At 42.8% G+C, this 65,620-nt stretch overlaps 2 protein-coding genes and 1 long non-coding RNA gene across 4 annotated transcripts; 1 reads left to right on the forward strand and 2 right to left on the reverse strand.

The window, feature by feature from the left end:
• LOC109722903 (seipin-1) lies at positions 27,358–28,751 on the forward strand. The gene is made up of 2 exons (XM_020251081.1): positions 27,358–27,939; positions 28,026–28,751. The coding sequence occupies exons 1-2, from the start codon at positions 27,358–27,360 to the stop codon at positions 28,749–28,751; spliced, it is 1,308 nt and encodes a 435-aa protein (XP_020106670.1).
• Positions 30,458–47,718, reverse strand: LOC109722831. 2 transcript variants are annotated; one of them, XM_020250985.1, is made up of 3 exons: positions 46,306–47,718; positions 42,940–43,145; positions 30,458–30,480 (listed from the first exon to the last, which is right to left on the reverse strand). In XM_020250985.1, the coding sequence occupies exon 1, from the start codon at positions 47,617–47,619 to the stop codon at positions 46,471–46,473; it is 1,149 nt and encodes a 382-aa protein (XP_020106574.1). In that variant the 5' UTR covers positions 47,620–47,718; the 3' UTR covers positions 30,458–30,480; positions 42,940–43,145; positions 46,306–46,470. The 2 variants fall into 2 exon arrangements, with proteins under 2 accessions (XP_020106574.1, XP_020106573.1); XM_020250984.1 differs by lacking the exon at positions 30,458–30,480 and adding an exon at positions 41,846–41,889.
• Positions 48,153–50,529, reverse strand: LOC109722889. Its single transcript, XR_002219570.1, has 2 exons — positions 50,153–50,529; positions 48,153–48,416 (listed from the first exon to the last, which is right to left on the reverse strand). It is a non-coding gene; the product is annotated as an uncharacterized LOC109722889 (long non-coding RNA).

A 65,620-nucleotide genomic window follows, 5' to 3' on the forward strand; every position in this document is an offset into this window, starting at 1 on the left:
TGAAGGAATCAGACGGTTGGAGAGCCTGTTGATCCAACAGACGGCTGACCTCAAGAAATTTCATTAGGTTTCGGATCGCGCCTTGACTGTGGGAAAAGACGTGGAGATTACCAAGATGGCAAGGGAGACCACCAAGAGTGACCAGTTGTATGTTGGGGAATCATTAAGGAAAGTAAAAAAGAATCGACCTCAGGGACGTGGTTCTTTTGCCGGGCGAAGAATGTCGAGTCATCGACCGCCACGGCGATGTGTGATTTGCGAAGGCCTGCACGTTCCCCCAAAGTGCCCTCAGCGGAGAGGAAAGTGTTTTGTGTGTGGTCAAGAAGGCCATTTTCGATCCAAGTGCCCAAGGAATAGTATGCCTAAGAAAGTATCTGCATTTTCTTTGTTGCGAGAGGCACCCAGTGGATATATGCCTACAGATTGGCTGGAACATGATGTCGCGACGGAGATGACTACCGCAGGCAGCCTGTTATTGTAATTCGATTATGCTTGTGATGATTGTTCTAATCGCATCTTTGATCGGCTGTTCGTCGAGTTGTGTAGCATGGATTCTTTTACTCGATGCATATAGAATGATTGGAGTAGCAGGATGGTCTTGATGAGAGAGTTTTGGGTGTGCCAACAAATTGATTGGCATTACTTGTGATAGAATAGTTTTGGTTTAAAGTCTAGCTTGGAGGTACCTTGTACCGTGGATTATGCGAACTGAATTGATTCGCTTTGAGAGTTTGAGCAAGAATTAATGCATCTTGAAGGTTTAATCTCGCTGATTGCGAAGATTGTTATCTTACCTAAATCATGTATTTATTGGAGAGGAATTGGAGCCTAATTGGCTGATAACCTTGAATGATTGAAGATCCTCAGAATGAAGGATATCTTTTAAGAAGTTATTGTTATATTCCTGATCGAGCCACAAATTATGGGCTCGATTGGTAGGAAGGCTTTTGTGCCTATTGTTTTGCTTCATGATGGAGCAATCTCACTGGTTGTGAGGCTAAATAGATTGTTCGACTATGTGTCGACTATCGTGAACTCAATTGAAACACTATTTTCTTTGGTTTAAACTCTAAACTCTATTTCCTTTAAATAATATCTTAGATATGGTTTAGTTTTTTCCTGTTAATTGGATATTCGGGCTTTCGTGAATATAATAAAGAACTTGTGGATTCTTATGAAATGAAAATGATTTTCTACCTCTCGCGGTAGCAGATTTTAAAAGAAAAAGGGTTTCCGTGTGGGAAACGATTTTAAAAGGTTTCTCGTGGTTTTCATAACTTAGTATTTCAAAATGAGTTTCCGGGTAGGAAATATTCTAAACTAATAGTTATGGATTTCTAAATAAACTCTGAATATGAATTTGTTGGTGAATGGTGTATGAATGTATGAATGTTTGTATATTCAGTTGTGGTGGTTGTATCCGTTTATGTATCTTGTACTTGTGTGACGCCGTGCAAATACAGGGGAGACTCTATCCGTGTGAACAGTGAACTCTCTGTATTTGTGGCGGATCTGGCATACCGTGGGGGTCAGGTTTTCAAAAAAAAAAATTTGGGCACTTCCGCTTTGTTTTTAAACCAAAATGAGACCCTGAGGCGTGGCAGATATTTACGATAAATTTTTTTTTAACTTTGAGAATTCTATTTTTGAATTTAGAAAATGAAAAATACTAACAAAATAAAAAAATAAATTGTAGCAATTGATATTTGAATTTGCTTAGTTATTTGTCATATGATTTATTATTAAATTTTTATGGATAGATCTCACAATTTTTTAAAACAAAATTAATAAAAAATAGATTTTTCTTCAAAATTTAAATACATATATTTAATAGATTTAAATTTTAAAAAAAATTATTAGAGCAATTGTAGTACTATTCTAGTTAATCTAGTCATCATGTGGTCTCTCATTGAATCAATATTATTGATTTTTGCAAATTCCATAAAAACTTTAAGAAAAAATAATTTTCTCTAATTTTGTATTTTATAATTTTTAAAGTTCTGCAAAAAAGATAAAATCAAAAAATTTTCAATGCTAATCAAGTTTCTATTTTTATTTTCTATGAGCTATAGTTATATTTTACCTTACATATATAAAAAAAATCTGTTATTATATTAATTGTAGAGTGTAGTAAGTTATACGTAGTGAATATTTATAACTATTTTTAAAAATTTTTCAAAATAGCATTACAGGAGCTTATTGAAAAAAAAAATTTTAAAAAATCGTGCCAAATCACCCTACTAGAGAGTTATGCGTATCCATCGGTACGCACGTGTCAGCATGGAGGCCTTCCTGTCCCAGACCGTGCCAGGCCACAACCGGCACGTCGTCGTGCCACGGCACTTTAATTCTTGATGTAAATAGTCCAAATTCAGCATATCAACCCTGTACATACAGATTTGAGGAGTTCTAACTCAGGAAATCAGCATCTCACACGAAATTTTCAAGATACAAGGTTAGAATATTTAACTAGACTAAGAAATCAACATGCATGCAGAAATTTTCGGACATAGTGGGAATTCCAATATTTTTGGTAAATTAAACACACCTCGATTCGCTAATCTAACCACGGATCGAGTCGAACCTTCACAAGCACCTTCCCTAAATCCTGAATTGCCGAGAAGTGAAGAAAAATCTAGAGAATTCCTGTTGGATTTAACCGAATCAAAAATCAAACCAAAAATCTAAAGAAAACTGATTTGGTCCGAGAAACACGAAAATTCACCCACACTAACCTTAAAACAGCTGAAAACGAGTAATTCCCTGGTTCTCCACTTCTACAAGATCACAGAGAAAGATCCATTTCGCAACATAAATGCCCCACGAAGTCAGAATTGGATTGGATCTTATTAAGTTCCTACTGCTGCTGCTTATTGTTGCTGTTGTTACTGTGTAGTTACCAACTAACAAAAGAGAGCAACGAAAAGAAGGAATAAGAAAGAAGATACTTAGGCTGATCCTCAACTTCTAACTTTGTAAACCACCCATAATTACCAACCAAACTCAGGACAAAAAGTTGAAGAATCTCAAGAACTTAAATCCATCAAAATTCATTTCGGTTCGAAGACTCAATGAAAACTAAAATTCTTACCATACCAACCTTCAATTCCGCTTAAACGAAGTTCCTACTAGTTTTAGATGAAGGCAAGATCACTCTCAACTTTTCAAAAGTTCAGCTAAGGGCATGTTTGGTTGTCCGTAAGTGAAACAATAAAAGTGGTATTTTGACGAAGTGAGATTATTTCAGTTGTTTGGATTATAAAAGTAAATATGTAAGTGACTTTTGAAAAGTGAACCTATGAAGTGGATTATAACTAAAATCCACTTTTTTGACTTCGGCAAAAGAAATTTCGAAGTCGTTGAAAGTGGGCCGCCTACTCCACGCAACGTAGGAATCGCATCCAAAAATCTTCTTCCGTACCATCTACAAAAAAAAAAAAAAAAAAAAAAAAAAAAAAAAAACCACGTATATCTTAAAAAAAAAAAAAAAAAAAAAAAAAAAAAAAAAAAAGAACAACCGACGGTATCTTAAAACAAATAAAAAAAAAAAAAAAACAAAAAAAAAAAAAAAAAAACCAACAAAACATAAAAAAAAAAAAAAAAAAAAAAAAAAAAATAAAAAAACAAAGAAAGACGTGCCTTATCACAGATACATCTACAAAAAAAAAAAAGAAAAAACTAGCATCAACTAAAAAAAATCATTTTCTTTTTTTATTTTCTTACATAGAACCAAACAATAGAAGTTATAAAAACTGTGTTTTTTTTCTTTCACTTTTTTGAAACCAAACACTTAAACTCAAAAGTGACTTTTATAAAACTCACTTTTTGAAAAGTGACTTTTTCACTTCAATCACTTACGGACAACCAAATATGCCCTAAAGAGATAGATTAAAAGAAAATCTGTCAAATCTCTAGAACTAGCAAAATCTAGCTGTTGCCATGTGGTGTGTCCACATTGGCCCGTTCAAATTTAACCCTGCTTGGTGAAAAACTCAAAATTTTAAAATTTGAATTTTATTCTATTTGAATTTTGAATTATTTATTAATTATTTATTGTTATTTATTATTTTATTATTTATTTATTTAATTTAATTTATTTACTTATTTTATTTTCTTTCTTACTGAGAAAGAAACCAACGGGATATTTTTTCCGTTCCGTTTCTTTCGCCAAACGGCTCATTCCGTTGCGCAGGTTCCGCTTCTCTCTCGTAACGAGAAAGAACGTGAAATCATCTTTCTTTTTATGCCATTTCTTTATCTCCTCTGTCAAGATAGAGGAAATAAAAAAGATATCAGATAATTGGTTAATCCTTATCTACTCATCTTTTTATCATTTACTATTCTAATATTTCTCTTATCTACTAGGTGTTGAGAGAATCTCCTTCACGACCGTCCTCGCAGGAAGAGAAATTCCGGTCGTATCTTGGGGTGTTGTTCCTGATTAATCCCGCACGTAAGGACGAGAATACGCCTTAGGGCAGTGCCTATAAGATCAAATCTTTATCGAGATATTTACGTTTATTCGTATGTTCAATTTTATTTTTATCACTAAATTAGTTAGATTCTAATCACAATTGAATTTTTCGTTGCGATTTTTCCCAACAATCTAAGGCGTAATTCTAATCTGATTGTGATTAAATCTAACAGGTGCTAATCCTTAAAAAAAAAAAAAAAACTGATATTCCATATAGTTCTATTTGACAACTTGTCTGTATGTTCGTTATTCAAAGTTAAACAAATTGGTATTAGCATTTTTTAAAATATCTAATTGTATATAGTTTTGTTGTAAATTTTTCTTGTTCAGATTTGCTTTCTGCTGTAAAAGAAAAAAGGTGTTATATACTGTTTTTTTTATACGGCACAACCTTCTTTATATATATATATATATATATATATATATATTGGGAGTAGCATTTAAAAAAAATGTAAATTGCATTTAATTTTTATTTTCTATCTTCATGAGTTTCTAGTGTACAAATTTAATTTTTTAAAATAAATTACTTAGAGATGTTTAAATGCATTGCCTTTTTGGGGATGCATATAAGAGTCCCAAGATATTCACTTTGTCGACAGGTGAAAACGTCGCAATCTATTTTAAGAGGTATATGAAAAATCAAATTCTCTACGTTCATGGGGATGCTTTAAAGCGTCGCTTTGAAAATGTCAACGCTTTGTGCTAGTGTCCCCATTTGTTTGTCGTCACCATGTTTATCAACCCATTTGCCAATGCTTGGCTGAGCGATTGTAACTCAACTAGATACACTTGCAAGCGCCAACAAGTTGATTAAAAAGCATCGCTAAATGCTGCCTTTTTTTGTAGTGCATACACACACACACACATAAGAGCTCAATTCACACCTGCACGTGCAAACACATATGTGTGTATCACTACACCATAACACGCTTTTAGAGGCAATTTAAACTGCCAGGAAAAATAAAAAAAGTGCTAGGAAAGATCTTTCCCGGCAGTTTCTTGTGGCACTCACAAGTGCCGGCTAAAATTCAGTCGGCAATTATTTTGCTGGCACTTTTTGTAACCGCCAGTAAACATTAAATAGCCGGCACTTTCAACTGCCGGTTATGATATCTATTTCGGCACTCAAAAGTGCCCCGCAAAAGAATCTATAGTGGCACTCGGAAGTGCCGGCTAATATATCTATTTCGGCATTCAAAACTGCCACTATACATATCTATAGTGGCAGTCATAAATGCCAAATAAGATATATATTTCGGCAACCAAAATCGCAACTATAAATATCTATAGTGGCAGGGAGAAGTGCCGGCTAAGATATCAATTTCAGCATTCACAACTGCCATTATACATATCTATAGTGGCAGTCATAAATGCCAGGTTAGATATATATTTCGGCAACCAAAACCGCCACTATAAATATCTATAGTGGCAGGCAGAAGTGCCAATTAAGATATCTATTTTGGCATTCATAACTGCCACCGTATATATCTATAGTGGCAGTCAAAAAATGCCAGCTAAGATATATGTTTCGACAATCAAAACTGCCATTTATTCATACTTTCAGGGGCATTTTTTTGCTGAAAGGTTTAATGGCACTTATTAATACCACTTATAAAGATATAATTACCATGCATTCACACGAATAGAAATACAAAAAATATGTATACACATGCAAGCAGCTTCAAACACAATAAGTTTTGCATAAGAAAATTAGAGAACAAAAAGTTAACTTCATAAGCTTTCAACTTGTATCATATATTCGACATCCACATTAAACCAAAAAGACTTCGAGTTTAATTCCAACAACAAAATAGTAACAGTACTACTCCAAATACATATTTAAGTTATAGACAAAATGAAGCCTTGCAATTGGTCAACATGCAAAGTTGGCGCCATCTCTGTAGGGATCATACAAAATGTTGAAGAAGTGAGGTTGTGACCTGGGGCTGGTAATGATGGTTTCTTTATGTGCTGCTACTAGACATTGAAACCTTTGGGCCAGATGGTCCTCTTAGCAACGCTATTTGGTAGCATATAAGAAGAATTAAGCAACACAAAAACAAGGAAAAAAAAAGAAGCAATCTGGTTCACATCCTTTATTAATCTTATTTAGAGATATTAAATATGCAAAGAATTTCCTATTACTCATATAAATTTTATGATATTACAAATTTTGATTAAAAAAGTCAAGATTCAGTTTGGCCAGAAGAAACACCTAACATAAATCCAATATTTCTTTGCAGGCAATTTTAGATTTCGACCTTATCATATATTGCAAACAGATAACAATTCTACGCTCGCTAAAGAGAATACACCCTACATCATCTCATATTTCATGTGAGATTGGCATGTTTAAGTTTTGACATCTTCCTTCATCTTCATATACAGAGCGAAAGCCATAAATTCTAATTCAGAAGCAGGCCAATGTTTTAGCGTATTTACTTATTCTGATCGGCTCCTGGGCAACACTAAAAATGAAACTTATATAAGAATTTAAACCATGATGGAAAAGTATGCTGAATTTTTAATTAACAACTTCTGTATGAGGTCATAAAATACTCAAGCACTAAGAAACGGACAAATCTGGCAAGAGCCAAATGTATTAGTAGAACAAACATATAATTATGTCCGATGCAAATATTATGATAACCCTATAAGCTTCAGTGCATCAAGCTATGGCATTCTGCATCTTGCTATTGTGCTACAGGAAATCACTCTTATTTCACGTACAAATTTAGGGTATAGAATTGCTCAAGATGATTGGATTTCAGATTATCAAGATAAGGAGAATACAGAGCAAACATTAATAGTTTATCAAAAGTCAGAATTTTGTTTTAGATAAATTACATGTTAATAGTAGCAAGTCACTTATAGAAATAGCTTTATTTTATTTATTGGGACTGCCAGGTTGTTAAGAGGAAAAACCAACTCGAGAGATCTCCAAGGACTACTTTAAGAATTCAGAAAGGAGGATATCCTCTCTCTTACCATCCCTCACTCCTACAAATAGCATAGTGATTAATGTAAGAGATCTGTAACTTTGATGCCCTGTATACAACTAAAGACCATAATTCATGTGCTGCATAAATTCATCAGAAAAAACACTATTGATTTATTCTTCTAATGGCCGCAACAGGGGCAAGGCAGATTAATAACATCTAGATCAACAAGGTTTGTAACATCAGCAAAAAAACCATTGACTTATTTATGAAAATTCTTTTGCAATATATTTCCCTTTGTCAATAGTTTCCTAAAGTTTGGGCCGAGACAATAAAATATAGAATACGTTGGATTATGATACAGTGAGAAGAAATCTGCATATACAATATACAGAAATTTATTTATTTGATCCAGTCTATAAAATAGATAATGCTAGGATTATGATTAAATACATAGATTAAAGACGTGCAAACTGTTCAAGTTTTCACGTATTTCAATTGAACACAGAAATATCGCAAAATTATGAAATATACTGAAAGGTGTTTAAAGTCAATATTCCATCAGCGCACTAGCGGAGTTAGTAATTTATATTTGTTAGGTCGTAATAAAAAAAGAAAATTTAGCATGCACATGCTTTAGGTTTTCAACAATTTGTTAACAGAAAGAAAGAAAGCACAAAGGATAAGTATCAAGAAAAAAAGGATCACCAAAGTGCACGAATTATAATGAAAAAGAAAAATCCCAACCGTCTTACCGACAGGTTTTCGCTGATAATTGTCTTTCACCTTTTCACTGGACTTAACCTGTAAAAGAAAAAAAAGAAGTACTGCGATATAAGTGTCAAGGCATTATGTTTACAATGTTATCAGTTTTGAATGTATAGTGTGATTATACTTTACAAGATTAGGATGGCTCAGCAATATCCGATTTCTTCGCAGATCCGTATCTTAGTACATACGGCATGAAACTCCTAATACAACTTTCATGTAGTGTATCATTACTACTCAAATATAAAACTCCCCAATATTGTTTGACCTAATCTGTCGCCTCCTACGATCCGTAGACAGATCTTTGCTAAATCCAGAAGTCTACGTGCACGCGGACGATGAGGTTGTCCAATGACATTAATGAGCACTTCAACTGTGGCACCCTGTCAAGCATTTTTATAAAATAATAGAACATATATTTACACTGTCGAAATAATCAATATAGATGTTACCTCAGTTTCAGTTATGTGCATCTTTTTATTCCTTTGCTTGAGACCTATATATATAGTATCTATATATATATAATAATATATATATATATATTATATATATATATATGTCAGAGTCACTAATAATAGCTTTCTAAATAAATAATATTATTTTGAAGTCTACTCATTGCGCGGTTTTCTCTAATAACATTTGCATTGTTCCAACTTATTTGAAGGGACGAACTCCACATTTCTGCATAAAGATTTAAATCTAGAATTCGATTACCGTAAACTTCAACTGTCACCCTTAATTAAACATATCTATTCTCTTAGAAATATAATCTCAGTTATGCTTACTTTGTTAGCCATCTACCTCTTGTCTTAGCTTTGGAAAGCAGATGATCATAAAATCACATCTAAATTAGGATATAAACGTGAAATCAACAGCATAGTCATTTGGTGAAGAATATGTGATAAATAAAAATATGGAAATTTTTTTTGCTAAGTTCCATTAATTATTTGCCGAGTAGATGTCAATATTATATATTTGACAATCAGCTGCTAAGGAGTTAATTTGAACTTGTGGATGATCCTTGCTGATTGAAACGTACTTTTCCATTACAAAGCAATGATTATGTACGGTTTGTTTGCACACTAAATCCTAATAATGTTAAGCAGTAGTCAGACACTTCCGAAGTAGAGCACGGCCTACTTCCTCTTTACGTCAAAAAACCACTTAGTTTTTGGTGCGTATATGCACGTTTGTGGTCTTAATTAACAGACTATATGTACGGTTGAACAAAATGTTTTATTCGCCAAGGATATATATAATATTGTGTGCGAATGCTCTCCATTGGAGCGGATATTGCTGTAATTTGTGTGAAGAGCAGGTGAAACTCTTATTAAGAGCCACAAATCAAATTGTTTTAGTTTTGATACTAAGGGTATATTACTCAAGCTTATTTTAATATTAATCCAATGTACTAAATTAAGCATTTGCTCCAAAATTTTGTCAGTCACTAATAAGAGGCTAAACAGCAGCCAGAGAGAAAGTTTATTCAATTAAGGTTCGATTATTCTTTTTCTTAAATCGCGAACTGTTTTCGCGGCGCTTAGGATTCATTTAATTCGTGGAGTTCGCTTACAGTCCAAAATATCAGACTTGGTGTATAAAATATAGTAATTAGTATCAAAATGCAAATTAAAATATAGCGTTATACACCATCCCACACATAGCGAAGCTTATACTACGAGAACACTAATAAGAAAACAGTATAAGATATAATGAGAATGAATGCAAGGGCGATTAATGAGAAGCGACGAATCTTACCCAATCCTATAGAGCCTTCTTGGAGTCGGGCGATTATGCGTCGGCGTAGCCCGCGAGGAGTTAAACATAGAGTTTATAGTAATAATAGTATAGTCAAAGATATAGTTTTGTAAATTAAAATTAAATAGGATTAATAAATAGCTCATAACTTTATTTATAACAGTTTTACTCATATGCCAAATGTTTATATACTAGCAAGGGAGTCTAAAAGTTGCCTTTTCTAAAAATCAAGGCAAGCCGAGAAAAGCTTAAGAAACTTGTGCTAATGTTCTCAATAAAGAGGATCCTCTAGTAACTAAGCTAGATGATTCTCATAATTAAACTGTGGCATTTCATACTTCTAACAATACAATGGCTTGTAGATGCACAAACTATTGAGAAATATAAAAAGCAAATGAATGCCAAAAAGAACAAGCATTGAAACGTACACAAAGAAAGATTACTCAAAGCTGTTTTTTTGCTCGTTGATGAAGCGCCCACACTCTTAAACCAGCGCATGAGGTTTCATGATCCTTCACGGTAAAGCCAAGCTTGAGGAAAGCGAAAAGCTCTCATTTATGCGCGCGCAGGCCTCGATGTATCGATGAAAGCGTCACTCACCTCTGATCTAATCCTTACAAAGCAATCCTCACGTGCTATGCATTCTTACAAAGAATTCAGGAAAACGAAAAGTCAAATTAATAAACTCTGTATTTCCGTTCTGTGGAAAAACAAATGCAGCATATTAAATTCCCTAATTTCAAATTGAGGCAGCTTTTGAATTTTGTAGCCCATAACTTTGCACTTAGATGTATATGATTACTTTTATAAATTCAACCTTAAGCCTTTCTTGTATCAAGCACCCAAATCTTTCATTAATCTACCGTTATATCACATTTGCCAGTATCTTTCACCACCACTATCTTTAAAAGGATAGCTGTTTAATTTCCGCCTTGATCTTGTGATATTCCTAGTTTAAAGAATTCAAAATCTCTCTACTGAACACCGTGGGAACTTAAAAGTTTATTCTTTGCTATTAATTTTTTATATTGTTTCATTGCCAATTAGTTTGACCTCATAACAATTTCAAAGTAGCTAATGCTTTTAAGCAACGATGTCTTGTAAATCGCTGTATCATACATACCCTTCATCAATTTAATCTGTCATCTGATGTTCTTCATTGTTAAAGTCCGAAACCACACCTCTACACTAATTCAACACAAAGGTTTGTTACTATGAATATACTATGCCCTAGACACAATTGTGCCTCTTAGCATCATCAATATGGTTGACAAACCTACAATGGTGTCGCAATGATCTTACTCTTCTACTAACAGTAATAAAAGTTAAATTAGCAACTCCACTCTAAAGCAATAAAGTTAAGTTATAATAACAATTTGCTACAGTATGGATAGCCCTCAAATTAAGGTACCACTTGTTTAGGATTTGCCCATTCGGCAGGCACAACTCAACACTAATTACTAACGTTTTTTTTCCTAATATTTTGTACCTAATATATTTCTTTTTTTAAAAGATTATTCATGCAATTTATTCTTTATGTTCTGTTTTTTTTTTCTTTCCTCAGAAGGTTTTAGAGTATTAAAAACAAAAAAAAAGGGTTGGTTGTTTGAGCACATATCAGAACCCCTCCTACTACGTGAAACAAATTAATTAATCGACGATATGTAAAAATTTATACTGCTCCAAAATAATAATAATAATAATAATAATAATTTTACCACTTTTGGTTGGAATTTGCGGAGGAGGTGAAGGCGGAGAGGATGGGCACGCGGGCGGGGGAACTGTGAGGCGCAGGCGAGAGGGTGGCACCTGCGTAGCGATGCGAGGATCAGTGAGGAACGGTGAGGCGCAGGCGAGAGGGTGGCGATGCGTAGCGATGCGAGGATCGGTGAGGAACTATGAGGCGCAGGCGAGAGGGTGGCGCCTGGGTAGCGATGCGAGGATCGGTGAGGAACAGTGAGGCGCAGGCGAGAGGGTGGCGCTTGCGTAGCGATGCGAGAATCGGTGAAGCGCAGGCGAGGGAAGGGAACGGTGAGCATGCGGGTTTGAAGCAGAGACCAAAAAGGACCAAAAAGGGTTTTTTTGAAGATGGGCGGCGTAAGGTTTTCTGAAGAGGGTTTCTCTTTTTGCCTTGCGCGCGAAGCGAAAAGTTCCCGCCTGTACATATTAGCTGGCGTTTATTTTTTATCAAATTTTGATGTGACCTGCCGCCAGCTTTTGCAAACAAATAAAAATAAATTTTATAATTATTTAAATAAAGGCAGTTATATAAAAGTGCCACTAATAACTTATTATTGTTGGCATTTTTTCTAAAAGCCACTAAACAAGTGCCACTAAATATGATATTTGGTGTAGTGTATACTTGCTTATTTTTAATTAATCACTTTATTTAAGAATAATATAAGAACCAAATACTATTGAATTTAAAAAGATTTTGCATATTAACATCGAAAAATTACACATATATAATATCATTTCTCGATTAAAATTAACTTCATCAGCCCACATAATACCACATTATTATTTGAAAAAAGTTCAATTTGCCCGCTTATGATTTAGTGCACTTTCAGTTTGGTATTCTATGGTTTGAAATATCTCACTTTGCTATTTTGTGGTTTTACTTTTTTTTCGCCATTAAAACTGTGATTAAATATAGGATGCTAAATTGATATATTTTACAAACCATAGGATGCCTAATGAAAATATAGGTTGTTATCATATGGTTTGTAAAATATATTAATTTACTACCCTACTATTTATAAATTTTGTCAATTTAGTACTCTATTTAACAACCGGTCTTAATAGCATGATAAAAAAATAAAAAAGTTAATAGAATAACAAGTGAAACATTTTAAGTCTGAGCATACTAAACTGAAAATGCACTTAAAGTTTTTTCTTATTATTTGTAAAAAGATGTAATTAAGTGCAAATTGATCCGACAATCTTAATCGACCTAAAAAGAATTTTTTTTTTTATATTATTTATAAATTTATAGTGACAAAAGTTATATTGATAATTTTAAAGGAATATATTTTATTTTATAATTTCTAGGGACCACGTTGCAAATTATTCCTAAAAATTAATAAAATAAAAAGATTTTAAAAAAAAATCTATAATGTAATTATTAGAGTATCGGGTAGTAGTGCAAATAACCCTATAAACGATTGGACCGCTTGATTTATTTGGCTGGGTGAATTAATGCATGTCTCCAGGTCTCACCAATACGCGTCCCCTCAGCCCATACACGTGCCACCCTCCTGTGCTGCCGAGCTTCCAACTTTAAAGCCCCTCTCGCTTTGCATGCTCGACGCCTCCCCCTCCCCCTCTCTCTCTCTCTCTCTCTCTCTCTCTCTCTCTCTCTCTCTCTCTCTTCTTGTCCCATATGCTCCGCTCATCTCTTCTTGCTTTCCCTAGCCTGCTGTTAGCTTAATTTCTTGGTACCACCGTGAGGTAAGGGCCTCCCTCTTCCCACAACCCCTATTGTTTTCGTTCCCTACTCCTATTTCCTTTGGCCATACTAATTTGTTTTTGCGTAATGGATTATTATTATTGCATTAAATATGTAATTTAGTTACTTTTTGCCCGGGGTCCTTTTATGATTTAAAACTCAATGGGAAAGTGTCCAAATTTTTTTAAAAAAAAACTTTGATGCCATAGTATGCCAGATCCGTCACAAATATAAGAAATTCACTATTTATACGGACAGAGTCTCTCCTGTATTTGTACGGCGTCGCACAAGTACAAGATACTGTTGAAACTTTATAAGAAACTAAGATCGTACCTTCTGTCATGATTTCGATTTCAAAACCTGAATGGTTGACGGCGATCCTTGCTTGTGGTTCGTCCTCGTTCGCGATTTGCAAAAAGACAGGACGTTTCGAGTCTAATTCTCTTATCCCCGGAGATAGAGCCGTCGTAAACAATTGAATTAGTGTTAGACCGAGACTCCTATATGTTATATATTTATATATAACTTAATGTAATAATGTTAAATCACGTCCGCCATCAAGGACATGTCCAGATACATCATAACCGTAAGATCTACCGTATCTTTATAGGTGAACTTAAATAGATTGACTGTATTTTTATGGATCGCCTTAAATATATCAGTGGGGCACATCCAACATTCTCCCACTTGGCCTAAAAATATATTCATTACCGTATAGGGGATACAAAACTTTATTAGGTACCAACTAAGTTATACAGTCAAAATCTCCCACTCGACTAAGAAATCACAATACTTTGATCATACCGGTTATGCCCCAAAATATTAACACTTCCTTCCATGTATCAAAAACACGAATTCCTTAATCAAATAACTTTATGAGTTACAACCGTATGAACTTATTATAAGTTCAACTCAAAGTCCCACTTTAGTGCACAATAATATTTTAATGTACAAAAGATAACTTTATGCCCATATGTGCAAAAATCAAAATATGTTCTTACTCAAATAAAAATAGTCTTTAAAGTCTGTATACAAGAAAAAAATATTTAAACTGTAAATGGACGCAAGATACCCATATAATGAATATGATCCTTGAATTTGTTTGCCGGCAATGCTTTAGTCATAGGATCAGCAATCATCATCTCGGTCCCAATATGTTGGATATCGACTTTTTTCTTGTCGTATTCTTTCACAGTAAGATACTTTATATCGATATGTTTGTTGCGATCTATAATTCGACGATTCTTGGCAAAGAACACTGCAGCAGAATTGTCGCAATAAATCTTAATTGGCCTTGAGAAAGAGTCGACAACTCTCAAACCTGAGATAAAATTTCTCAGCCATAAATTCTGTGACGAAGTCTCATAGCAAGCGATAAACTTTGCCTCCATAGTGGATGTAGCAACTGTATCTTGCTTTGTACTCCTCCAAGATATAGCACCTTGAGTAAATAAGAAAATATATCCTGATGTGGACTTTCTAGAATCCACGCATCCAGCAAAATCAGAGTCCGAATATCCAACCACCTCAAGATGGTCAGAATGTCTGTAGGTGAGCATATAGTCATTTGTTCCTTGTAAATATCTCATAACCTTCTTTGCAGCTATCACGCCCCGAGACCGCTACTAATTTGGTCTGGTTCGGGCGCGATGAACAGACGCCGAACGAACAGCACCTCCCTTGTCCGTTCAAGGCTAAGCAACGAGATCATGTACAAGAATTTGCCAGGAAAAAATATTCATGACATACACGATCAACAAGAGCATCACAAGTGCTAACAAGTAAAAGCAAGAACCACAAGTGTACAACAAGTGAATAAAGAGAGATATTCTAGCTATTATAACCATTCAACATTAATTCTTTTAATTACATTTCCATCTCCCAAAATGTAATACATATTCATGTCCAAAATACATAAGTAGCTCCCCAATATCTATACAAAATATACATCATATGTCTCTAGTACACGAGGGTACTCTAATGCAGATAGGAAGCTACTAACTACCTAGGGCGCTATGCCCTTACCGCGGTCCTCGCCCGGCGAACTCGTACTCGGCCCTGCAATAAAGTAGGGTGAGAACTATATAAATATAGTTCCTAGTGGGTTCGGCCGTCGACTCCGCTGATTTTCCCACTAGGTCTAAGTAGACACGGATAGATAGATAGATAGATAGATAGGTAGATATAAACTGCAACTATATTCTACCATACCTTCAATGATAAGCAATGCATGCAATGTCATTTTGCAATAATTTTACTATCTTGCTAATATGATGTCATGAGTATATATGCAATATAATTATGCAATCTACCAACATGCACTATGTCTACTCAGGTATGAATGCAATTCTACTATGCTATTCATACTCTTTACTCAATCACTTGGCTAACCCGAAGGTTCGTCACGACTCACTCTCAATCTCATAGGTGAGGAGAAGTTGACTCGTACACCGAGACCGTCTGTGGGACAACTACGTTTGCCCCTATCGTGAAGTACTCCGGAGACCACTACTTGAGTGGAGCGACCACCTCAAGTATAAAACAGACTAATGAGTATGATCCAATCCTCACAAGAGGATACCCTATCTACAAGGGTTATAGTGCCTCTGCTGCACAGTTCATAATACACAATTCATTACTCGGGAAGTCTTCTATCCCTAGAATCATGTCATGTTTACTACTCTAGATTTGATGCCACCCGTTCAATCATTGTAGTACAGGTTTTCTACTAGTTGACATGCCACTTGTTCATGTTTAGTGTTGCTGCTACACTAAGCCAAATGCCACTCTTCTAGGCTATTGCATGTCCAAGTTCATTTCTTTATGCCACTATAGGATTCCATGTCACAAGACCCAATCCTCATGCATCCCTAGTCCATGTGTCAAGCTTACAATGCTACACTATTAAGAAAGCATGTAAGGAATTAGAATTGCGATTATCTACTAATCCTACAAGCATAATGTCAATATATGAATATGATCAACATATAGAACTTAGACATAAAAAGATTCCCAGCTGCTTCAGGATGGACACCCGCCACCTTCTTATGCTACCAAAAGGCTAGGGTTCCGATTTCGTGATTTTTAGATGCTTTCTCGGCGTTCAAGGCGAAAATGAAGCCAAAAATGGATTTTTCGCCAATATCTCTTCGTAGCCTCGACGAATGCTCAAACCGAGTGCACGAATGCATTCGGGGACCTAACAATTAGGTTAGAGAGAGGTCAATTGTAACACACTGGACCTTTGCAAATTGCGAGGTTCGACTGATTGGCTGTGTTCTGAGCTTTTCCAGATTTTTCTGGTGGGTCGTTGACTGTGTTCCGACCTATGGCACGTGTCCCGAGATTTGTGGTACAAAGCCTTGCACCAAAACTCAAAAAAAGGGGATTTGGCTGACTCTCGGATTGAGTTCTGGCGGGCTTGTACCGGTACAAGGTTGTGCTTGTACCGGTACAAGGTTGATGGTTGTACCGGTACAGCCATCGGAGTTTGTACCGGTACAGAGCCGCAGAGCCCAGCAACCCGAGCCTCGCGTTTGGATTTCGTGGACCTTGTACCGGTACAAGGCGGCAGACTTCGCACAATTCGAAACTGCAGGGGTGTTTTTGCTTTTGTAGCACTTCTATTAGAACCCCCACGCCCCTAGGGCATTCCCCTGAGCTGAGAACTCTGGGATTTGAAGTAGGGGAGTTCCTCCTTGCTCTCTTGGTGATTTGGTCCCTCTCTTTGGATTTTTCTTGGATTAATCTCTCTTTTTTCCCTTTTGGTGCTATTTCACCATGATTGAAGCCAAGAGCTTGGATTTGGGGCCTTGTTGAGNCCACTACTTGAGTGGAGCGACCACCTCAAGTATAAAACAGACTAGTGAGTATGATCCAATCCTCACAAGAGGATACCCTATCTACAAGGGTTATAGTGCCTCTGCTGCACAGTTCATAATACACAATTCATTACTCGGGAAGTCTTCTATCCCTAGAATCATGTCATGTTTACTACTCTAGATTTGATGCCACCCGTTCAATCATTGTAGTACAGGTTTTCTACTAGTTGACATGCCACTTGTTCATTTTTAGTGTTGCTGCTACACTAACCCAAATGTCACTCTTCTAGGCTATTACATGTCCAAGTTCATTTCTTTATGCCACTATAGAATTCCATGTCACAAGACCCAATCCTCATGCATCCCTAGTCCATGTGTCAAGCTTACAATGCTACACTACTAAGAAAGCATGTAAGGAATTAGAATTGCGATTATCTACTAATTCTACAAGCATAATGTCAATATATGAATATGATCAACATATAGAACTTAGACATAAAAAGAATCCCGGCTGCTTCGGGATGGACACCACCCACCTTCTTATGCTACCAAAAGGCTAGGGTTTCGATTTCGTGATTTTTAGATGCTTTCTCGGCGTTCCAGGCGAAAACAAAGCCAAAAATGGGTTTTTCGCCAATATCTCTTCGTAGCCTCGACGAATGCTCAAACCGAGTGCACGAATGCATTCGGGGACCTAACAATTAGGTTAGAGAGAGGTCAATTGTAACACACTGGATCTTTACAAATTGCGAGGTTCGAGTGATTGGCTGTGTTCTGAGCTTTTCCAGATTTTTCTGGTGGGTCGTTGACTGTGTTCCGACTTATGGCACGTGTCCAGAGATTTGTGGTACAAAGCCTTGCACCAAAACTCGAAAAAAGGGGATTTGGCTGACTCTCGGATTGAGTTCTGGCGGGCTTGTACCGGTACAAGGTTGTGCTTGTACCGGTACAAGGTTGATGGTTGTACCGGTACAGCCATCGGAGCTTGTACCGGTACAGAGCCGCAGAGCCCAGCAACCCGAGCCTCGGGTTTGGATTTCGTGGACCTTGTACCGGTACAAGGGCCCGTGTACCGGTACAAGGCGGCAGACTTCGCACAGTTCGAAACTGCAGGGGTGTTTTTGCTTTTGTAGCACTTCTATTAGAACCCCCACGCCCCTAGGGCATTCCCCTGAGCTGAAAACTCTGGGATTTGAGGTAGGGGAGTTCCTCCTTGCTCTCTTGGTGATTTGGTCCCTTTCTTTTGAATTTTTCTTGGATTAATCTCTCTTTTTTCCCTTTAGGTGCTATTTCACCATGGTTGAAGCCAAGAGCTTGGATTTGGGGCCTTGTTAAGGGAAGAACTTGGGACTTAGAGTATTTAGAGCTTGACTTAAAGCTTCCAAGAGGTAATCCACTTGTTCTCTTCCTCTAAAATAGAGTTTTATTGAGGATTTTGTGATGAAACCCTAGATTGAGACTTAGGGTTCAATTTTGGGGCTTTTTGATCTAGGGCTTTTGGAACTAGATTTTTTGGATTAGAACCCTCCTTTGGGTTAGATTGAAAGGATCCTAGCATTCTTTTGGAGCTTGAGAGAGATTTTCCACTCCTTAGGTGAGTTTTTAACCCTTTTGCTATAATTGTTAATGTTTGATCTTATAGTTGATCGTAATGCCCGTGTATCTCTTCGCTCAATACTTTTAGGGTATTTTGAGACTCGTGGACAACTTCGTTCGGCGAAACGAGGCCCTACTCGACGGTTCGGTGGGTTTGACCTAGCCACACAATGAGAAATTCTCATTTGTGATGAATTAAGTATCATTAATTAAAAAAGCATGCATAATCATGTTAGATATATTTATTGTGAATTTTAGGATGCTTAATATGCCTATGTTATGTGTAAGGAAAGTTTGGACCTCCATATAGTAGAGAACTAGCATGTGGTACTCGCATATGTTTGGCATCCTATTGAGATTTGGAATCATAAATCCTATTGTGAAAATGAGCATCTTTTGCATGCATTTAAAGTTATTCCTATATTGAACTTAAAGGTTCTTGGTAAGCCATAAAGAGGCTCGGGGACTTGTGCTATTTGTGAATAATTGGGCTAATGTCATGAAGGGGCATCGAGCTCGGGTCATGTGTGAACCTAGTGGATAGTGCCATTGAGAGAGTTGGATATACTTGTTCCTTAAAATGTCTAAGTGTCATAAAGGGGCACAAGACTTAGTAGTATTGGAACTTCATGTTGTGACTTAAACTAGATCTTCGGGATGCTAGTGACTATACCATGTTAGAGACATGAGGATTGGATACTTGAGACTTGGACTATGCTTGCTTGCCATTTGTGCTCATTCGCACATGCTTGTGAGGGTCGCTCCCTACAAGCCGGCACTCCGGAGTTAGCCTACGCGACTTTTGTTCGCTCGTGCGGTATTGAGAAGCCTACGGGGTCGAGTGGGACAGACACATTCCAAGAGTAGGGATGTCGGGCTACCACAGGCACTTAGGCGGCACAAGCTGGACTACCTTGGGTAGGTCCCTAATTGGAAATGGAAACCGACACAATGTTGAGTGTGTGATAATCACTACTAGACAGAGAGTAGTAGCTGGATTACTTGGACTTGCTTCTAGCATAGATGTGGACATTTGGGTATTCATACATACATGTAGTATGCTAGGAGATGTTGTTTATTGCATCCTTATATGCATTGTAGTCATGACCAAGTATTACTTTCATATCTGTATAAAGTAAAGCATGATATTACTTGTGAACATATATATCCATGACAAGATAAAGTCGCATTAGGAATGCCATGTTTAATTGCAAGTTGTAGCTTAGCATCCTAATTATTATGCTTTCTAATATGCAATTTACTCGTTACTCTTATTGTTAGACTTACCCTTTTCTTTGGGGCCTAGTGGTGCACTGAGCTGAGGTCAGTAATTGCCCACTGGGAACTATAAATTATAGTTCTCACGCCCTCTTTTTCTCGATGTTTTTCAGAGCCTTCCACGCAGGGTGAGGCCAGGGATCGCGGGAAGGGAGTTGCTTCGAGCTAGCTTCCTTCGAGGACGAGTTGCTAGGTGGTCTACCTCTCGATATATATTTTATTTTTGCGAGAGGTTGAGGGTTTTACCAGTGTACTAGAGACCACCATTTTTGTACTTTTGAGACTGATAGTGTACTACTTATGGTTTCTTTTATTGTCTAGCTTTATTTCTTTACTTTGGTGTAGATGATAGAACTCTACTCGCTCTGATATCATTAGTTGCTAGTTATTTTACTTCTTTTTATTTGTTCTATCTTTTGCTTTACTTTCGCTTTTTATTGTAGACGCCTTATATGTGTAGACATATGGCGGGTCTGGGCACGCTACCGAGAGGGCCTCCGCCGGTCCCGAGGCGTGACATCAATTGAGATCAAAACCCCTTATCTTTAAAAACCCCAATTTGGATGCCCTAGATCTCCATTATTGCAAAATGCCACCTACAAGCATTTACTCTTGCAATCAATGAGATCAACAACTCCTAGAGCACCATTAAATTCCATCTAGTAAGGTTTAAAACCCAATTCTAGTAATCTACCATGGGAGAGCTCAAAAGCTTACCTCTACAAGCTTTCCTCTCCAAGCTAAGGAAGAATATGACAATAGAGATCCTTTCCTTTGTCTCCTTCTCCTTCCTCTTCTTCTTCTTCTCCTTCTTCTTCTTCTTCTTCTTCTTTTCCTTCCTCTTCTTCTTTTCCTTTTAGAGAGAGAGAGGGAGAAAGTGTGTATGTGTGAGGGAAAGTGAGAGAGAAGAGAGGGAAATCCCTCTTTTAGCCCCTCACTTGTAACAATATCCCAATGGCCCTCTCCACTTTGCTTCTCTTGCCCTGCCCAGACTGGGCAGTTTTCGGGTGCCGGGACCGGTCCCTCTATGGGAGGACCGGTCCCTGAGAGCTGCCTCACATGCAAAGCTCTCAGGCCAGCCCTTTCATGCGTACGGGGACCAGTCCTTCACTGGGAGACCGGTCCTCGAGGGTCCGGTCTCCTGCCAAGAGACCGGTCCCCAAGAGCAAAACTCTGCGCAGAGCCCTTTGCTTTGCCTTGCACGCGTGCGGGGACCGGTCTCTCCCTCCAGGGACCGGTCCCTGAGAGCAAGACTTCTGGCAGACAGCAGTCTGCTTACCTCTACGCATATGGGGACCGGTCTTTCCCACCAGGGACCGGTCCCCGAGAGCAACATTTGCGCACAGAGCCTCCCTGCCGCATTCTCTGCTTACGGGGACCGGTCTCTCCCACCAGGGACCGATCCCCGAGAGCAAAATTGCAACTTGTGCAGATTTGCACAACTTGCTCTCGAGACCATTTATAATGCACTTTTTGCCTTTTGGACATCTTCGGCCTTTCCGAAGCATACCAACATGACCCTTGGTCGATTTTAAACGAAGTCCAACTCTCGCATTTCGAGAATTTACTTCCTTACATCCTCCCCTCCTAAAAACGAGTTTCGTCCTCGAAACTAACTCAACTCAATAAACTCATACCTCAACTCAATTCTTCGAAGAGATGAGGATGATGCACTTTTATCGCATCCTCAAGTTCCCACGTGGCTTCATGATCGTTGTGACTAGTCCACCGAACCTTGAGTAGGGGATTTCGTGATTTCTCAATTTCCGCACTTCTTGAGCAATAATCATCACCGGAAACTCTTCATAGCTCATGTCTTCTTGCAATTCCGGCGGCTCATATGACAATACATGCTCGGGATCGTGAATGTACTTACGAAGGTTGGAAACGTGAAATACGTTGTGCACATTCGCAAGCTTCGGCGATAATGCAAGCCGGTATGCCACTGCTCCAATGCGTTCCAACACTTCATACGGTCCAATATAACGAGGACTCAGTTTTCCTCGAACTCCGAACCGTCTCACACCCCTTATGGGTGAAACCTTCAAGAAGACGCGGTCACCCACCGTGAATTCTAAGTCTCAACGGCGCTTGTTCGCATAGCTCTTCTGTCTTGACTGCGCCGTAAGCAATCTTTGACGGGGAAGGCAGACTTTCTCCTCCGCCTCCCATAACACATCAGGACCCCATGCCACTCGCTCGCCTACATCACTCCAATGTATAGGAGATCGACACTTCTGCCCATAGAGAGCCTCGAACGGTGCCATCCCTATACTTGCTTGATAACTGTTGTTGTAGGCGAACTCGGCCATCGGTAAGTGCTCGGGCCAACTTCCATTATAGTCGATCACACACGCCCGCAGCATATCCTCCAAGATCTGAATGGTTCTCTCCGACTGCCCATCAGTTTGAGGATGGAATGTGGTGCTGAAATCAAGGCGTGTACCGAGCGCTTCCTGCAGGCTTTTCCAAAAATGCGAGGTGAAGCGGTGGTCTCGATCCGACACGATCGACTTCGGAACCCCGTGTAATCTCACAATCTCATCGAGATACACCTGTGCTAACTTGTCAGCTGACCATGTAGTGTGGATCGGTATTAAATGTGCCGACTTGGTCAAATGATCCAAAACTACCCAGATAGCATCATGGCCTCCCACCGACCGGAGTAATCCGACCACAAAGTCCATGGATATGTCCTCCCATTTCCAAACAGGGACAGGCAAGCTTTGGAGCTTTCCTGCTGGAAATCGGCGCTCCGCCTTGCCTTGTTGACATGTAAGGCATTGCGCCACATAGCTTCCGATATCGGCTTTCATTCCCGACCACCAATAGTGCATCTTCAAATCATGGTACATCTTGGTGCCGCCCAGTTGGTCACTATAGGGAGATCGATGCGCTTCTTGCAAAATTAGCTTCCGGACTTCCTCATTTTTCGATATGCACCAACGGTTTTGAAACTAAAGTGCACCCTCGGCGTCTACGCTGAAATCGCCGCCACATCCACTCTCGATGTCTCGCTGCACCTTTTGGTGATTCGGGTCTGCGGGTTGCAACCCCTTAATCCTCTCGAGCAAGGTCGGTTGGACAACGAGAGCCATAAGCATAGATGGAATCTCCGGGGCCACAATTTAAAGATTCATCTACCCCATTTCTCTCCACAACGGCTTTTGATGTGTGACCAACATAGCCAGATTCTCCGCTGATTTCCTGCTAAGCGCGTCGGCCACCACATTCGCTTTCCCAGGATGGTAAAGGATAGTAACATCGTAATCCTTTAACAACTCCAACCACCGCCGCTGACGCATATTGAGCTCCTTCTGAGTAAACAAGTACTTTAAGCTCTTGTGGTCTGTATAGATCTCACAATACGCACCATACAAATAATGTCTCCATAACTTGAGAGCAAACACCACCGTGGCTAGCTCTAAGTCGTGGACAGGGTAGTTCTTCTCATAGCTCTTCTACTGTAATATACTGAATCTGGGCCTATTAACAAGTTCGAATGTGGGAAATGGTAAATGACACTACCCTACGTATTCTAAAGGGTTTAGACAAGTTTTTGGATAAGTTAGAGGAGTGATTGAACGGCCGGAAGTAAGAAAGTGCATTACTGGCGAAATTTTGCATGGTGTACCAGTACAGCCATCATCGTGTACCGGTACGCAGTGCCAGATACGTGGCAGCAAGGCTATTTCGGTAAATTCACATCTTGTCTCTATCCATATCACCCCAGCACGACCCCTGGACCCTTGTGGATGATGCTAGAGCTCTGAGAAGCAGCCTTGCACCTCTCTTACTCTCTCACTCTAGAATTTTTTTCTCTCTCTACATAGAATCAACGATTTAGCTCGATTTCGTCGCCTCGCTTGTTCTTCGCTGCTTGCGAGTATCGCTGAGCCTTTGTGGACGTGTGAGAGGGTATTTTGGAAGGTTTTTTCGCAGCACCAAACCAGTAGGTTGTTGGTTGGAAGCTTGGTAAGGTAATCGACTCATTTTTTCCCTAATCGAAGCTTTATTCGTGGTTTCTAGCTGAGTTTGGTTTTTGTGGTTTCTAGCTGAAGGAAAAGGGGGATTTGCTACTGCTGTAACAGGGTCAGATATTGTAGCTTAGCTCAGTTGGGACTGAGTTTATGATTTATGAAGGTAAACTACTTTTTTTTTTCATTGTTTGGGCTCGAATTCGACGATAAAAGGCTGATTTTGGGATCGTGGCTCGCAGCAGGTTTCCGAATTAAATTGAGCTTAATTGGTGACCTTTGGGACTGGTTTAGAAGGTGTTCTAACCTGAGGTAAACAGGAATTTGTATTAGAAACCTGATTTCGCAAGATTCCGGCTTTATTAGCTAGTAAATAAGTGTTTTGATGCCGTTTGGCGATTGTTCGCAGCGAGATTGAGATTGACCTTTCAGATTATCTTTGGCTGATATGTGAGAGCAATTAGAGGCTTAACTTGAGGTACTAAACTAGCCCAAAACAGGGATTCAAACTATTACTTTGTACTAAGGACAATTTATGCCGAAATTGGACATTTCGGTCGTAGTTTTGATACATTTTTCGTGTTTCATTTTCAGCAGAGTTGGGGCTCCGTTGAGTTGAGTTTCGGGACTTCTTGCGGCTGGATTGAGCTTAGTGATAGGTGGGTCGGACCTTCCCGAAATGGGTGAATTCCCTCTATGTCTCCTTTAACATTTGAGTTGAAGTTATTTCATATTCATATGAATATATGTATAGTTTAAGGCATTGAGACATACACTGATATGTAGATCATATCGGAAATGATAGCATCTTTAAATGATAATGAAAGATTCATGACTTGTCCATTCTACATGGTTACTTGTTAAGTACTATGGATTCATGATACTAGTAGCTTGCATATGCAATTTGGCTTGATGTTATCCACGAGGATAGAATGGTAAATTCGTGAATGGACTAATTAGTCCTGTTGAACAACAATGAGACTGATGTACTTAGGATTGAGCTATGCAATGTTATATAACAAGTATAATGGCTAAACTCTGAAAGATCAAGTAAAGGCTTGTGTTTGCATATGCATTCCTAATTGTAGAATGAATGGCATGGAGATCATGTGAAAAGTATTTTATCGTTTGTATTCCTTGCTTGTGTTACTCTGTTAGTTTCTACATTCACATGATAGATTCATATTGTGGTGTATATTCTAGTAAGTAACTAGAAGTTTATATGATAGCATAATGGAATGATATACAACTGAATATAATCTAGTAGATAACTAGATTTAAATATGATGACATACTTGTATAGTCAAGTAGAGGTGATTGTGTTATATTTGTTTGCTTCACGTAATAGAAGTTTATATTGAACTTCAGGTTATGTGCCAGGAGTCTATAAACGGAACCTTAATAAACCACTTTCCTTATGTGTAAGGAGTAGTGAGAGATTGTGAGTGACTGACCAGGTATAGCCTGATAGAATCACTAGTGTGATGTAAAGCTTTAACTTGTCGAGTTGTATTAACGACTGGTAGAATCTTATCAACAAGTTGTTGATAGTGACTTATGATTGGGTACGACAGTGCCGACCTTGGGTCGAGTTGAGATTCCATGTCAGAGACATGATGCTGTTGAGATATTTGTACCCTGGACTATAGCTAGCATGCCATTATGCTTTTTCGTACATGCTTGCGGGGGTCGCGCCCCCCAAGCCCCGCGTTCCGGAGTGGCTTGAGTTGAGATTCCATGTCAGGGACTGGTACTGTGGACTACGACTTGCATGCCATTGTGCGCGTTTGCACATGCTTGCGGGGTCGCTTCCCCCCAAGCCAGCACTCCCGAACAGCTTAGCCACAGATGCTCACAAATGTACGAAGTGAGCGCCGAAATGGAATGCCGTGGGGGAGGCTCATCCTTAGAGTGGGGATATTGACTACCACGGGGCCATTAGGCACGGCGCGGCTTGAACTTACCTTGTGTAAGTCCATTGGAAATTTGGTTATATTAAGTACTTTAACCTTAGCTGGACAGAGTAGTAAAGTTACTATATGTCTTGGGTTAAGTGAACTTATTGATGAACAGACTAGAAAGTTGACATCTAGAGTGAGCTTAGTGCGGAATAACCTAGAAGTTGACATCATGTTTGGTTAGCGACATAAAGAATGTTTCATTCTTGTTAATGTAGAAAGTAATTACCGTTTGCCTAGTGATCGAATTTGACAATTTTTAATGGCCCATTTAATGGCCCATCACTAGCAAGTTTAATGACATCATTTACCTTTAATGACATCATTTACCTTAGGCCATTAAATTGGGTTATCATTTGCCTAGTGATCGAATGAGCTCAAAATCAATAAATTTCAATGGCCGTAGTGAGCCGTTTGCAAGTTTAATGGTGTAGAAATATCCAAATCACGTGAAATTTTGATAAAAAATTCTTTATACTATATAAAACAAGATCAATATCTTTGATTTAAAATTTTAATGTCATATTATTACATTTTGTAAGATTTTTATTTTCAGCCGTTGATTTTGAGCCCCTTTGTTCACTAGGCAAATGATATCGTAAAATCATAAAATTTATTTTCTAGGTACTTCAAATACTCTAGATCAAGTTTAACGGAGCCGATCAACGATTCGAAAGTCGCAACATCGAAAATGAGCTGAAAGCACGGAAGGCTCCGTGCTTCCGATAGCATAGTAGCCTCACTCTCTCTCTCTCTCTCTCTCTCTCTATATATATATATATATATATCTTAATGAGTCCATTTATAGTTGTCTAGCCTCATACAATCGGTTTAACATTTGTAACTACGATGAGAAAAACACAAAAATATTTGATCTTAGAAAAGAATATAAAAATAAGAAGAAAAATAATGGGTCGAATTTGCTTAAGTTGAATTTAGCCTGTCTTCGGCTTAGATAGTCTTTTCGAATACGGTTTCAAATCTCCATTTTGTGGAATGTAGTTCTCACACTAAAATTTTAACAATTTGTAACTGCCATAGAAAATCATAGATTTAAACTTGTCCTTTTGCAATATTCTTGAATATTCATTTTGTTTTTGTGCATTGATTTTTGAGTCTTTTCCCTTTTTACTTACGCAGCTTTGCTTCGAAATATAGTAAGCTGAGATGTGCCAATAGTCTGCAGTTACAGTCTTGCTACTTATCCACAACAGCTTTATGTGCAGACAGGAATCACAGAATAGGCAAATTTACTGGACCGCTACTCCACCCTCATAATCTAGCCAAACACTGTTGAGGCTTATAAGGAAATATAGAATATTTGATTGGAGAGAGCTCTGATGGAGCAAGAGATCCATCATGCCTTACCCACCACCAGTGCTGCTGGTAGCACCAGCACCACCACCGCACTTCCACAAGAGGAATGGAAAAAGTACGACCAAGATAAGGAAGGCGATAACAGTAACCATCTTCTCGCTCTTTCTACTCCCATAGGGTGGATCGTCAAGATGGTAGCATGCCAGGTGGAGCTCGTTACCACTGCTATCCTCAACCTTGCTGAACCATTTGTTGCCCCCCTCTCCAAGCGCCAGAATGCCCCTTCTCGTGCCGTCCACCGCAGTGCCGCCACCCTCCACCAAATATCCTTCGGCCTCCTTGGAGCTGCCTGCACAAGTGTCATGCTCATTGGTGTCATGGTGGTTGCTGTGCTACTCAGTCTTAGCCTTGTCAAGCTTTTGATCGACGAGCCCGTGCATGTACGCCAGACCCTATACTTTGACTACACGCAACCGCACCCTAATACAGTTATTGCGCTCGGTGGGCCCAAGACGAGGATGGTCCCGACTAGACATACTACTCATGTTTTGCTCAACATGCTCATGCCAGAATCCAACCACAATCACAAGATCGGTATTTTCCAGGCGAGTCTGTTGTTTCTTGTCTTAGTTTTTCTGCTAGTCATTTATGATAATTTCCTCTCGTAAGTGCGATATAAATTTGTCCATAGGTAACAGCAGAGGCCATCGCATCTAATGGCGATGTTATAGAAGCATCAAGCCAACCATGTATGTTGAGGTACCGAAGCCTCCCTGTTCGACTAATGCGGACGATGTTGATGGGTGTTCCTCTTTTGGCCGGTGTGTCCAGTGAAACCCAGAAGATAACTATGGAGATACTTAGATACAAGGAAAGACAACCCAAAACTGAGCTGATCAGGGTAAGTCTACGACCAAGAGCTGGCACCACGGATCTACCACAGTTATATGAAGCAGATATTGTCATCAGAACACAGCTCCCATGGGGAAAAGAATTCATGTACAACTGGAGGTGGACCTTCTACGTTTGGACATCATTTTACATGTACATAGTGCTTCTGATTGTTTTGATATGCTGTTATAAGCCATCAATTTTTCCGACGGTCAGAAGCACTAACAGAGTAGATCATAAGCCTCCAGAAACTGAGACGGGGCTCCGGAACAACGACAGAAAAGACGAAGGAATATCTGATGAGCTTTCTACTACTATGAAGAAGTGGCGAGAGCGGCGGATGAAGAGGAAGGCAGCAGCACCGATGCTACTGAATATGCGGTTGCCAGAGCTTGCTGAGGGTTCCGCCTCGAGCAGTGCTGGGATGGAGCCAATAGAGGCAAGCGAGGTGATAGACGACTACAGTGACTTTGCAGCATCCGAGTCCTCGATTGCCTACGAGTCCTCGAAGTGTTTTGGAGATTAAGCTGATCCAACTTTCGTGTACGTGATCCACTTGTGCTGTGCTGAACCCTTCAATGACTGGAACATGTATATATATGTGTGACTTCAGTATTCAACCTCTCTCTCCCTCTCTAGTTTTTTTTTTTTGGGTTTGGTTTTCTGAACTGAGGCTCTTTTTATGGGCTGTGTAGGTGTGTATAGCTCCAGAACGCCTTCCAGAATCCCTTTCTCATGCATGCTGCTTTTAGTTTCCTTTATCGGTTCTTTATTTAACTGATTCATGTGATGGATTTTTATGTATTGTAAAGCTTTGCTTAATGCTAGCAAAGTTGAAAGACTTGCTATAGAGCCTGTAAAGTATATGTGAAATTATGTGACTATGCAAACATGCGGAAGGCAGAACAGTAATGCATACTTCCGGCCAATATTGGCTATTAACTTAAAATTAAGGTATTCTGAATAATCCCATTGGTACTGAAACCATTAAAAGAACACCCAATAACTTACTGGCTACTGTGAAGTTTTCGCAACTCAATCATGTATGATGTTGAAGATTCGCCTAAGAGTAGTGTGAAATAACCGTTGTACTCTAAAAGCTTAAGCTGTTAAAGAACAGTGTTTAAATATTTTTATATTTAACACTCCGTTGTACTCTAAAAGCTTAAGCTTTTAGAGAACGGTGTTTTAAACATGTTTATATTTAACAAGTAGCTCCGCCGACTGGAACACTTAGACGTTCTGAGAAGAAATATTTGAATATCAATCTCATCGATCTCATAAGTATTATACCAAATCCGTAGGGCGAGGAGCTAAAGGAGGAATCCGCCCAAGGGGCTCGCATCTGATAAGCCTCAAGAATGCCAATATTAGTAAGGATAGCACGGAAATGGAGCTATATTCCCCCGAGCCAAGTGTAGTATGCATGAAAGATTCAGATGCTTCTTCTATTCTTTTTTTTATCCAATTTGAGTACCTCTATGGGATAGACCTCAAATTCCTGTGTATTATACTTACAATTATGAGGTATTATACGACCGGTATTCGTCAATGAAAAAACAAAGAGGATAAATAGTTAGAAAGTAAAATGAAGCCTCAATGCCACTATTCCTGAACAATTTGGAGCTGGGCCTTCTTTTCGCACGGATAATAAGCTCATGAACTTGGTCTTACTTTAGTTCACCATCGAGTTCGTGCCGTAAGGTATTGGGTTAAGTCCCGCAACGAGCGCCTGTCATTAGGTGACCAACTTTCTTGACGTTCCGGCACTGGGCAGGCGTCAGGTGTCACGCCCCGGGACCGATGCTAATTTGGCCCGACCCGAGCACGTCAAACAGACACCGAACGGACAGAGTTTTTCCTATCCGCCCAAGGCTCATCACATGTACATTTTCATTAATAGAGAAAAGCACTAGCGGAAACATACATAAACGGCTTACACAAGGGTAAGCAATAGCCATTAGTGAAAGAAAAGGAAAACTAAACATTCACTTGTACTATGATTCATTTTTGATCATATACATTGCATTCATCTTGTTCATTTTCGAATTCCTTACATTTTATTTCATCATTTCTTTCTTACATCCCATTTACCTCAAAATACACATTACATTCTTTTCTTTACATTACTAGTCATCAAATACAAAAGATGATAAAAGGGTGTCTACTATCAAAATGTACCCCAACTTTGGTGGCCTTTGACTAAGGCGCGATACCTTTACCTCGGTCGCTCGCCGGCTCGCTCGGTCCCGGCTCTGTGGAAATAGTGGGGTGAGAACTACAACAAAGTTCCCAGTGGGTTCGGCCTCAACNCATTTCTAGGTCATCCAAACCCATTTCTAGGGTTTTACCACATTAGGGTTCAAAGCTTACCTTGTAAGCTTCCTTTTCTTGCACTAGAGAGGAAGAAGATGGAGACCTTCTTTTCCTTCTTCTTCTTCTTTTCTTCCTTTCTTCTTCTTCTCCTTTGTCTTCTAGAGAGAGAGAGGGAGAGAAAAGAGTGTGAGAGGGTGAGAAACGAGAGAAATGTTTCATTAACCCCAATACTATACTCAATGGGTTGCAAAATTGCAGCTAAACCCCTCAACTTTCACTTTAATACACTGCCCGAACTGGGCAGTTCGCGCAGGCGGGGACCGGTCTCTCCTTCAGGGACCGGTTCCCGAACGTCGTCCCAGCGCAGCCTCAGCTGCTACGCGTAGTGCAACCGGTGTCTCCTTGGGGGACCGGTCTCTCGGGGACCGGTCTCTCGGGTAGGGACCGGTTCCCGAGAGCTAATTTCTCAGGACTTAGCCGATTTTTCGGCTATCTCATTTCATACGCGTTCGGGGACCGGTCTCTCCCACCAGGGACCGGTCCCCGAGAGCTCAAAATCTGCAGCTTTGCAGATTTGATTCTATAGCTCTCGAAAACCTCCCGTAACTCACTTTTACTCATTTTAACACCTTCGGACTTTCCGAAGTGTACCGTCCTCGCACTTTGGTCAATTTGACTAAAATTCGACATTTTATTTTCCGAATTTTCGGTATATTACATCAGCCCCCAATCGATTCGATACATTTCTTATGTACTCGTAGGTACTTCAGGAAAAAACAAAAAAGAATTTTTTATTTTGGCGCGAGCTTTGAAGACAGAATCTACGGCTCCGGTGGGTTCCCTTAACCAAGCCACTGCCTGTGAGTCGCCATGCTTATTCTTCAACAGGCACGCGGTCAGAGATTCCATGATGAGTACTGTTTAAATCAATTCAACAGGCACGCGGTCATGGAATTTATTCAATCAATTCAATCAAGGGATTAAAGTTCATTTTAATCCCTTTCTTTGAAATGATACCTTTATTCCCATGTCTTCCAGCTACTTTATCACCTACTTTGATTTTACATTTCTGTGTTTTATGTATTTATTTTTATTTAAACTAAACAAACCCTCTTCAGACCTTTTTTTTTTTTTTTCTTAATCAGTCAACTACAAAAAAAGGTGTCTTTCCCAAACGCTTTAATATCTAGGGGCATCGAATGGGACGAGGGGCCCGGTCTAGCCCGGCACGGCGAAGTAATGTCTAGGAGTAATAAACAGGACGAGGGGCCTGCGGGCCGGTCCAGCCCGACACGATGAAGGGGACGTGTTGGGCCGCACCTAGGTGGTGCCTGGTTGAGCACTACACGCCTTGCTGGCCTGTGAGTAGGTGGCACCTGGTTCAGCGCTACATGCAGCGCGTGAGTGTTGCACCGATCCTTTCTAGCCGGCGGCTCGGCGGGGTGTGCTGTGCCTCTCGACCAGCCCGCTGCCCAGTACATCAGCCTGCACTTTTTTTTTTCATTTTTATATTTTTTTATTTTTAATACTCTTTTTAATTAAAATCATTTTAAAAATTTGTAAAAAATTAAATATATATTCTATAACAATGTTATAAAAAATTTAAAAGTAAATTTAGAAATTAAACAAATTCAAAACAAAAGAAAGGAAAATTAAAGATTTTGGCCCTTACAAATTGGACAACCCTATTAAGACTTGGCACTTGCCCTACTCCCACGTAACAAATTCCTCTCTCCAAGAAAAAAGAACTTTGAAATTTGAAATTTTCGAGCAAAATACTAGTAATGAAAAAAAAGAAGAAAATTGACGGTTGGGGGCATTTTTGGTCAGTTCATTTATTTAAAATTTTAAAATAAAAAAATAAAAAAGTAAAAAAAATTTAAAAATTAATGGGCCGGCACAAGACCTGGCCCAACATGGCCCAACTCGTACTACTCGTAACAGGGACTGTGTTGGGCCACAGGTCCAAAAAGACCTAGTACGGCACAAAGCAATTTGAATTTGAAACCGGCCCAGTTCAGTCCGAGTAATTGTGGGTTGTCCTAGTCGGTACTACCCATAGTACACCTCTATTTTGGCTGCTGGCCCCACCGATGCATGTAAAGAGCTGTGACAATTTTTCCACTGCATTAAGATTATTGCACATTCACAATAAGAAAAGGACTAGGCCAATTTGCATAAAATATCCACTAGTTTTGCGCTTTTGCAAAAGTGGGCCATCATTTTCGATTTTGCATATTCGGGCCGGATTTTTAGTAAACTGACCAAAATACCCTGATACATTTTTCTCTCTCTTTTTTTTTTCTCACGTTCTTTTTTTTTCTCACCGAAGAAGGCGATGGAGGCGAAGGTGGAAACGGCCCCCATCGTCTCTGCACCTCATGCCCCCACCCTCGCTCGCGCACCCCTCGCCCTACTCGCCTCCGACCCCGCCGAGGCCACGCTGCGACCGTCTTTTTTTTTCTCTCCGACCCTCCTCCTCTCCCTCCGCGGCCTTCCGCAACGATAAAGAGGACGGTAACGCGTCCTCTTCCTCCGCCTTCGCCCTCCACCTCTACTGTAGCGGATTTTCTACCCGCCAAATATACCCGCCGTCCCCACTGCCGCTACCAGCTAGGAAGAGGAAGTGCTTATTAGGGCTGAGAAGCTCGCCGACAAGGGAAAGGGCACGCGGCCCACCCACCTACCCTACAGGGCAGCGGCGAGCGCGGTCTCGATGGTGTCGGAGACGAGGAGGGCGAGAAATGCACGAGAAAATCTTTGGATTAGCACTTTTGTTTGTTTAAAACAAAAAAAAACTAAAAAGGCAAAAACTAGAGAATAATAAATAAAACCAGAGAAGAATGAAGAAGAAGATGAATTTGCACTGTTAAGATATGTAGTTGAAACACTAGGAGGTTGAGTATTGAACATATGTTGGATTTGATGATTATAACCCTAGTCGGTAGGGTATCCTCTCTAGTTTGAGGATTGGATCGTGCTCGTGTAGCCTGTTACGCTTGTCGTGGTCGCTCCACACAAGCCGTGCACTCCGGAGGTTTGTCACGGGTTGGACTAACGTACTTGTCTGCAGGCGGTCTCGGTGGGTAGAGTGTTTAAAGTCTTTTCCCCCTTTTGAGACTTTGAGACGAGAGTTTGAGGTAAACCTGCTGGTTGGCCAAGTAATTAGGTAAATAGTTTAATGAACCTCATTGTTGAACATAGCAGCTAGTTCTTTTACTATGAGTTGCATGCATGCATGTTTACAGATTGAGGCATGGTAGATTACTTTCATATCTACTTGTTGTTATCGCTTTCCAATTATCTATCTATTTGTATATCTATCTATGCCTGCTTAGACCTAGTAGGGAGATCGGCGGAGTCGGCGGCTGAACCCACTAGGAACTATTTGTAGTTCTCACCCCACCTTGTTGCAGGACTGAGCTCAAGCACTCCGATTGAGGATCGCGGTAAGTGCTTAGTGCCCTAGAGGTCGTAGTATACCTTCCTATTGCATTAGAGTTACCTTGTACATATGCTTGAGAGTAGATGATGTATAGGATGTGAGGTATTTTGGGATGAATGTAAAGATGTAAACCTTATGTTTATATTTTGGAAGATCAAATGTAATCAAATGTAGAAAGTTGTATCAAAAAAGGTTGAATGAATGTAATAGCTTAGCATCTCTCTCTCTTTTATTCACTTGTATGTTTATTACTCGTGATGCTTGCTCTCGCTTGTTTAGCACTGGTTGTGCTCTCGCTGTTGTTATTTGATCGTGTATGGATTCAAGTGTATTCCTGGGAACTTGTTGTACATGATCTTGTCGCTTGAGCCTTGGGTGGACAGGGGAGGTTCTGTCCGTTCGGCGTCTGTTCGACGCGCCCAAGCCGGACCAAATTGGTAGCGGGTCTCGGGGCGTGACAAATAAAGTGGTATCAGAGCGAGTTAAGAGCAAGCAAAGCGAGAGTCTAGGATGGACCTAGGAGACCCTAGGACGGTGAACCCTAAGGATGTAGGTGCATGAGTGCGACGTGAACCTATGACAGTGGCGGAAGTTGAATCGATTAGATCGAAGTTGATGTTATGTCTCTAGTTGTGAATAGAGACGGATTCAAGTGTTACTAGTTCTTGGCTTGGAGTGTGTAACACGCTGGACCTGTGCAAATTGCGAGGTTCGAGTGTTTGATATGGATTCCGAACTTTTCCACACTTGGTGGAAAGTCGTAGATGGTATTCCAGCTTAAAAGTTCGATTTCTGGAATTTTGGCTAAGTCCTGAGAGTTTTCACTCTCGGGAACCGGTCCCAGGTAGGAGAGATCGGTCCCCTCGGAACAGTGTTGCGGCAGTCTGCGAGGCAACCGGTCCCTGGCGGATGAGAGCGGTTCCCGAGCGCATTTTCGCGGGGAGAGACCGGTCCCATGCGGGGAGAGACCGGTTCCCAAGAGCATGTTTTGTGGGATAGACCTGAGAGACCGGTCCCAGGCAGGGAGAGACCGGTCCCTCAGCCCGAAAATTGCCCAGTCAGGGTAGTGCACAGGTTGCATTGTTGAGGGGCCTCAGTGGATTTTGTTGCTTGAGAGGGCTTATAGGCCATTTCCTCTCCCTCCCACCCTCATTTCTCTCCCTTACACTCTCTCTACACTCTCTAGAAAAAGAAGAAGAAAGAGAAGAAGAAGGAGTAGAAGGAGAGCAAGCTTGGAGGCCTTGGAGCATCTCCCTCTCCCTTGTTTCTCACCTTTGGTGGCTTGGAGCTTATGGTTGGAGCTTTGTGGATGATCAATCTTTAACCCTTGAGGATTTTGAGCTTGGTTTGGAGCATCCTAGAGGTAAGTGGCTAGTTTTCTTCCTCTAGACCCTAGTTTTAGTGAATTTTGGGAGATGAAACCCTAGATTTGGATTTTAGGGTTTATTTTGGAGATTTTTGATTTGATGGCTTTGGGACCCAATTGATTAGTTTAGAACCTTCCTCTAGGTTGGTTTGGAAGGGTTCTTGCTCTCTCTAGACGCTTGAGAAGGGATTTCTACACAAGAGGTGAGTTATGCCCTCTATACCTAGACGGTTAAAGATTAAGCTTAGTATTATTCGTAAGATCCGTTTGACTCATGTTCCTACATCTTTAGGATGATAGGAGACTAGTGGGCACCTTCGTCGGAGCACACGAAAGGTTTCGTGAAGTCGCAGTGGGTTTGGCTTCATTGGAATAGGAGAAAACTTCTCCTAAGTGGTTCAATATCTTCGTTTCATCGCATCGCATGCATATTCATGCTAGATAGAATTTATGTGAATTTTAGAATGCTTAAAATGCATGTGTTATGTATTATGAAAATTCATCTCTATATAGTAGAGCCTTATGTGGACTTAACATGCATGTGAGTAGCATTCTTCTTGTGGTTTGAAAACATGTCTCATATGATGAAAATGACTTGAATTATGTATTCTTGAACACTAAACTCATGATTGGACTTAGTGGACGAAAGTGCCATAAAGAGGCACTTGAACTACTAAACTGTGAAACTGCAACATAGAGGCATGAAAATAGGCCATTGTGACATCGACTATATTTCGTGTTTTAGACACGATGACATAGTGATAGGCCATTGAGACATGGGTTATATTCCATGTTTTAGACATGATGACTTGAGACTTGAGACATATTTTACGCTTGCTTGCCCTTATGCTCATTCGCACATGCTTGTGAGGGTCGCTCCCTACAAGCCGGCACTCCGGAGATAGCTATCGCGACATATGCTCGCCCGTGCGGGATTGGGTGCCGAAGTGGATTGCCGTGGGGGAGGCTCATTCCTAGAGTGGGAATGTTGACTACCACGGGGCCATTAGGCACGACACAAGCCAGACAGCCTACGGGTGGATCTTACAAGATTGCAACTATAAGTAGTTGGTATACCAAGTGGACTTAAACTAGAATAGTAAACAATGACATCTTACTATTTCCGTTGTGGACATTATGTTGGTTGCATACTCATGCTTATTCATTGTAACACACTGGACCTTTGCAAATTGCGAGGTTCGAGTGATTGAATATGTTTCGAGCTTTTCCACACTTGGTGGAGTGTCGTAAAATATTTTTCGACCTAAAAAGTTCGAAAACCCAAGTTTTGGGCGAGTCCTGAGAGTTTTTACTCTCGGGGACCGGTCCCTGATAGGAGAGACCGGTCCCCCAGTGAACAGTGCTGCGTAGCAGGCGAGGCAACCGGTCCCTGGCAGGTGAGACCGGTCCCCGAGCGCGTCTACGCAGTGAGAGACCGGTCCCGCGCAGGGAGAGACCGGTTCCCGAACGTTGGCTTTTTGGGTTCGCAGCGAGAGACCGGTCCCTGCTTGGGAGAGACCGGTCTCTCTGGGCGAAAACTGCCCAGACCGGGCTGTTGCAATATTGGATTTTTGGGGGGCCTCACGGGATTTTGTTACACTAGATGGGCTTATTAGCCATTTCCCCCTCTTTCCTCTCTCATTCCCACATTCGCACCCACTCCCTACACTTTCTAGAGAGAGAAGAAGAAGAAGGAGGAGAAGAAGAGGAGGAGGAGCTTGCTTGAGGAGGCTTGGAGCTTCAACCCTTTCCCCCTTTCCACCTTTCCAAGGCTTGGAGCTTGCTTGTAGAGCTTTGTGATGGGCCAATCTTCAGCCCTAGGAGATTTGGAGCTTGTTTGGAGGCATCTTGGGAGGTTAGTACTCTGATTCTACTCTTTGATTCTTGATTTGGTAGGTTTTACCATATAGAACCCTAGAATGGATATTAGGGTTGATTTTTGGGGCTTTTTGATCTAGGGCTTTCGAGGCTAAATTTCTTGGATTAGAACCTTCCTTGGGTTTGGATTGGAAGGGTTCTAGCTCTCTTTTGGAGCTTTGGAAGAGATTTCTTCTCTTGAGGTGAGTTTTAGCCCTTTTGCCTTGTTTGTTAACGTTGACCTAACGGTTGATCGTAACGCCCATATATCTCTTCGCTCTATACTTTTAGGGTATTTTGAGACTCGTGGACAACTCCGTTCGGCGAAACGAGGCCCTACGCGACGGTTTGGTGGGTTTGGCCTAGCCACACAATGAGAAAATCTCATTTGTGTTGATTTGAGTATTGTTAAATGTTTATTCATGCATTTCCATGCTAGATGCATTTATTATGATTTTTAGAAGGCTTGAAATGCCTATGTTACATGTGGTGAAATTTTGGACCTCTATGTAGTAGAAAGTTGCTTAAGAGATCTATGGTTGCATTTAGCATTCTATATGAGACTTGGTTTCATGCTTCTATAGTGTAAAGGAGCATTGGCACATGCATTTAAACTTAAGTTTATTTGTGACATGAAAGATGACAACATTGCCATATAAAGGTATTGAACTAGAATGTATGTGAATTAGAGAGCTAATGTCATTAAGCGGCATTGAGCTCGGGACATGTGTGGACCTAGTGGTTAGAGCCATTGTGGGATTTGGTTTATGTTGATCCTTAAATTGCCTAAATGTCATCAAGGGGCACTAGGCGTTGTTAGTGCTTGGAACCTCGCTTTGTGACTTAAACTAGATCTTTGGGATGCTAGTGACGATACCATGTTAGAGACATGAGGATTGGATACTTGAGACTTGGACTACGCTTGTTTGCCATTTGAGCTCTTGCGCACATGCTTGTGAGGGTCACTCCCTACAAGCCGGCATTCCGGAGTTAGCCTACGCGACTTATGTTCGCTCGTGCGGTATTGAGAAGCCTACGGAGTCGAGTGGGACAGACACATTCCAAGAGTAGGAATGTCGGGCTACCACAGGCACTTAGGCGGCACAAGCTGGACTACCATGGGTAGGCCCTTAATTGGAAATGGAAATCGACACGGGGTTAAGTGTGTTTTAATCACTACTAGATAGGCTTAGTAGTTGGATTACTTTGACATGCTCTTGACATAGCATTGGGATATATAGCATACTTGCCTGTTTCATTCATTGCATCATAGTATACTTGGTTGCTTGATGGAGCTATTCTTTATGTATGACATATTGGACCGTAGCATTTACTTGTTGCCATTGGACGTACTTGCTTATGATAGAGCAGATGTACATCATACTTACATCATGTTTATTTGAGATATAGTAGCTTAGCATTCCATTATGCTTCCTTATTGCAGTTATCTTTATTATTATTGCTTATGGTACTTACCCTTTTCTTTTGGGGCCTAGTGGTGCATTGAGCTGAGGTCAGTAATTGCCCACTGGGAACTATAAATTATAGTTCTCACGCCCTCTGTTTTATGTTTCCTTTCAGAGCCTTCCACGCCGGGAGAGGCTAGGGACCGAGGGAAGGGCGTGGCTTCGAGCTAGCTCTTCAGCAAGTGACGAGTCGCTAGGTGGTCTACCTCTCGATCTTTTTATTTTGGAGAGGTTGAGAGCTGTACCAGTGTACTAGAGACCACCCTTTTTGTGTACCTGTGAGACAGATATTGTACTACTTTATGGCTATTTTTATTGTCTAGTTATATTTCTTTTACTCTGGTTTAGATGATAGAACTTTACTCGCTCTGATATCATTAATTGCTATTTATTCTATTTGTTCTATTTCTTGCTTTCACTTCCGCTTTTATTGTAGACGCCTTATATGTGTAGACATATGGCGGGTTTGGGCATGCTTCCGGGAGGGCCTCCGCCGGTCCCGGGGCGTGACATTCATGTTAGCATAGCTTTCTTACTTATGCAAATCATGCTAAGTAGAGACATCATGTTATAGCCAGCATTCATGTTTATTTACTTGCTATTCATTTCGATATTTACTCATTTCTACTTACTTGCCTAGTTTTGGGCCTAGCAGTGCTTTTCACTGAAGTCAGTAATTGCCCACTCGGAACTATTATTTAATAGTTCTCACGCCCCCTGTTTTATGGTTTTATTTCGGAGCCTTCGGCACTGGCGGAAACACGGGATCGCGGCAAGGGAGTCGCATAGCTAGACAGTGGAGCTTGCTGTTGCTCCTAGGTGGTCACTCTCTTCTTTTTGGTTTTATAAGAAAAAGAGTTTTGTTACCATGTATAGAGACCACCCATGTTTTTATATTTAGCATTTGTATTTGGGATTCTTCTTGTACTACTTCATGCTTTTATCCAGTGGACTTTCGGTTTTATATTTATTTCTTTTATTATAGCTCATAGATACACTTTGCTCTGATACAGCTAGATGTTCTCTCTCTTCTTACCGTATTTATTATTTTGTTTTAGACGCCTTATATGTTTTAAACATATGGCGGGTCTGGGGACGCGCTGGGCGGGCTTCTGCTGGGTCCCGGGACGTGACAGATTAATTTGGTATCAGAGCCTAGGGTTGAGTCTTAGCGGACCTAGCAAACCTTAGGCAGGTTGGACTATAGGAAATAGGCTCGTGAGAGACGAGGTCTATTTGACTGGTGAGCAAAAGTATCATGATTGGGTACCTCGATAACTCTAAAAAAAATTAGAGTTGAATCTAAGTGTATAGCTTCTAACTTCGCGGAGGGTTACGTTGGCGGCCGACAATGTAACATCGGAAGTTAGTAGTGAAGCACACTTTCTTACTTTCACATGATTTGGGGCATTACCTTCTTGAGTGAGGATTCGATAGCGTGAGTTTACTAACTTACGCTTCTTTGATGTTGTAGTGGCGATGCCGATTACACGCTCCCAATCTGCCGGAGCGGATAACGCGGCTAACTTGGAGGAGATCGAGACTTCCGCTACCTCCGGATCCGGCAAGGTCCGTGAGTTGAAGAGCTAGCTTGTGGCTCTCACCGACTTGGTGACACAATAGGCGGAGACGGCCCAACAGCAGACAGAGGCGGCTTGTCAATAGGAGGCGTGGATGAAGCGCCTGGAGGACCTTCTTCTACAGCAGGCGACAGCTTCCAGGGAGACACATGCCCCTACACCGCCAGTACTAGTTATGGACGTCGCGCCGAGAGCGCCATCTCCCACGCCCAGTTCTTCGCGTGCGGCTCCTGTGGCCGCACCCCAGGAGGAGGCTTTGGCGGCACCACCTGTCCAGGTGCCCCCGGTTGGAGCAGCTTTCCCTACCTTGGTCGAGGGAGCGGAGCGGGACCGACTCATGTAGCACCTCAACGAGTTCAGAAGGTGCGGTCCTTGGATTTTCGATGGCGAGAAGGTCGACCACTGGATCGTAGAGAAGTGGTTGATGCATATGGAGAAGCTCTTCCGTGACACCTTTATGGATGAGAGAGATCGAGTTTGGCTCACCACACATCACCTGGACGGCGAGGCCTACCGCTGGTGGTTGGATCTCTAGGAGAACCCAAGCACTGACTTGGCGGCTATATCTTGGAAGAGGTTCAAGGAGCTTCTATTGGCGCACTACTTTTCGACCAGCATCAAGAGGAAGATAGAGCAGAATTTGCGCAACTTGCGCCAAGGAGACCGGACTGTAGCCGAGTACGAGCGGGAGTTTTCTCGGCTTCTCCACTGCGTGCCTTTCGTCGTGCAGGACGACGAGGATAAGGCCCGCATTTTCGAGCGGGGGTTGCGACTGTCGATTTTTCGGTTTGTGCAATCCTCTAACCTCTAAACCTACCGGGAGGTGGTGGATCGCGCGCTCATAGTGGAGAGCGGCGCGGTTGATGTCCAGGAGCGGCGTGAGGCTATGGACAAGGGTAAGGCGAAGAGGCCCACGGCTGAGGGTGCGAGCCAGACGCATTCCAGGAGGCCGCCGAAGCACCCTAGGAGCCAGCAGCGTTGGCGGGGCTCGGCAGCGCGGCGAGGAGGACCTGATCGACGCCGACCTCCCCAGTGTGTGATCTGCAGTGGTCCTCACATTCCACCGCAGTGAGCGCAGCAGGGAGGCAGGTGCTTCCAGTGTGGCCAAGAGGGCCACTTCCGGACTGAGTGCTCGAGGGGTTCGTCACCGGCACTGTCGACTGCATTGCCACCGGCCCTACCAGCCGCTAGCCACGGGACTCCGTCGACACCGTACCTGTCACGTCCCGTTATCGCCAATTTGGTCGATCCGGGCCCGTACACAGACGCCGAACGAACAGCACCTCCACTGTTCGCCCAAGGCTCAACAACAACGGATACATGTATAAAGAAATTAAACAATTCCCAGGATCACATTTCAATATACATGGCTTGCACGAAGGCAAGCAACAAACACAAGTGATAGTAAACTAATTGTACAATAAAATTCACTGTAATTTAAAACTTTCACAACTGAACTTGTAACTGAAACATTTAGCTATTTACATGCTTTATAATACATTCATTTACATGTCTCTGTACATCGAAATAGATGATACATGAACCAAAAATGGTATACCACTAGTACTCGGGTGTCCACTAGCTAGGCTGCTGGCTCTTGCCTCGATCCTCGGCCACAATACTCGCACTGGAACCTGTATGGTTAGTGGTGTGAGAACTACAAGAAAGTTCCCAGTGGGTTCGGCCGCCGACCTCGCCGACTCACCCACTAGGTCTACTCAGGCATATGTAGGCAAGAAAAGTAAGCAGATAGTAACCAACTATAACATGTAACTACTACAATGCCTGTACAAAGCTGAAAGAAGTAACAGATATGAAAACTGTAAATATGCATGCATGCTTTTCATTAACTTTACCCAATCTTTTGGTTAACCCTCTGGTTAACAGCTGGACAAGTACGTTAGTCCTGGGGCAAGTACGTTAGCCCATAAATTTACCCAATTCAGTGGTTAACCCTTTGGTTAACAATAACTCACCAACGAAATCCCTCACGGGCCCTAAGCTGCCTCCCGATGGGACCGTCTGTCGGACAAGTACGTTAGTCCTGGGGCAAGTACGTTAGCCCAACAAGTGACTACTCCGGAGCTCACTGCCTGGGGGGAGCGACCACCACCAAGCTAAGAAAACAGACTATGTGAGTAAGATCTGATCCCCCTTTAGAGGATTCAACTGACAACAATGTCACAATTTAACTCTAACTAGTTCTTTATACTAGTTTCATAATTACATTTCTCGATGCTAACCAAATCTCTAGTCATGATGTCACCAAGTTTACTATTGTCTTGGTTCTTTACAGTTTCATACATTCATAGGGTTCTATATCCACATTCTAATGTTCATATGTAAGATCTGGTCCTCCTTTAGAGGATTCAATAACTGACAATACTACAAGTTAACCTCTAACTAGCTCTTTATGCTAGTTTCACAATTTCACTGTTTATCTCACAATGCTATCCAATTCTCTAGTTAGAATGTCACCAAGTTCACTATTGTCAAAGTCCATGCATTCATAGGGTTCTATGTCCACAATCTAAGGTTCACAAATTCTTATTGTTGATAGGAATTCACATTTTCACTTGCACAATGCCGAATACCCTATAATGCATGACTACAAATATAAATATGCTCAACGAATAATCATAGACATAAAAGGTGATTCAAAGACTTCGGATAGCACCACCCACCTGTCTTTGATGCCGGAATGGGAGAAATGCGCTTCTAGCGCTTTCCCGAGAATCGCGACCCGCGCTCGCGACTTTCGACGCCGAAAATCTTCTTTTGGCGATATCTTCGCGTAGGAGCGTCGGATTGCCGAACCGACTTCGCCAGCGCGTTTCTTTTATCCCCAATTAGGTTTACACGCGGTCAATTTCACTTTAGGGCTTCTATCCTGCAAAAGTGCATTGTCGAGTCAGTTTCTCAAAAACCCCGATTTCAATGCAATTTTACATGTAAATAGCATATTTCAACTCTTTCTTCGTCCAAGGATCTCAGATCAGTTATTAAAAACTGTACAAATGCTTCGATTCCACTTTTCTCTCCATTCTATTATCTTTCTTTCATTTTTTCCTCTTCTTCTTTCTTTTCTTTCTTTCTCTTTTCTTTCTTTCTTGCTTTCTTTTCTTTTCCTTCCTTTCTTTCTTTTCTTTCTTTCTCTTTTCTTTCCTTTCTTTTCTTTCTTTTCTTTCTTTCTTTCTTTTCTTCCTTTCTTTCTTTTCTTTCTTTCTCTTTTCTTTCCTTGCTTGCTGCCCCTGCAGGGCAGCAGCTGCTGCTGCTTGCACTGCTGCTGCTGCTGCTGGTGCATGCTGCTGCTACTGCTGCTGGCAGCAGCTGGCTGAGCTGCTGCTGCTGCTAGCTGCAGCTGCTGCTGCTGCTAATGCTGCTTGCTGCTGCTGCTGATGCTGCTGCTGCTTGCTGCTGCTGCTGAAGCTGCTGCTGCTGAAGCTGCTGCTGCTGCTGCTGAAGCTGCTGCTGCTTGCTGCTGCTGCTGGTGCCACTGCTGCTGCTGCTAACTGCAGCTGCTGCTGCTGCTAGCTGCAGCTGCTGCTGCTGATGCTACTTGCTGCTGCTGCTGAGCAAGCTGCTGCTGCAGCTTGCTGCTGTTCCTGCTCACAGCAGCAGCAAGGGCTGCTGCTGCTGCTGCGACTACTAATAGCAGAGAGAGGGGTGAGAGGGAGAGATATATTTACCTTTTTTTCTTTTTCTTCTTCTCTTTCTCCTTTCTCTTCTTCTTCTCCTTCTTTTCTCCTTCTCTCTCTCTCTCTACGTATGCAGCAAGAAGAGGGGATAAGGATGGAGCTCCCCTGCTGGCAGGTTTAGTGGAAATCCACTAAGCCATGTGTAATTACCAAAATGCCCTCGACTTATACTCCGTCGCGCAACTCGGATCAAATACCTTTCGTAGGCTCTTCCGAAAGTCCGATTGAGCTCAAATTTGGCAGGAATGTTCGTTTTTACTTAACAAGTCCACTGAAATTTTAACATTTCAGTTTCGACCCCGTTTGGTCACTGCGAACTGTCCCGAACTGTAATCTTTATCCGATAACTTCCAGATGCTATTTCTCTCTCTACAGGTGTCAGAAAAATCTGAAACTTCAAATCTAGCCTCATAATAATGTTCCTGACATCTCTGCCAATTTTCATAATTTTCTGACACTGTGCATTTTCTGCTAATTTTCTCAGTCCCGTTCCTTACAGAAAATTCTAAATTTTCCGTTTTCGCTCCGATTTCACCCAAACACTTCCAAAATACACCAAGGGACCTTCCCAAGCTACCAATTTAATTTGGAAGCAATTCCTTTTCATTTTGACATTATTTGAGCCGAATTAGAAATAGAATCGGCTCCAATTCCATTACATGGCCTTTTTGCACTACCACTTCGCACTGAGCTCTTCAAAACCCTGTGAAAACACACCCTTGGCTTTACCAAAACTTCACAATTGATTCGGAGATACCACAATTTATCCTTACGCCTTACTTTAATTCTTTTAATCAAAGTTAGCGTCGGAATTTCGAAAATTCTCTTTACTCTCTTTACATTTCGTTTCGCGCCCAATTTGCGCCGAAACACTTATTTCTCTTTGGAACTCATTCCAACGCATCACAAATCCCTCGGGGATGATGTCCAACTAGCTCAATCCTCACTTTGACCCTCTAGGTCAAAGTTGACATCGCAACTCCAAGTTTCCATATGTTACATTCTCCTCCCGTTAACAAAAGTTTCGTCCGCGAAACTTAGATCCATATTACCCCTTATTGCTTAACGGATGGAGATAACTTTCCAAATGCTATTCCAAAGTTTCTCAATTTCATTCCATACTATACTGATTTCTCCAAATCAGTCTCTACGAACACTTTGTTCGCATTTCCAATCTCAACTCGTCATCGATGCTTATTTTAGCAATTCTGACTAATTCATCCATAGGACCAAGCTTTTGCTTTCACGGTCCCTACTCATAATCTACTTGCATAGATCCACTACACTCGCTTTCAGTATGAACGAGTAAACCAGTACCACAATTCGGTTCATAAGTTACCGATCCGATACAGGCCGATTGCCTAACCCAACCATGATACGACATAATGCCTCTCGCTCGCAAGCGTAGACCCAATTATCACGTAGCAAAGTTCTCATTTGAGACATCGCATACCTGCTCCAACTGGGAGCAACCGAGACCCCAAACCACGCCAAATCCTCGGGTTGGGTCACAACCGCACTCTCAGTGCATCACCGATTTCACGATCCAACACGTGGCATTCCACGTACTCGGGTCTATGCTCGGACTACCGTCCTGACCAAAGCTCTCCGCCCTACCTGCAAGTATCCGGCCGCTGTCTCTCATAGCTGACTGCGCCTACCTAATGGGTCCAGGCTTCGCAGTCCACGAGTGGTCCAGGCACGGATCGTCCCCAAGCACTACCCGCAAACGTCGTCTCACACGACACGCTCTACTGAGCACACGTACCACTATCGGCTCCTACGCACATAGTGCGAGCCCTACGGGTGACCTCTGGCACGCTTCACACTTAGCAATGCTAAAGTGCTACTGCCAACGCACTCACGACTGAAGCAAATCTGCACTCTACGAGCACCAACACTCGAGCGCTCTACACGACTCTATCGCGTCCTATATTAAGTCTAGCATTAGGCAACTCTTGTCTATGCACACCAACTACACGAGCACGACCCACTGACCTCAATTCGAGGTACCACTAGGTCCACGTGCACGTACCAAACGCAACAGTGATTCTACTTTCACTGTTCGATCTACTAGATCAACCTGCAAAATGCTCGGTTCTACAAGAGTTCCACGACTATTGCGACTAGATTCTCGCAATCAGCAACTCGCATTAGTTTTGAGAGTTGGTCAGCTACTACCACTATTCCCACACTGTCACCAGCGCTTTGCTAGTGCCTTCAAATTCTCTACCTGCTTCAACAGGTACTACACTTCCACCCACAAACAAACACAAGCAGGTACGAAGTAATGCATGTTATGCACTAAATGTACATAATGCAGAAAGTATGATTGCTTTAATTAACTCATACCTGTCACAGTGCCAACAGTCGCAGCAGGTTCCTCCACATGGAACGCCTATCCACGGCCACTTGTCGTTCGCCGCGAACCCCTGGATTGCCTTATCCTCATTCGCTCTCCAGACCGTGCCGCAGGTAGCACACCTGCAAGCTGTCCCGGAGAGGAAAATGCCGTCGTTAGCGTCCGGCTCGACTATCACCCTGTGGACACTCGTCCCGCGCATGACCTGGCTGTCCACATCTGAAGCACTTGCCTTCTCGCTGCTCACACTGCTGTGGGTAGTGAGGACCCCCACAAACAACACATCGTGCTGAGGATCGAATGCTATATGTTCCCGGAGCTCGAGATCGCGAGCGCGAATACTTTGAGGTTTGCTGAGAACTTGACTGACCATCGTCCCCACTTGCTGGCCGTCCTTTCCCTTTTTCCTTGTAATAAGACTCGCGCTCCTCCCGCACAGATGCATTGCCTTGTTCTATCCACAAGGCCCGATCCAAAACTTCAGCAAAGGTTTGCAACTTCAGATTATGCACTGCCTTAAAAATATCAGGCTGAAGTCCTCGTACAAAACAATCAGCTCGATCCTTGTCATCTTGTACCACACCTGGAACCCAATTCACGAGACGGGAAAATTCCCGCTCGTATTCTCTTACAGAGCGATCTCCCTGCCGCAAATTCTGAAACCTGTCCCGAAGCTTCCTCTTTTCACTATCGGGGAAATAAACTGAAGTTATTACTTCCCGAAACTCTTGCCAAGTCATAGGAGGAAGACTAGGCGATCGATTCTGCTTGATGCCTTTCCACCACGTCTTCACTGATCGTTGCAGACAATGCACGGCTAGGCGCACCTTGTCCCGCTCCACTGTGTACAAGTCCTCGAAAATAGACTCTATGGAGTCAATCCACGACTCCACAGTCCATGGATCTGTGTCCTCCCCATCAAAAGTAGGCGGATCAAACTTCTTGAACGACATGAGGGCCGCCAAAGCTCGCTCTCTTTCTGCTTCCACCTCTGAACTAACAGCAGTCGGATCACCCGACTCCGACGGAAATGCCTCTGCCGCAACTCCCGGCTGTACATGACGAACCGAAACGGGTGTGGTCACCAACTGATCCACCGTCTCCTGCAGTCTCTTTATCTGCTCTTCCTGACGCAGAGCAGCCTCCTGCTGACGCTGCACCACATCCGTTTGTTGCCTGACCACTCCTACGAGTGTGGCCAACTGATCGCGAAGCTCCAAGTCTCCGCTCGCCTCGTTCTGCTCAGGGACACCACTTGTCCCCTCCCGCGCCGATCTAGCCGAAGATCGCCTACGCGGTGCCATCGTTTCCTGAAACACGACACGACAACTCGGTCAGTCCTCAACCCTCTGGGCCGAATACGAAACAATTAATAGCGACTCTAATCGGGCGAAAGTCACGCAAGGCCGTTTATTCTCATCACTCGGTTTCATGTTGTCGCGCGCCAACATGAACATCCTTGGTTGAGAATAAACCACACCTCGAGTCTACCTCTAATCTCCTTTTTAGAGGTTTACCAAACTTGACCCAATCGATTTACCTTTCGCCACACGTCACAAGTCCTCGTCTCTCACGAGCATAAGTCCTTACGGTTTACTATCCTAGGTCTCCTAGGTCCATCTAAACCGTTTCTATTATTCTCTTTTATGCTCTTTTATGCTCTGATACCATTTAATCTGTCACGCCCCGAGCTCCGCCTATTTGGTCGGATTCGGGCACGCCGACAGACCGCCGAACGGACAGAGCCTCCCCTGTACGTTCTAGGCGTCAACAATCTAAACAATGCAATACAAGAGGTTCCATGCAGGAACTATAGCAAGTATGTAGATTGCATAAGTATCAAAAACATAAAATGCTAACTATGCTATTACAAGCATTCAACTCACAGATTCTTTAGACATTTACAATAGTTTACATTTACATAACCAAATGTGCCTTTAAGTTATTACAAAACTTATACAAATTACTACAAATTTGTTTCTTTCCAATTGGAACTCTGAGCTGGACCTCTTCAGGGTACTTCTATCACTGGTCTCGGTGGTAGGGCGCTATCTACGGAGCTACGCCCTGTCCTCGCGCCGCTGCGCCGCTCACGTGTAACCTGTACCCCCAAAACAACACGGGGGTGAGAACTATATAAATATAGTTCCCAGTGGGTACGGCCACCCAAGGGAAGAGCTCGACCCACCAGGTCCAAAGGAGGCAACAGTAGGTTAGTTCAACAAATAGATAGATAGATATTTGACTAAGCAATAAATAAAACCATACCTTGCCTCGCTGCTATGCAATATGCAATACCTGTCAATCATGTAAGTAGATTACTTGATTCTACTTTATATCTTTAACCATTCTTTACTTATAGCCGTTCTTTTATTTCTTAGCTATTCTCGTTCATTAGCTAATTTCATTATCGTTCATGTTTTGCTCTTTATTCTTTGTACTTGTACTTGGTGTTCTACACCTTAAACTTGGGCCCACTATATTCATTGGCAAATTCTTTCTTAAGGTTGCTCTTACCTTAATCTCACTATGCCACCCGACTCGGTCTTGAGTCAATCAATCGCGGATAGTCCGCGCACTGTCTAGCTCGAGGTGAAGGAACTCTCACATGCACCTCAGCTGGCGACAGCTCACCGTACTCCTGTCCTAGCTGTCTGGCGGCGAACGAGTCGCACCTCACCCAACAACAGCCTAGGTCAATGACTTAGCCACCCGGCGGCGAAATCGTCGCACACGCCACGACAGTGGTTCAGTCAACAGGCGGTAGGATCCACAAGCTGGCTTAACCATCTGGCGGCGAAATCGTCGCACACGCCGAACAATGGTTCAAGCCTCCGGGTGGTGGACACTGCGCACACACCCAATCCTGCCTTGGTATCAATCTCGGCGGCGAAATCGTCGCACACGCCCTAGCCTTGATACCAAGGTTATAATAGATCTTGGGATTCCGGAATCCATTTCCACAACTTGAGGGTTTACTCACTTTACCCTATGTTGACGACCCTCCTAGGTCGATACCAATCCTTTCCTAGTGGTCACTATACCACTAATATTCACAACTTAGTTCAAATGTACTAAGTCTTACTATATATCATAACCTAGGTTCATTTGCTAGGTTTTATATCATTTTCACCTAGAACTCGACTCTAGGTTTAATTACTTGACCTATGTCCAATGACACTGGGTTAATGTCCGACCTCTGTTTCAAGAACACTAGGTTCATGCCACTCGATCTATTACAAGTTGCACATTTTCATTTACTTTGTTACCGTCCAGATTTCTACTCAATTGGAGGTGTCGATTTATACCCAATTCTTAGGGATTTCACATGAAGTTCATAGTTTACATACCATAAATTCACATTTCACATTCAACTTATTTGCCCTTGGCATCTATGTAGGCTTTAGCATATAGCGACATTCATATAGTATGTAGGCTTTAGCATATATTTTCACATTTTATATTCAACTTATTCGATCATATGAATTGCACATCACTATGCATCAAACTTTCACGTTCATATATCGACAAGTATGTGTATTTAACACGATTATATGTATTGACAATTATATGTCTTTAACACGATCTTCAATATATTCACATGCCTCTAGTTTGTTCATTACCTGATTGGTACATCACCTAGCATGGGATTCACATTCATATATATGAATTCTTATGTTTCCAGCAGTCACAATTCACGCATTCATATGCCTACTCATAAGCATTTAGCATTCATGTTCAGAGGTCGACAATCATATTCATATATATGCGTCAAATGAAACAATGATTTACTTTGGCATGGAAGTGACCTAATCACTTCGGTAAAGCACAACCCACCTTTCTTTGGCACTGGAATGAGAGAAATCCACTTCTCGCACTTTTCCGAGAACCGCGACCCGCGCTCGCGACTATCGATGCCGAAAATATTCTTTTGGCGATATCTTCGCGTAGGAGCGACGGATTGCCGAACCGACTTCGCCAGCGCGTTTCTTTTACCCCCAATTAGGTTTGTACGCGGTCAATTTCATGTCAGGGCTTCTATCCTGCAAAAGTGCATTATTGGGGTCAATTTTCAATACAAACCCATTTCAATGCAATTTCACTTTCTTTAATGCAATTTCGACTTTCAATGCAATTGCAATTTCACAATTACATCGAGTTCTTTCAACTCGTTCTTTCTCTTTTTCTTTCTTTCATTTTTCCTCTCTTCTATTTCTTTTTCTTTCTTTCTTCCTTACTTGCTTTCTTTCTTTTCTTTCTTTCTTTCTTTTCTGCAGCTGAAGCTACTGCTGCTGCTGAAGCTCCTGCTGCTGCTGCTCCTGCCTGCTGCTGAAGCTGCTGCTGCTACTCCCTGCGCAAGCTGCTGAAGCAGCTGCTGCTGACTGCTGCTGAAGCAGCAGCTGCTGCTGAAGCTGAGGCTGCTGCTGCTGCTCCTGCTGATGCGCAGGGCTGCTGCGCAAGCTGCTGCTGACAGCAGCTACCACTGCTGACTGCCAAGCTGCTACTGAGTGCTTGCTGCTGCTGCTGATTGCTTGCTCAGCAGCTAGCTGAGCTGCTGCTGCTGTTGACAGGGAAGAAGAGTGAGGGGGAAAAAGATAGCAAGGAGAGAGGGAGAGAGATTAAATTTCTTACCTTTTTCTTCTTCCTTTTCTTCTCCTGCTTCTCTTTTCTCTTCTTTTCTTCTTCTCTCTCTTCTCCTTCTCTCTCTTTCTACGTATGGAACCAGGGTGAAGCAGAGGGGATAAGAATGAAGGCCTCCCTGCTGCCAGATTAGTGGAAATCCACTAACTTAGTGATAAATGACCATAATGCCCCTCGACTTAAGTCCGTTGCGTAACTCGGATCAAATACCTTTCGTAGGCTCTTCCGAAAGTCCGATTGAGCTCAAATTTGGCAGGAATGTTCGTTTTTACTTAACAAGTCCACTGAAATTTTAACATTTCAGTTTCGACCCCGTTTGGTCACTGCGAACTGTCCCGAACTGTAATCTTTATCAGATAACTTCCAGATGCTATTTCTCTCTCTACAGGTGTCAGAAAAATCTGAAACTTCAAAACTAGCCTTATAATAATGTTCCTGACATCTCTGCCAATTTTCGTAATTTTCTGACACTGTGCATTTTCTGCTAATTTTCTCAGTCCCGTTCCTTACAGAAAATTCTAAATTTTCCGTTTTCGCTCCGATTTCACCCAAACACTTCTAAAATACACCAAGGGACCTTCCCAAGCTACCAATTTAATTTGGAAGCAATTTCTTTTCATTTTGACATTATTTGAGCCGAATTAGAAATAGAATCGGCTCCAATTCCATTACATGACCTTTTTGCACTACCACTTCGCACTGAGCTCTTCAAAACCCTGTGAAAACACACCCTTGGCTTTACCAAAAATTCACAATTGATTCGGAGGTACCACAATTTATCCTTACACCTTACTTTAATTCTTTTAATCAAAGTTAGCGTCGGAATTTCGAAAATTCTCTTTACTCTCTTTACATTTCGTTTCGCGCCCAATTCACTTATTTCTCTTTGGAACTCATTCCAACGCATCACAAATCCCTCGGGGATGATGTCCAACTAGCTCAATCCTCACTTTGACCCTCTAGGTCAAAGTTGACATCGCAACTCTAAGTTTTCATATGTTACAGTACCAGCCTGGGCGGCCACCCGTCCAGCGCCAGAGCAAGGGATCTCGACAGGCCCTGAGTGGGCGTTTGTATGCCGCTCAGACCGAGGAGGCGGCAGCAGCCGAGGATGTAGTTGCAGGTATCATTTTACTTGATGGCATTAGAGTTCGTGCTTTATTTGATACTGGTGCATCGCATTCATTTATAGATCGGCTATTTTTCGAGTTGCATGGCATCCCTTTGGTTTCTTTGCTGCATCTGGGACATGTTGTTGTACCCGACCACACTCTGGATATTAGAGAGTTTTGCCCTAGTTGCCCTGTTCGGATAGGAGATTGGATCATGCCCGTGGATTTGCTAGCCTTGCGCAAGCTTGGGGATTTCGATGTGGTCTTGGGTATGGATTGGCTAACCAAGTATTATGCCACAATTGATTGTAAGAATCGCACGGTTACTTTTAGAGAACCGGGGCAGACTGAGGTTGTGTTTAGAGGATGCCGGAGTTCGCTTTTTGCGATGTCGATCAGCTCGTCTCGAGCTAGGCAGCTGATCAGCCTAGGATGTGTAGCCTACTTGGCTAGTGTTGTGTTGAGGGGCAAGGATGACACCCCCGAGATTCAGGATATTCCGGTGGTACGGGAGTTTCAGAACGTGTTTCCAGCTGAGCTACCGGGGATGCCACCCGATAGAGAGATCGAGTTTGTGGTAGATCTCGTCCCTGGGACTACTCCAATCTCGAAGGCACCCTATAGGATGGCAACGGCGGAGCTAAAGGAGCTGAGGGCACAGCTACAGGATCTGTTGGACAAGGGCTTCATGCGACCGAGCGTCTCGCCGTGGGGAGCGCCAGTTTTGTTCGTTAAGAAAAAGAACGGATCACTTCACCTGTGTGTGGACTATCGTGAACTTAATAAAGTCACGATTAAGAATAAGTATCCGTTGCCGAGGATTGACGACTTGTTTGATCAGCTTCAAGGATCGTGTGTGTATTCCAAGATCGACTTGCAGTCGGGATACCACCAGTTGAAGATCAAACCCGAGGATGTGTCGAAGACGGCTTTTAGAATACGGTATGGACACTATGAGTTCACAGTTATGCCGTTCGGGCTTACTAATGCCCCGACAGCTTTTATGGATCTGATGAACTGTGTTTTTAAGCCTTACCTAGACAGGTTCGTCGTGGTGTTCATCGACGACATTTTGATCTATTCCCGAAGTGATGCGGATCACGAGAAGCATTTGAGGCTTGTACTTCAAATACTTTGGAAAACGGAGCTTTATGCCAAGCTGAGGAAATGTAAATTTTGGCTTCGAGAGGTAGCCTTCCTCGGACACTTGATTTCGGGATCGGGTATTGCCGTGGATCCTAAAAAGATTGAGGCTATCAAGGATTTGCTGAGACCGACGAGCGTTACGGAGATTCGGAGTTTTCTTGGACTGGCCGGATATTACCGGAGATTTGTCGAGGGGTTCGCTAAGCTATCTACTCCCCTCACGAGGCTCACGCATAAAGGTGTCAAGTTCATCTGGAATGATGCGTGTGAGAAAAGCTTCCAAGAGTTGAAGCAGAGACTGACGACCACCCCTATCCTAACCCTGCCAGTTGCTGGAGCAGGGTATGTGGTTTGCAGTGATGCATCTCTTAATGGATTGGGCTGCGTTTTGATGTAGGATGGCAAGGTGATCGCGTATGCTTCTCGCCAACTGAAGGAATATGAAAAGAACTACCCTACGCATGATTTGGAATTCGCGGCCGTAGTCTTCGCATTGAAGTTATAGCGCCACTACTTGTATGGCAAGCGGTGTGAAGTATACACGGATTACAAGAGCTTGAAATACCTGTTCACTTAGAAGAAGTTAAACTTGAGGCAGCGCAGATGGCTAGAGCTGCTCAAGGATTATGATCTGACAATCCTATACCACCCGGGCAAGGCTAACGTGGTGGCGAATGCGCTAAGTAGGAAATCAATGGAAAACTTAGCGATGCATGTTGTTACTCAACCGCAGTTGATCGAGTAGATGAAGCGGTTGGAGTTGGAGGTGGTGACTCCTGACACGCCCTTGAAGTTGATGACTTTGGTGGTGTAACCTACACTTTTGGATCGAATTAAAAAAAAGTAAGCTTCCGATGTGGAGTTGCAAAGGATTAAAGATAAAATGGTTGATGGTTGCACCGGCAATTTCCTTGTGGATGATCAAGGATTGATACGTTTCCATGGACGGATTTATGTACCGGCGGATTCGGGGATTAAAGAGGATATTCTTCAAGAAGCGCACCGAGCGCCCTATGCTATACATCCGGGAGGCACCAAGATGTACAAGAATTTAAAGTTGCTCTATTGGTGCCCCGGGATGAAAAAGGATGTTGGCGAGTTTGTAGCTCGTTGTCTAACTTGCCAACAAGTAAAGGCTGAGCACCGATTACCAGCAGAAAAAATTCAAAGTTTGCCTATTCCCGTGTGAAAGTGGGAAAAGATCACCATGAATTTTGTGACAGGATTGCCTCGTTCTCAGGCCGGGCATGATGCTATATGGGTGATCGTGGATAGGTTGACGAAGTCGGCGCACTTCATACCTATTCATACTACTTGGATCGGAGAGAAGCTCGCACAAGTGTACCTTGATGAGATTGTGCGACTTCATAGAGTGCCTACATCGATAGTATCGGATCGAGACACGCAGTTTGTGTCTCACTTTTGGGGAAGTCTGCAGGACGCCTTGGGCACCCGATTGGACTTCAGCACTGCTTTCCACCCTCAGAGTGACGGGCAGTCGGAGCGCACCATCCAGACTTTAGAGGATATGCTCCGAGCATGTGTGATAGACTTCCAGGGAGGATGGTCGCAGCATCTACCGATGGCGGAGTTTGCTTATAACAATAGTTATCAAGCAAGCATCAAGATGACGCCCTTCGAAGCACTTTATGGACGGAAGTGTAGATCGCCACTTCATTGGAATGAAGTCGGCGAGAGATTGGCATTAGATCCTGATGTGCTCCAGGAAGCTGAGGACAATGTTCGAACTGCTCGGGAGCGACTTTTGATGGCACAGAGTAGACAGAGAAGTTACACCGATCGAAGATGGCGAGACTTGGAGTTCTAAGTTGGAGATCATATTTTCTTGAAGGTCTCGCCGACTAGAGGGATCAAGAGATTCGAGATTCGGGATAAGTTGAGCCCCCGTTTCATTGGACCGTATGAGATTTTGGAACGTGTAGGTCCGGTAGCGTATCGACTTGCTTTACCACTGAACCTATCGAGCGTGCACAACGTCTTTCATGTATCAGTCCTTCGGAAATACATTTTCAATCCGACTCATGTGTTTGATGCTACACCTATGGAGTTGCGGGATGTAATATACCAGATTTTGGTATAAAAATAGAAGTAAATAAAAATAGTGTGAGATACTATTTTTATTTGGTTTTTGAGAAGCAATGTATAAGTCTATAATGACTTGTGCTGAAATCGGAATGAAAACAGAAGATTTATAATTTTCTGTTGAAAACGAGACAGATAAATTAGCAAAAAATACAGAGTCTCAGAAAATTATGAAAATTGGAGGATAAGTCAGAAATATTTTTATGAGGCTAGATTTAAAGTTTCATATTTTTCTGACACCCGAAAGTTGAGAAATAAAATCCGAAATCTATCTGATAAAGATTACAGTTCGGTACAGTTTTCGGTGACCAAACGGGGTCCAACAACTGAAAACTTAAAGTATATTCTTGTCGGTACGTTAAACCGAATATGAACTGTCAAATTTGAGCTCAAACGGATACTCTGAGAGCTCCGCGAAAGATTATCAGATTTTAAGTTGCCTGGATGTGAATAGTGTTTTTGGAAGCTTCATAGAAAACTTGGAGAGAAGTTTTCTCTCTATGTATATATAGAACTTGGCCTTTCTCTCCTCTCATTATTTACACTCACAAGCAAAGAGAGAAATCTCTCTCTCTACACCAAAGAATGATTGGAGAAGAAAAGAAAGAAAAATTGAAGCAAGCTTGGAGAAAAATTAGAGTAGCTTAAAGTTGAAGCTCTCTCTAATGGTGGACAGCAAGCTTTCCAATAGTGGATTTAGCTTGATTGTAATGGTGGTCTAAGGTGAGATCTCATATTTAAGCTAGAATTTGGTTTAATCCTTAATGCTTAGTGTTCCAATAGCCTCTAATGTGTTGATAAGCATGTAAACTCCATTTAATTGGGTTAATTGGAGCATGTGTAGAGGCTAGGTTTATAATGATAGATCTTAAGAGCTTTATTGTATGCTCTAAGAAATGGATTTAGAGGAATCCTTAGATGCTAAATGGATAACTATTGCATGAATTAAGGGATCATATGATGAATTCTTGCAATAGTGTATCTTAAGGCCAAAAAATGAGATTTTGTAAAATAGTAGGCCTTGATCTCATTTGACCCTTCGTGAACCTAATTGCTAGGTAAACAAACGCGTTGGCGAAGTCGGTTTGGCCGATTCGTCGAGCCGTTGCAAAGTTATTAAAGAACGGATGTTTAGGCTTCGTTTCCGCCTGGAAGGCCGAGGCGACTTCCAAAAAATCATGAGGTTGGATCTGAAGCATCGTGGTAGCATGCCGAAGAGCTTCTGCACTTAAAACTGCGAAGCGGACGCTCTTGTAGCGCAACTGTAAGATGGGCCCTTAGCGGGTGCTGAGTGTCCGCAGGTAGCGAACCGGGCGGTTAAAAATCCCGAGAAATTTATCATAGCACCTTAGAGGACCTACGAGGTGGGTGGTGCTTTCCAAACTCATTGAAATTCTCTCTATGCCTAATGTTGTCATTCTTTGAGCATATGTACTATATACTTGTTGCATGCATTTTAGGGTAAAGTAATGATAAAATGTGATGATTGCATGATTGTGAGCAACAACTTGCATAATGAGATGGTTGAGAACCTAATAATGTCAAAACCCTAGATGTATGCATGATACGAAAATGTGAGCACCAAGTGAGCAAAACGAACAGAGTGACACTGACATAGATCGAGTGGGCATCTAAATAATGTAAAGTAAGTGACACTAGAGTTAGTGTGAAGCAAAGAATCGAAGTGATATAAAGAATGATGACGATCACTAAAGCTAAAGCAAAGAGAGCAATAAAGAACGTGTAAAGCTAAAGAATGTGATTGCTAGAGTTAGCAAAAATAAAAAATTGCAAAGAGCAATGATTGCTAGAGTGGCAACATAAAGTGATGTAACAAGAACACTAGAGCTAGTGTAAAGTCAAGATTGAACTATACATCTTCTTGAGTTAAGGATATGATCAGACTTGCTGTTGAGTTCCGTGCTCGAGGCGGTCGCTCCCCCCTCGGGCGATGCGCTCCGGAGTTATGCATCCGGGTTGGAGTAGACCCGTAAGGACGGTCCTAGCTGGTGAGTACCGTGCGATGATGGACTTAACGTGAGGCAAAGTTGATGTGGCGAAACCCCCGGTTAGCCTTGAGATCAAAAGAATAAAGAATAAAGAATAAAGAGCAAAGAACAAAAGAATGAAGATAAAGAGTAAAGTCGAAAAGAACTAAAGAACATGCATAATCTGCATCTATTAATATTGAGCATATTCCTTGCTTTTGATCAGGCATTATTAGCATCAATGTTATAGATTGGTTACTATATCCTGCTTATCCTTTCTATTATGCCTGAGTTATCCATAGTGGGAAAGTCGTTGATGTTGGCGAACCACTGGAAACTTTGTTGTAGTTCTCACCCCACTATTCAACAGAGCCGGGACCCGTGCGAGCCGGCGAGCGACCGCGGTAAAGATATCGCACCGTAGTCAGAGGCCACCGGAGTTGAGTTACATTTGTTTAGTAGTTTACCCCTTTTATCATCTTTGTATTTGATGATCTAAGATTTGATGTGTTAAGCAAAAGTAAAGAAAAGAATGTAATGTTCATTTTGGAGGTAAATGTGATGTAAAGAAATGATGAAAGAATGTAAAGATTTTGAGAAGAGTGCAATGTAGATGATCTAAAAATGAATCATGTTATTGTGTATGTTTAGTTTTCCTTTCTTTCACTAATGGCTATTGCTTACCCTCGTGTAAGCTGTTTTGCATGTTTCCGGCTAGTGCATTTCATTCTCTTGAAATTGTACACGATGATGAAGTTTGGGCGGATAGGGGAAACTCTGTCCGTTCGGCGTCTGTTCGACGTGCTCGCGGCGGCCCAAATTGGTTATCGGCTCCGGGGGCGTGACAGATTAAGTTGGTATCAGAGCCAATAGTGAAGAATAGGAATGGACCTAGAGACCTATAGGATTGGAATGGCCTTAGAGATCTAGGAAACGTGAGTGACGAGGGATCAAAGTTAGCGAAAGCATGTGATTGGTTAAGTAGGGACGTCTCTAATGTGATTAAGAGACTAAGTCTAATTTTCATTTGTTTCCCACTCCTTGTTTTGTGTCGGGGCGGCCGACGACATGATGCTTGGGGCCGGAACAGATGCATGTTTGCTTTCGCCTAATTGGGTATGGTCGAGGTAGTGTGGTGCAAGTAGTTAACGTGTGTTGCTTCCTTTCTTGGAAGCAATGGCACCTCGCCGTCGATCGCAGACAAGGTCGATGCGCGGAGGAGCCGAACGTGGAGTCCCGAGCGATCCGGAGCGAGTGGCGACGGAGAGCTTAGGGAGCAAATGGCCGCAATGCCCTTATTGGAAAGTAGTGGGCAACTAAGCGAAGGTCTTTCACACCAAAGGGGAACAGATTCCAACGTCTCCGAGGAGAGCCTTGGACGCCCAGAGGCGGCGGCGGCCAGGCGCGACGAGCATGTCGCTGCACCCCTGCGGTAGTGCCGAGCGTGGACGAGGGAGCGGCGGCAGCGGCGGCTGTCCCAGTCACGGTGGTACCGGCCGGGTCGGGAACCTCGAATCCCGATAGTGCGGCAATCGATGCGGAGCGAGAGCGCACATTGGCGGCGCTTATGCAGTTCAAGAAGTTCGACCCACCTACCTTCGAGGGCGGTTTGGTGGAGCCGGCGATTATGGAGTCGTGGATCGACTCAATGGGGACGCTCTTCGAGGATCTCAATACCTCGGAGAAGGATAAAGTGTACCTTGCCACACACTGTCTTGGGAAGGCGGCGACGGTGTGGTGGAAGCGAGTTAAGCGGGATCGACCTACCGATCTTCCGCTTATGCGTTGGGAAGAGTTCAAGAGAGCGGTGTTCGCGAACTACTTCCCCGACACGGTAAAGCGGAAGCTACAAGACAAATTTCGCAGGTTGAGACAAGGCGATCGATCGGTGGGAGAGTACGAGCAAGAATTCTCTCACATAATTGACTGTGTTCCCGATGTTGTTCGTGATGATCGGGACCGGGCGGATTGGTTCTTGCGAGGATTTCAACCCCGGATTTATGAGAAGGTGCAAATCTTGGAGCTCCCTCCCCACTTTGGGATTGAAGGGTGAGTTATAGGCGAGCCCTAGGGCCTCGCCACAGATTGGGTAAATGGAAGGTTAAAGGTTTAACAATATCATTGAACATTACTATTCGAATATGGATCGAATTTGTTAGCATGGTAGCAAACCTTTATTATATTATGCATGCATTCATATTCATGATTATGGGCATAGTAGCATAGTTTTCCTACTATCGCATTTACAGTTTTCAGATACATATCTTTCTATCTATCTGTTGTTACTTGTGCCCACTTGGACCTAGTGGGGAGATCGGCAGAGTCGGCGGCCGAGCCCACTGGGAACTATGGAGATAGTTCTCACCCCACTCTATTTTCAGTGGTAGGTATAGGGCTGCCGAGGGAGGACTGCGGCAAGGGCATCGTGCCCGATCAGTGACACCATGATAGTATAGTAGCTTTCCTTTTTGCATTAGTACACCTATGTATTGAGAGAGATTCATTGTAGGTGAGGTCTTGGAGAGCTATGCATTTTGAGAGGAAAAATGTACTCATTCAAAGGTTAAATGATGTAAATACAAATGATGAAATTATTGTAATAGTTAGTAAAGTACTCTCTTTATTTCACATTCTTTATCTTGTGAATTACTTGCTCTTTGTATCCTTGGCACTGTTTGTGCCCTTGTGAATGTGTATGTTTAGAATTTGATTTCCTGGGTAAATTTTTGTACACATTCTTGTTGTTGAGTCTTGGGCGGACAGAGGAGGTGCTGTCCGTTCGGCAATCCGCCGCCACGGCCGAACCGTGCCAAATGGGTAGTAGTTTCGGGGCGAGTGGTGACAGTCTTTGTGGTATCAGAGCAACAAGAGCAAGTAAAGAAAGAAAGTCTAGGATGACCTAGGAGACCCTAGGTTGATAAGCCCTAAGGTTATAAGTGCGTGAGCGGAACGTGAACCTATAGCGATGGCGGAAGTTAGATTCGATTGGGTCGAAGTTGGTAATATGCCTCTAGTTGTGATTAGAGACGGACTCAAGTTGTAGGAGTTCTTGTCTTGAGGTGGTTGTGTCGGCGGCCGACGACATGATACCAAGAGTCTAGAACGAGTGCACTTGTGTGCTTCCGCCCGATTTTGTTGTTGAGTCGTCATGTGTCGCAATTGCGACGATGCAATTGGTTAAGATAACTGACCAAGTATTTGCGTTTCAGCGACTAATGTCTCCAAGACGCTACACGCGTAGATCTGCCCCAGCACCGATTCCTGAGGTGCCCGAGTAGAAGGAACCGAGCGTGATCGATCGGTTGCATGCGCAGGTGACCGCGCTGACCAATGTGGTGCAGCGCCAGGAGACCCGATTCGAGCGGCTCCAGGATCTATTGGAGCGGCAGATTGCGGCGGCAGCTGCAACGGTGAATAAGGGCGGTGGTCCGCCCGCGCCCTCGACTAATATACCCGGAGCGGCAGAGGGTGAGGGCATAGCGGCGGTTCCGGTGACGGCACGCCCGCCGCCAACGATCGTACCACAGGCGGCATCAGGATCAGCTACACCCAATGTGTCGGCCGAAGACGTGGAGGGAGAGCGCGCATTGGCGGCTCTTATCAAGTTCAACAAGTTCCATCCGCAAACTTTTGAGGGCGAGAAGGTCGAACCGGAGATGGTCGAGTCTTGGATTGACTCGATGGAAACCCTCTTCGATGATTTGCGTACCTTGGAGAGGGACAAAGTGTACCTCGCCACCCATTGCTTGGAAAAGGCGGCGAAGGTTTGGTGGAAGCGCGTCAAACGGGATCGGCTTCCCGGCCTTCCGCCAATGTTGTGGGAGGAATTCAAACAGAAGATGTTCGCCAACTATTTCCCCGATACATTGAAGTGGAAGCTCAAGGAGAAATTCCGCAAGCTAGAGTAAGGGAACCGCTCAGTGGCGGAGTATGAACAAGAATTCTCCCATATTATCGATTGCGTCCCGGATGCTGTAAAGGATGACTGGGACCGGGCCGAGTGGTTCTTGCGAGGAATTCGGCCAGGAATTTACAAGGCCGTGCAAATCCTCAAGCTCATGACCTTTGCGGAGGTCTTTGATCGAGCCCTATGGGCGGAGCACGGAGCTGCCCATGTTCGGGAAAAGCGTGAGCTTTTGGCCGAGTCCAAGGACAAGGGCAAGAAACATCAAGGTGGCGGTAGTTCGGGGGGACAAACACGTTACAAGAAACCCCCGAAGTATCCGCGCACTCAACAGAAGGGCGGTGGAGTGCGGCGATGCATTGTATGCGGCGGAGACCACCCAATCTCGCGCTGTGAGCAAGGCCGAGGCAAGTACTACAAGTGCGGACAGCCGGGACACTTTATTCGGGACTGCCCGGGAGGAGGAGCCTCACCTGCCCCATCGATTGCATCGGCGCAGACGATTTCGGCTCACTATGGAGAAGTTCCACCAACGGTCGTGTCGACTGGACGCGCGATGATGCCGCGTCAACCTGAAGCGACGCGATCGGCCCCGAGCGGATGGGTATTCGCCGCTCAGGTCCAAGCTGAGGAACCTACGGAGGCGGAGGAGTATCGCCTTGTGGCAGGTATGGTTTTGATTAACGGAGTTCGCTCCAGGGCTTTATTTGATACAGGAGCCACACATTCATTCATAAGTAGATCATTCGCACGCATGCATGACATACTCATAGAGGCGAGTGACAAGTGGCGAGTGGAGGGCCCTGGGTCAACGTTTAATACTTACTCGGAGTGTGCGTCGTGTCCCGCACAAGTAGGCGACTAGATTATGCCTCTCCGGACGCTAGAACTCATGAAGCTTGAGGCTTATGACGTCATTCTGGGCATGGACTGGCTCTCGAAATACCACGCAACGCTTGACTGCAAAAGCAGGGTGATCACATTCCTTGAGCCAGGACAAAAGGAGTTCACCTATCGGGCTTGTCAAAGCTCGTGCTTCTTCGCGACGGTGTCGGCGACGAGAGCAAGGAAGTTGGTTAACTGCAGTTGCACGGCATTCTTAGCGACTGTTGTGGAAGTGGAACGAGTAGCTCCAACATTAGTGGAGTTAACGGTGGTGCGGGAGTTTCCGGATGTGTTTCCTACGGAGTTTCCGGGGATACCACCGGATCCGGAGATCGAGTTCGTCATAGACTTGGTTCCCGGTACCGCACCGATCTCGAAGGCTCCGTACCGAATGGCGCCAGCGGAATTGAAAGAGTTGAGGGGTCAACTACAAGACCTCCTCGACAAGCAATTTATCCGGCCAAGTGTATCACCGTGGGGAGCCCCGGTGTTGTTTGTATGGAAGAAGGATGGATCGTTTCGACTCTGCGTGGATTATCGAGAGTTGAACAGAGTCACGATCAAGAACAAGTACCTACTACCCCGAATCGATGACTTGTTCGATTAGTTGCAAGGGTCGTGCGTGTACTCGAAGATAGATTTGCAATCCGGCTATCACCAGCTGAAAATCAAGCCGGAGGATGTGCAGAAGACCGCGTTCCGCACGCGGTATGGACACTACGAATTCACAGTCATGCCATTTGGACTCACGAATGCCCCAGCAGCATTTATGGATTTAATGAACCATGTCTTCAGAGAGTATTTGGATCGATTTGTCGTGGTCTTCATAGACTATATATTGATCTATTCTCGCAGTGACGAGGAACATGCCGAGCATCTCAGAATGGTGCTTCAAGTCCTTCGGGAGGAGAAGCTATATGCTAAACTGAAGAAGTGTGGCTTCTGGCTCCGCGAGGTCGCCTTCTTAGGGTATGTGATTTTCGTTTCTGTAGACCCCAGGAAAGTTAAGGCAATCAAGGATTGGCAGCGCCCGACGAATGTCACGGAGGTTCGAAGCTTCGTGGGCTTGGCAGGCTATTATAGGCGGTTTGTGGAAGGCTTTTCCAAGATAGTGATTCCACTTACACGACTGACTCAGAAAGGCACCAAGTTTGTTTGGAGCGAAGAGTGCGACCGGAGTTTCAAAGAATTGAAGCAAAGATTGACTTCGACTCCGGTACTCGCTCTACCGGTGCAGGGCAAAGACTTCGTGGTCTATAGTGATGCCTTCTATCTTGGATTGGGCTGTGTATTGATGCAAAACGGGAAAATGATCGCTTATACATCCCGTCAGCTGAAGAGCTATGAAAAGAACTACCCCATTCATGATTTGGAGCTAGCGGCGGTGATTTTCGCCTTGAAGCTGTGGAGGCACTACTTATATGGTGCCCATTGTGAGATCTATACCGACCACAAGAGCTTGAAGTACCTGTTTACACAGAAGGAGCTCAATATGCGTCAGCGGCGGTGGTTGGAGCTGTTAAAGGATTATGATGTTGATATCCTCTACCACCTCGGGAAGGCAAATGTGATCGCGGACGCACTTAGTAGGAAGTCGGCGAAGAACCTTGCTTTTGATGTTACCCAGCAAACATCCCTATGGCTGGATATGGAGCGATTGGACCTTGAAGTGGTCGCTCTCGAGGTCCCGACTCAGTTGATGGCACTCGTTGTCCAACCGACCTTATTGGAGAGGATCAAAAATCTGCAACCCGCAGACCCAGAACTCCAAAAGGTGCGGCGGAACATCGAGGAAGGTCATGGCGGCGATTTCAAGGTAGACGCCGATGGTACGCTTCGGTTTCGAAACCGATGGTGTGTGCCGAAAGATGAAGAGCTTTGTGAATTGATTCTACAAGAAGCACACCGATCTCTATATGCCGATCACCCGGGCGGCACCAAGATGTATCAAGGACTAAAAATGCACTATTGGTGGCCGGAAATGAAAGGTGATATTGGACGCTTTGTGGCGAAGTGCTTAACATGCCAACAAGTGAAGGCCGAGCATCGATTTTCAGCGGGAAAGCTTCAAAGCCTACCAATCCCCGTTTGGAAGTGGGAGGATATATCAATGGACTTCGTGGTCGGCTTGCCTCGCTCAATAGGCAGCCACGATGCAATTTGGATAATTATGGACCGATTGACAAAGTCGGCTCACTTCTTGCCGATCCACACCACGTGGTCGAGTGACAAGTTAGCGCAGGTATATCTTGACGAGATAGTGAGACTGCATGGGGTGCCGAAATCGATCGTGTCGGATCGTGACCCCCGGTTCACTTCACACTTCTGGAAGAGCCTGCAGGAAGCCCTTGGCACACGGCTCGACTTTAGCACCGTATTTCATCCTCAAACCGATCAGCAAACAGAGAGAACTATTCAAACTCTGGAGGACATGCTGCGAGCATGTGTCATTGACTATAAGGGAAGTTGGTGTGATCACCTACCTATGGCCGAGTTCGCCTACAACAATAGTTATCATGCTAGTGTGGAGATGGCACTGTTCGACGCTCTTTATGGGCGGACATGTCGGTCTCCTATACACTGGAGCGATGTGGGTGAGCGTACGGAGTTCGGCCCCGATGTTCTGCGAGAAGCGGAGGAGAAAGTCCGCCTTGCTCACAAGAGATTGCTCACGGGGCAGTCGAGATAGCAAAGCTATACAGATAGGCGCCGACGAGATATAGAGTTCGCAGTGGGTGACCACGTATTCTTGAAAGTTTCACCGATGCGGGGTGTGAAGTGGTTTGGAGTGCGGGGGAAACTAAGTCCCCGATACATTGGATCGTATGAGATATTGGAGCGAGTCGGCACGGTAGCCTACCGACTTGCTTTGCTGCCGAAACTTGCGGATGTATATAACGTGTTCCATGTCCCCAATCTCCGCAAGTATATTCACGACCCCGAGCATGCGATGCTATATGAACCGCTGGAACTTCAAGGAGACTTGAGCTATGAAGAGTTTTCGGTAGGGATTATCGCCCGAGAGGTGCGAAAGTTGAGGAATCGAGAAATTTCCTATGTAAAGGTTAGGTGGAGCAATCACGAGTGAAAGTTTTGAGGAGCCCAAGGATCTATCTAGATTGTATCTATCACCTAGAGGGGGGTGAATAAGTGAACGGCCAAAAATCACAAATCTCGATGCAATAAAAATAAATGCGGAAAATAAAAAGCACACCATTTACGTGGGAAAACCCCAACTTGGAGAAAAACCCACGGGACCAACACGCGAAAAAATAATTCACTAAGAGAAAAGATTACAAGGTGATTACCGACTCCACGGACTCAACCTCTCTTAACCTCCTATGAATCTTCGCACTACCCTCCGAGTTGTCCACGCCCTCACGTTCGAATCCACGAATGCCTCCAATTCGAATCCACGAAGCTTCAATCACGCCGAATCCACGACGCCACTCGAATCCACGAGGCAACAATCCGAATCCACGAACCGCCTTTGTTCACGCCGAATCCACGACGCCGTTCATGAAGA

Source organism: Ananas comosus, linkage group 17, assembly GCF_001540865.1.
Source record: "Ananas comosus cultivar F153 linkage group 17, ASM154086v1, whole genome shotgun sequence".
Taxonomy (NCBI): Eukaryota; Viridiplantae; Streptophyta; class Magnoliopsida; order Poales; family Bromeliaceae; genus Ananas; species Ananas comosus.

Coding starts and splice junctions, on each gene's coding strand:
- LOC109722903 (XM_020251081.1), top strand. CDS start 27,358: ATGGAGCAAGAGATCCATCATGCCTTACCCACCACCAGTGCTGCTGGT. Junction 27,940..28,025: donor ACAAGATCGGTATTTTCCAG/GCGAGTCTGTTG, acceptor ATTTGTCCATAG/GTAACAGCAGAGGCCATCGC.
- LOC109722831 (XM_020250985.1), bottom strand. CDS start 47,619: ATGGCACCGCGTAGGCGATCTTCGGCTAGATCGGCGCGGGAGGGGACA.